The sequence below is a fragment of the Varroa destructor genome, unplaced genomic scaffold (genome assembly GCF_002443255.2).
Source record: "Varroa destructor unplaced genomic scaffold, Vdes_3.0 BEIS01000007.1, whole genome shotgun sequence".
Lineage (NCBI taxonomy): Eukaryota > Metazoa > Arthropoda > Arachnida > Mesostigmata > Varroidae > Varroa > Varroa destructor.
The window spans coordinates 3,150,875-3,222,963 of NW_019211460.1; the positions used below are offsets into that span (position 1 = coordinate 3,150,875).

A 72,089-nucleotide genomic window follows, 5' to 3' on the forward strand; every position below is an offset into this window, starting at 1 on the left:
AGGCCTGCGCCTCTCATAGTGACTAAGTAAAAGTTGGCATTCAGGAGAATTTCAGGAGCGGAGTTCTAACGGTAACTAACTGACCCTTTAGACGATAGTTTTACCAAGTATTAATTTTTTGCGTCGATGTAGCAAAGAACAGGGTTCACTCGTACAAAAAACCGCAGATCCACAAACGTTTTCTTTTTGGATTTGATCTAAAAGCAAATGTATGTCGAAAGCATAGCTCGTTAAGCTGTGAACATCCTTGCTTTCAACTATTTTTTCTGTGTGAATGAACCCTCATCGATAATAGCACCAGCACCAAGGACATGCCTCCGCTAGAAGGTCTAGCCGAGGCGTGTCCTACTAGACTTGCCTAAGATTTCTCTGACAGACTTCTAAAATAGCATGATAACCGTGTACGACGGTAAGCCTTCGGAAACGCTCGAATTTTAACCAGCGATGGCAACGGGTTCAGGGTTACCAAAAGAGATATTCATTAACCACCCAGGTCGCGCTACCAACCTAAACTTTCTTCGCTACCCGAAATGAAAAGGCCACTGTGAGGCTGGGAATGGCTGTGCAGTTCCAAAAAATTCATAAAGCTTTGTGCATGCCAACACGGAAAATCCGCGATAGCTCAGAAGACACATTACAACTAATAATCCTGTATGTACAAATGGATGGTTAACACGATTTTTTTCTCGTGGGTCGTTCTCTAGCGAAACCCTGTCGCTTACAAGCATGCCGAGGTAGCCTTACCCGACACACGACCGGGTAGTTAATTTCAAAATAAGGGATAAGATTCTTGAAAGCAAGTTACGCCTACCTGGTTTGTCCTTCGATATAGCTGACGCACCACTCGAAAAAATGTAAAGCACGGATTCCACGGAGCACAAAACGAGGCCTGTGCCGAAAAGCGTACTATAGCTTTGCATTACAAGTTATACGGGCTTAGCCAATAGCACTAGACGTAATTCATTTGATAATTTAATATGTAAGAACTCTTAGTGCTATCTATTCAGACCACTGGCTTTCGGATTTTCGCGGGAAGCGAACTTTTGGACAAATTAAGGTTAGATGAGTCCCGTCGCATTCGTATAACTTAGGCAAAGGAAGAGGCAAAACGAAGGAGAGAGGGAGGTAAGTGGGCCGGGGGTAGAGGGGCAAAACTTCTGTTCGAAAAGTCAAACCCAACTTTTGTGGGCCGTGAACCATGCCACAAATGCTGCATTCAGCACATACCTACCTAACTTGACAACCTTTACTCCTCCGAAGAGCTTCGACGTAACTTGGCAAGCTGCAATGGCACGCCCTTTTCTGCAAGGCTCACCCGCGGTTTGTATCAAAAACCTCACCTCGTTTAAGCCGCTGCTATGCGCTAAATCTCCCTTCTTTTCAGTCGCTCTCATAAAGTCGGAGGCGAACGCAGTGCTTTGGTGTGTGCAAACACAGCCCTTAAGCGTAGGCCAAGCTTGAAGCCAAGGCCTGACTTTGTGCATAGAAATTCTGGCTTACTTCATACTTGTTACTGCATTGATCATTTTGAAAACCGTTGGTCATTGTAGTGAAGTTTTCAGGCAGATAAACTTTGTTAGAATTTGAACTCTAGTTCGCTTTTTGCTGACCAAAAAACTAGACTGTCTCAATTCAATATATTGAACATAACGAGCAAACCGGTAAAGCTTTTGCGTGCCTGTTCGAAGAAAAAAAAAATAAGAATAAAATCTATAAGCGAAACGCATATTGGACAGCTTAACGCGGATGATACCTAGGGTCGGTTCAACAATAAAACCTGGGGCAGCCCAGAAGGGGTGGCTCCTGACAGATTAAGTACGACAACGTCCCTCTCTTTCAAAACAATTCTATCTTAATTTAATTTGAAAACTATGTTTTTGCCAAAACGTCCCTGTCGTGGTCCTCTCTGCTTCTACTTCCTATTTAAATGATGCGAGTCGTGTGCCCTCGTCCGACGACTAGCAACAGCTTTCTTGCTCGTAAGTGATTATAAGCAAGAATTTAAATAGTTTTTTTCCAACAAATTTGCATTTATCGGGGAGGGAAATTGGGGTGTAACACGTGCAGGGCACCACGACATCAACTTCAAAAGGGTTTAACGAACGTGCCAATAAGGGGTAAGCGGACAATTAGAACGTTCTACTAAATTCAATTGAAGGTATGGAACAGTCGTCAATGATTTATGTATGTATAAGTCAAAGAAACGCTCCTATAGAGGAACGTCCACAAATGACTATGATAATTTTCACAACAAGTTTCTCACCGACTAACTGGTACGTGCAACCCTATTATTTTTTGCGACAACCATCGAACCGACGCAAAAAAGGGTCCAATTTGAATGACGTAGAAAACATACCCTATGGATGGACTGCAACAAAGTGTGCATTTTTTTTCTTTCGAATTTAAAAGCGAATAGAAATATACTGAGCACAAGGCAATATGTCGTTTTTCTCCGATCCTTATGTTCGGCTAAACTTTCAAGCAGTGGCTTGACCTTGTAAAAATTCAACACAGCTATCTCCTCTTATGGCGCCGGTGAAGAAAATGTCGTCTGATCAGGAAATAGTTAAGTACAGTTATTGAACGTAGTTAAAAATTACTCTTTTACATAAAAATTAAGTCGTGCTAATAATCAACGTCGCAGGCTTTAATACCACTGTGCAAATTCAGCTAAGTCCAACGAGCTAAGAGATTCAGCTAAGAGATCTTAGCTAAGTCCAACGAGCGAAAAATTAATTTTCCATTCAAATATTGTCATGCAAATTTGTCTTTTTTTTTTGGACCCTCTTCCTTACGTTTAACCTCCTGTGCGCGATTCAGTGGCTGACGAAATCCCTACCAGATCCAGCAAAGATATGAACGGCATGCGTATCGCAATACTAACTGGTCATACTAATGGGCTTTTGTTAAGCCAGGTATTGACCCCAGAATGTTGGCTAGAAGGTCCCACATGTCGACAGGCTTCTCCATATACACACAACCAGTGTCCACGGCGTGGAAGGTTTTGCTTTTCATCTCTTAATGTTACTACAGTAATTTCAGTGACTGTTTAGAACCACCAAACACCACAGTCTCGAGGAAATGTTTTACAGCATTGATTCTGTGGATGAAAAGTTAGTTGGTCTTTTGTTATCGATATCGAATTAGCTGATTTTTGGCTACTTTATTATAGCAGGACATTGATTCTTTCAAAAAAGTGCAGATTAGTTAAGCATAGACGCGGTGACGAAATGGTAAATGATGACGATAAGATAAAATGAGTCACATTTTACTGGCAGTTAAGAAAAATTGATTATTTAAATTCTTCTTTTGCTCATCGTTGAGCTTCGAAACCCGTCTGACATGAAGCTTCTTTCATAGTCCAACTAACTGTCTCTTATCGCCCGGTTAATGGTTTAAGTAACTAGTCTTTATGAGGCAATAGTTATAAGGCAGTGCTCGAGATGAGGAACCGATCGGCACCAGAAGACTTTGTTTATAGTAAACTGCCAACTCCTGGCTTTAACCTTGCGGAGCTATTTGGGGCATACAGAAATGAATAAAAAAAACATCTATCTGAACTCCTGTCCAATATCACTTGTTAAGCGACCAACTATTTAATGAAAAAAAAAAAACGTTTAAAAAGTCTTATTTTCATTTATTCCTATAAGTGCATTCTTATTCTCTCAACGGCTGTGCCGTCACTGGGGGTCAAGTTGTTTCGACAAGATAATGCAGGATATATTACTAACAATGACTGCAAGGTGTCTTGATTTTGAAACGTCAAGTGCGGCGAGGAATCGGCACCGAACGAACTCACACCGGCACATTTTATCTACAGTTACTCGTTACCGTCATCTTGGGAACGACTGATAACAGGTTTCATTGCGGATTTCAAAGTACACACAGACTAATATATCACACGTATAGACAATAAACATCTCATTATTTAGCCCCACTGCCTCCGTCGACGGCTGTAGCTTCAATGCGATGCTACCATGTTTCAGAAATTAAGCGTCTCGAGTGCACTGTACTTCAGATATAGATGATGTTGATATTTGTTAATATTGATGTAATGCAGAGAGATTGTCGAGGAAGCCGAAGCCTATTTATAATAGGTTGGAAATGGGAAAAGAGCGACTCTACCAAATTAGGGGAAACTAAGTGGGGACCGAAGAGATAAACAGGGAGGTTAAGTAGCAAACAATCAGAGGATTGCTTGGGGTGATTGTCACTCGCTTAGTACTCCAATGCTGCTGCTGCTGCTGCTGCTGTTGAGGAGGAGGCATGGAAGAGGCGAGGGTGTCGTAGGACCTGAGAATGAGAAATGCCGGCGACTTCCGCTTCTATCTGTTTCGGTGCGCTCGCCTTTGCTCACAGCTAGGCTTCTATCTCGCCCCTATTCTCGCTTACCAGCCGATCAGGCAGCATGACGCCCTCTATCTCTCGCTTATACCTCCGCCCTGCTGCTATCTATCTCTGGCGAGTGTGCCCTTCATGAGGCTGAAGCACGCCGATCAATGCTAGCAACCGTGCCTGCGGCTCACTGATAACAACAATAAGGAGGTACCACCTAACCAACGAGTAATCGCTCTTACCGTAAGATATTGAACATTTAAATTGTTGAGCCAAAAAAGACCGATATTTGTTTTTAATAATGCAAAGCATAGGCGCACTATTAACAAACGTATGGGCATTTAAAGGTTTATAAGATTCTGTGCCACTCCTTGCCAGTTAAGCAAACCGTAACATTTTTCACGAATTTAGCAATTGACATTCGTCTGGTAGTGGCGCCTGAATTTGAATTATGGTAGTGGACTCAGTCCTTTACTAGCCTGCTTTGAGACACACCGCCAATGGCTGCCACTGCTATGGTGGCCATTGAGGAGCCACGATCGATGCAGAAAGAAGTAAGGGCGCCATTGAGCTGTGCATCGACCGGAAGTTGACACTTTTCTTGCGCGTTTTTTCCGGGGATTTAAGCTTAAGGCGAACATAGGCGGCGCGATTTAGAAGTTATCCACTTTACGAGAAGATTTAAAACTTATCCCGTGATGTATATGGTGACAGCGATGTACAGATTACGTACGTTTTATTGCCTATCCATTTAAACAGGGTCGCTCTTTACAGAAATTGAGCTTAAAATAGGAAGCTCGTTGTCTGACCGTTTGTCGAGGCCTGTGGTAAACGGAAGTCAAAAGTCAACGGTGGTTTTTTTTTTGAGAAATTAGTTTCATTGTCATTCGTTACTACTCAAAATATATATACAGACTGGCTAGTTTTTATACCGTATATTTTTCACGTATATTGACTTTTAACCGGTAAATTCGCTGATACATGATTTTATCAACAAGGGCTTATATTGAACCTGCGGGTCATTAAAGGAAAGTAAGTTCGCCAGAGTGTGTTGCAGGCTTTTTGTATCCCGTCGTCCGTCATAATAAATAATTGATAGTAATAATAATAGATTATGCAGCAGTTCCCTAATCTCTATGATGCTGGGAGAAAACATGGTCGTTAGAACTGACAGGTCAGGTATAATAAGTAAATACGTTAGCACTCCATTAAGCATATTCATCGATTAATGGTCCTCAGCATGTCAGAGGCCGCTACTGGAAAATTGGAAAACATCAGAGTGGTGACGAGAATCCAACTGGTCAGGACCTGAACGAAACAGCGATCCGAGAATCGAGCACACAGCGCTTTTTCGAAAAGTTTCAAACGTTTATTTTAGATATTTAATAATAAATACTATTATGATCGCATCATTCGGGGACGAAGTTTTCAATTGTGACTTGTTCGTAGTTAGAGTCATCAACCGGGATTATTCAGCTTCAGTCTGAACGGTTGAGCAAAATAATTTAATTAGAATAGAAATTAGTGTAGAAATGTACTTCTTTTCGCTAATTCATTATTGCACGTTTGTTGATCATTTTCTTCTATCTGAGATCTGCATATTTAGAAATCATTGCAATGTGAAAATCTCCACTCACTGAACAATCGTTACTTCGCCATTTTGAATCACAAATCAGGCAGCTTATCATTAGAGACTACGATGAGGTCATAAGCAGGAGATGACTCTCCCCCGTTCTTGTGGCTTCGTACGGGTACCTCAATGAAGCTTTTGTTTTCCTACTTTGCCACCATTTCTTCTATATGACTCCTACATGCGCTCCCTCACTTAGGGACTGGAGGTCATAAACGAAGCACGACTTGTATTGCTGTCTTTTAGCTGCACCCGGTGCCAGGTCCCAGCCCAACCTTTTCACGTCTCGCTTCACTAGGGCACCTGTAACTTCTTCGATGTAACTTCCCCTATGTCCCCCTATATGAAACCCCCATATATCCTCATCGACCTCACACATGACCTGCTGGAATCTGCGATGGTTCGCAGAAACGAGCAGATTCGTAACAATCGGTAAATGTCAACGCTCTTGTCTGTCATACAGGTATCACAGCTATGTAGGGAACTACCCGCTTCACTGTACGGCAGCTGAACCTAATAGACTGACTTGTAGACCAAAGCAGATTGAAGCTGCGAAGCAGGCTAATAAATTGCGTCCCGGGTGAGCAACGCTTGATCTAATATGGACCACCCTAGTGGCTGTCACGCTAGCTCTAGAATCATTGGCTATTTCAGCCTCAAGTTGTTTCGCGTTGAGCTTCGCACTCCCCCAATTCGATTGCAACAGACTTTTCGTTTTCCCGACCTTCTTCTTTCTCCCTTTACCCCACAGTCTTTTTCTCCTCCTCTCTGTAACATCGGTGGCAGTAATGAACGCAATGATGGAAGGGACGGCTCTTTATCGTTGTCTTCTCTACCGCAGCGAGTAGCTATTCAAGGCGGCCACGTGCATAGTCGCCAACATCATCGCAGGCCACCGCATGCATGCAAGTATGTATACTCATCCCAGACTTAAGCTGATCTGTTTTCGTTCTTCGGAGGGCCAACGAACGATAGCTTACCCCGTTTCCTCGACTATATTTGACTCCGATAGCGAAACATTTGCCAGTAGGTTAGCCACATATGTATGGTCGGTGCGCGATATCGTCTCATGCAGAAATCGGTATGTTGATCGTGAAAGAACTCCATTAGTTATGGCTTCATAACTTTTAAACAAAAGGAAAAATATTTCATCAATAGTTGGTTTTTGCTGTGAAAAACAATGTGATATTTGGCTTTGATATCATTGTACAGTTATCACCGGGTTACGGAAACAACCTTAATTTTCTCCTATTTGCTAAGGAAATTCTATTGCCTACCACTACTATTATATATAAGAATATGACGCTTCTTGCAGGAAGAAGGGAAAACGGTCCGCTCGAAACTGATTCAGATTCTTTTGAGCTTCTAGCTTGATAGGATCTTGCAACCCGAAAATACAGAATCAATGCTGACTGCATGAACATAAGCTGCTTTAGACAAAGGTCTTGTAGGACAGTATAATCTATAACAATGTAAGATTCAACAGGACACTTGTTTTTATCCAAGTGGAATAGCTAAACGCTGTCTCGCAAGAGTTTACCGCATTGCTAAGTTTGATCAGAACACTTCGAGTAAAATCGGGTACACGATTAGGGTTTCTGTCGTAAAGATGTACAACAATATCACCCTCTGTTGAAAGATCGACTGTATGATCTTAGATGTATAGAGTTTTCAATACTCTTTAATTCGATTTAAGACATTCAACATGTAAGTGCTTCACAACTGATTATTTTCCATACGAATGTTGTATGTTTCTGTAAGTATTTTCATTAATATGACACGTCTTTCATAACCGCTGTTAAAATTCAAGCAAGCAATGAATGGTTCCAGTTGGGGGGAGCCTGTAAAGGGGTATGTTTTTCTTTGGAGCTCTGAATCTGCTTCAAGTCCGTACGTTCCATAATTAGACCAAACAGCTGGTGCTGCACGCGGCAGAAGCAAAAATGCTTGCCTCAACGCTTTGGACATATTATTTGGATTTATAGAACACCGATTGTGGATTTCATCACCGAGCGAGCGGACTTCAGAACCGAGTACCGTTTGAATCACGTGCGCCAGAACGACAATTTTGTAATATGTGTTGGAGATACCTTCCGTGATTTTGTACGTATTTGTCTTAGCGTTCTAGAAAGCTCTAAACGGCCATTTATCTACTATTCGCGTTTTCATATGTCATTTCTCTATTTATAAAAATAGGCAGATGGTGGGATATACTTGCCCATCAGTTTGCCTTCTTAGTACGTAGAAAGCTACATAATCACACGGATTTAGATCAGGAAAACAAGCGAGCTGAAGCGGTCGTCGAATACTTCTTTGTTCAATTCGGGAGGTAATTTAGGCATAGCGATGAAGCCTGGCATAAACATCAAGTAATTAGACTGCATACTGTTAATTACCGTGTCAACGGTCCATGAGTCGCTTGAGGAGTTCAAGATAGTGAACGACTGCAGTTATTGTTTCATCTTTGGCGGGAACTTCATAAGGTAGCAGTCCTAATGATACAAGAACTACCATCAACTTACGTTCGAATTTATTCGACACTGCCACCGAACTTGATTTGCCTCCGGGGCGGTGTGTCTCTCTGTCTCTCTTTTTCACGAAGCCCCTCTTCGACTGACGGTAGATATTGACTCATGCCCCCTTTACGGCAAGTGCATGCTCCGTAAATTGCCCATGGAATATTTCATACGGATTTCCGACTGGCCTGGACTGAATTCGCCCTACTTTTCACCGAGTTCCCGCGTTTTATAATGTGACATGCCAGTTTTAGCTAACAGATCACTGCAAGCTCTGCTTTCGTGAACAGCTTCCTGGATAACGGCGATGCGTTATTGTTCTTCGGCTTCCAAACTTGAGTCACTTTCAGACTAGTTTTAAATAGTCTAATCTCCGTCCTTGAGGTGTTTTTCCCTGCGTTCTCGTTTAATGCCCCCTTGCCTAGTATCTATACCGGCCTTCGACAAATTTCCGCTGTGCTGCAGCCTTCATGGATTCAATGTTGATTTTTGTAATTAACAAAGGCTTTGTTTACGAGCTGAATTCCATCTGCTAGCGAAGCGTAGTTGAAGTTGTTATACTTCAAGGTCCGCCGGATTCGCCCATAACAATCTAAGATATCGTATATATTTAAATGTATTCGTATTAAAATGTGCCATAATTACGGCGTATCTGTGTGAATTGTCATGGATATATGAGCGGATTATTATCGCTCGGCTAGATCGCCACCCGCTACATTTGGAATCTATTAGTCGAACGATAGCTCAAGCTGGATAAGCACACCTGTTTGAAGCAGTGAAGTGTTCAGTAGAATCGATCGAATAAGTAACAAAATTGAGGTCGTAAATCTTCATGCAATCCACTTCTGTCCCTATTAGGTTAGAGCAAGAAAAATTTGATGAGGTCCTGAATCCCATATAGAATCAGGTGTATAACCACTTGAGTCTGTTTACGATACGTTTATACTGCACATTACTCATAGCGTACCTGTAATATCTTCTATTTTCTTACTGATGCGTTCATTCGAATCCTAATTCAGCTTAACGAAGAACTTAAGTTTCGCACGCTAAGGTAAATGAAAATTCATTCAGAAGCGCCGAATCGCTTCAAATAATTATAGAAATAAGTTATTCTGAACTTTCCGACGGGTACTGTACTGAAATAGCGTGTATATAATGTGCCATATATAAGGCATGTCGGATGGTGTAGGAGTACTGAGTAGTTAGACGCAAGCGTAGCCTTTCTTCAGTATGTACTATGGATGTATAACGCAATTCCGTTGCAGTATCGTTCATTTCCATCTACGATAGAGTGCCTCGGTATCCTCGCCCGCACCTTTTTACAATTCTCTATGACGCGGTATACCGCTCAACGATACCCTCATACACTTGTTGAATATAGTGCACGTTTATGAAAGTTCAAGGAGCATCACACTATCGGATAAGCACAAAAATTATGTTATTATCACCTGAGAATGGGTAGTTTTTTTTTTTTTTTTCAGTAACTATTTCAGTTAAAAAATGGCTCCTTTTGAACGTGAAAAAAATAAAAAACAATCACCATAGAATAACATGATGTCTTTGTATAGAATTTTATTCATTCTATCAGCTGCTTCATTGTGCAGACGAATAGACTTATTGCCTTTCATAACCGATGCTTATGCTGTATTTTTTATATGGAGGCCTAAGCTTATTTTATAATATACGAGTACGTGGCCTGACTAGTTTATAACGAGTAGGGGCCGCCGGGTACGATTATAATGATCACTGGACTTTGATGGTCGAAACAGTAAAAAAAAAAAAAAAATATATATATATATATATATATAAAAATAAGAACGTGCAGTTATTAAGTCGACTCCTATTGCTGATTATGGGAACGCGTCGTTCACTCTATACATAATAGGACAGTAGATTTTGACGGTGACCAACATTCTATAAAGAAAAGGGTTGGCTGTTTGAGTATTTTTGAGGAGTTGACAACATGGAGTAATGCAGATCTATAATAGTGTACCCTATTGGAAAAGATTCACGGTGAGCTTCTTTTCTCTCTACTCAAATGATGGGAACTACAGCTGAAGAAGCATCTAGCTAGCATGGCTCATATGTTTAAAGACGAGTAGCTCAAAAAGTACTGGTCTGCCGTACTAGTATATGTCGATTGAGTCTGGAACACCCGCCGTATCGACAGAGACTGGAACTCTACGAAATAACGGTGTCCACACCGTTCACCGTACTTCCCGCTTCTATTTTGTGCTTCTGAATCTAGAACTTTACTCATCCTTGACACAAACATGCTGCTTATCAATGCATTGAATCTATGACAATTTTCCCACCGTTAAAACCGACTATTAAAAAATAATGTCTCTGGTAGAAAGGTGAGTCACAAACTATGGCGCCTAAACTTAGCTTGCTAAGCGTAGAGCCATTGTAGAGCCACTGCTGATTTTGCTAGTTTTTACTTAGCTTCTAGGGTACAAAAAAAAAAAAACAACCATTAGTTCTCTAACTTCGAGAGCAATGTTGTTGTCATAGAAACGTGTTAAGGACCGCGGCCCACCTAACGAACTGATGATATGAATAAAATAGTAGGTTGATACATAAGTTATAGTCGTTTTGTCAACAGTTGTTCGACCTTGGAAAGTTCTTTGTGTGTTATACAGGCTGATCGTTATCCTTCTGCTCTAATCACGAAACGCTATTGTGCCAGGCGACAAAAGCCAACTTGTACGGTATTTGCTGTTTCAGTAAAATCAAATAGGTGAACCGAATTAAGTTAGATAGAGATAAATCATATCGTTCAACTACTAGTGAGAGAATTAATTCATAAGTTTCTAAATTTGACCTAAACGCACGTCGTTCGGCATTATGAGTTCATCGAGAATCGCACTTCTGAGACAGAAAACTTGGCACCTCTTATTAATAGAGTGCCAACCGTATGCTTGGACAGTTATCCTGGACTGTCCTGCAACTACGAACTACGAACATGCTGAACTTCTTCAACTTCCATATTTGAAGCCCGAGATAAGTACGAATCATTTGGACAAACGAAGAGAGTTCTCTAATTATTATACGTCATTTTTGACCGTCGACTTAGGAAACGTTGCGAAAGGAAGGAAATAAACGAAATCGAAGGCTACCAGTGAACTAAGCCAATATTATATGAGGGACCAGATATCCGGACGGCTGCTCGTGCCTTTACGAGACTAACTAGTTAGTCATTGAAAATCAAAGCTTTGTATAGGTCTTTCGAATATTGCAAACATCATTCACATCATCGTGTAATGCAGTCTTAAACAATTCGGGAGATCCAGATTTCGTACCAGCTCATTTCTCTGCAGAAAGGGAAATTACGTCCGAGGCGTGGGCATTTAACGAAAGCCTTGACTGGAGCAAGATGCCCCCCTTTTTTTTTAATGACGAATTCATTTTTGCTTGGAAGATCTCGAATAAAACACTATTCGTTTGCCGTATATCAAGGTTTTATTCGATACCTATCGATGCAGATCTACGCGCACTAAATTTCATTTATCAGTTTGTTACTTTTTCTTTGGCATAGTTTTTCCCTGATGATGTTACGCCGCGTAGTGATGATGCTTGCATAAAAACAACAGGCGCGTTCGGAGATATGCTTCGCTTCTGTTTGGTTCTCGGCACGTATGTACGCGGTAAATGTTTAAAAATAACGGACAGACAATTGATCTAATATAATTATCTATAGGTTCGAGAGAGGCAAGGTAGAGTGATCAGAATGCAAAGCTCACTACTTATATACCGCTCCCAGTCGATGCGGTGCACTCGTTACGAGAATCTGAAACAATGTTCGCGCATATTATTCCGTCTACCCGAGGTACCTGCCAGTCATGCATAACGTTAGTGTGTGATCGAGCTACTTGATCAGTTCATATTTTGACAGTCACAGTTTAATATGCGATAGCTGCTCTCTCAGTGGTACTTCTCTTATAAATACACGGCCATTCTCAGCCAGATAGAGAAACGCTTCTATAGGGCGTGGTCGTTCTTGAGGGATCAGTCTTCAGGAGAGAGCAATAAGGTTCCATATGAGACGCTCATCTTCCTGTGACATCTTGGCCGCCTGGGCAGAGGCCCGTTGCCTCCAGGGACGCTGGACCAGTTCGTTGCAACGCACACTCGTCTCCCTGGGGGTCCAAAAACTAGTTGATATGCTTCGAATTGTGAAGCATAGTCTTCATGATGCTATTGAAATCGTATGTTTTAAGTGCGTCTAGCACTCTTTCATATCCTTCATGATATACAGATCACTGGCCAATGACCTGTTCATGTTAATTAACGAAAAATTAGATAGATATTCTTTTGATAATTAACTTAAACGGTACACGAAATGTTGTTATTGATGCTGTTTCGTCATCATGCCATATAGGAAAACATTTATGGCAACCCTGTTATGATTTCTTGATTCAGGAGTTACTCGCGATTTACGCAAACTAAGGCCCGCATTGTTTTTTTAGGTTCACTGTTTTATATTACTAGGCGAGGGATTACTTTAATAGGCGAGGGATAATTATCATGCTACAAAAGACATCCAAATTAAACACTGAATAGTGTTGTTGACCTAAGCGGCACCACCCCGTGTAGTAGTTCTATTAGGCTTACCCAGCCTTACAGTGTAAGGACGCATTCCAGCACACGAAAAAACACAAAAATGATATGATATAATAAAAACGAGTATAAAAATTATTAAGTTCGGATTGAGAGTTTATTGTCATATAAAAAAAAAACAAAATAATAATTTAAGTACGTAAAAAAACCCACTCTAAATTTTCCTTGCGGTTATAGAAACAAACTGTTTTAGCTGGTAGATGACCACCTTGCAATAGTAAAATCTTCGAAATCACGTACAAAAGGATATAAAGAGCTTTCGACTACTAGTTGCCGCTCGTTCAGCTGGTCAGCTCACATAATTAGCGTAAGTAGCGTCGCCTTAGCGCGCGAACCCGTAAACAGAATAAGTTCTAGTTTTTAGCTATGTAGGGATCATAAGGTCCATCTAGGTAACCTGTATGTGCTGTAGTATAAATAACTCATCATCATATAGCTTCTGTGTGGTACTGTATTGACTGTGTACGACGCTCAGTGAGATGTTCGGAGTTTTACGTCTCGTATCGTCGCTAGGTGTTCCATCAGATGGCCGGGTCTGTGCTTGGGTTCGTCCCACATTACCCACTAAGGGGACGATTCACATTAAGCTATGTTAAAGGTCCCGGCACACATGTGGTAGTTGAAAAGACGGTTTTAAATTTCTGTTGTTTATGATTTTTTCTTTTTCTTAATGGTTGAAAGTGACTGCTGCTGTCTATTACTATATAAAACGTACTGGTTATATTTAATGCTTTTAGACTTTTATTTATTTTATAATTATCAAAGCGTGAAGCTAGCACAGAAACAATAGACCGTTACCTCATTGCAAACGTTTAGGGAAATATACTGTTTTATACTATTTCTAACCAGTCAAATTGTCAAACGTAGGAGAGGGTGATGCTGTTGCAAACGACCGACGAATCAGGCCGTTCGTCTATAAATACCTGGTCGACTAAAAGTGCGATTGGTGTCAATGTAACCAAAACAACCGTAGGCCATCGTTCACCTGTAATTTGCTGCTGTCGCCGTTATTAGGACCCTCTGCTTTGTGACGCCTATATTCTTGCAACATCTAGGCTCAAAACTGTGAATTCGATCAACAAATTTCTTTCTCTATGTTTTGTGCCTTTCGTAGTCCAATGTCTGTGCTTGCTATCAGCACACGCAATACATCATAGATTGGCTTTAACGTACACTTTCTCTTTAGGCATGGGAACGTCAACCTACTGTTTCAGCGTCATAGGTATATATTGTCTTCTTATATATATATATATATATATATCTGTAACTAAATAATGGCAGTGGTCATTAAAGCTATCTTCAACAACCTATTGATAATTTGCATCCTAGCACAGCAAAAGGATGCAAATCACCACTATCCTTATTTTTTTAATTAAGCAGAATTGAACTAAATTTGCAATATCTTTGAATATCTTGCTGACGCTAACGTGCCTAAAATAATAATAGTAATGGTAATTATAATATTATTCATAGTAAAAGTAATGACGGCAGTATTAACGTGAACGATTGCAAACTTTTATGACGGAGCTGTCACGTAACAGTGTGTTTTTTGTCGGAAATTAGGTTGAAAGATACTCCGTATGCCCTTGAGCTTTTGTACCTGCATTAAACTAAATTACTACGGTGCTACGTTTTTCAGCATATCCTAGCTAATCCTCAATATACAGTGCTAGTAGGGGTCCGATGATAAACGAACACTTTTCCATGGTTCCAGGTTACTTATCGCCTAAATCACATGTACATACACATACATGTATATATGCATGCAGCATTGACCGCCTAATGAAAATTTGTCAAACTAACGCAAAAATGTGACTTTCGTATCAATTTGATCACGGTGAAAAGGACGTTTGCTGTATGAGATTCGATTTAGACAAAGGTAGGATTTAGGAGTCGGATTGGTTCTCGTTCGTAGAAGCTTTAAACCCCAAAAGCCCGTTTTACCTTCAAGCTAGAAATCTGTTTACTTGTTTCGCGCGCTCGTTGATGCGCTACCCCCGTTTTATTTCTCTCTTCGTATGCGTCGCAGAAGCGTACACGACACGACCTCTTGTTCCTTACTCGTTCACTTGGTTTTTTCCCTTTGCGGCTACCCCAGACTTTCCTAACGCTCACTACTGCGATTACCCCTTCGCTTACGTTTCGTCCATTCGCATTCTCTACTCTCCTCAAACACTCGCTTCCATCATCCGCTTTCACTATCGGGGGCACTTGACTTTTAACTGAATGCGGCGACGCGTTGACGCACTCTCTGCTTCGTTCTCCGCTGTCCATGAAGTGCGATGTAAGAGTGGTGTGACATACGCACTTGGCGCGGGACGGCGTCAACTACAAGCAGGACGCTATCGCTGCTACCGCAGACTAACTCAGCCAGAGACTTTCACGGCACTTGAACGCATTCGGCGAAGACATACGGCTTTTGACGGCCTAGCATCATCAACGATCAACACTAACACTGGAGAGGAAAACGAAGGATAAGGGCTGGCTCAAATCATGCAACCAGAGTACCTGGCAGGCACTGAGCAAGGATTTAGTCTGAGCAAGGACAGAGTAGATAAAGGTTGCCGGCGACAATGGTAGCAGGGCACTTGTCGTTGCCGTGTGCACTCATGGCTTTCTCTATTTTCTGTTGATGATTTCCAAAATGAGCTGGCTATCTCGCTACGTGCATCTATATGTGCGTGTATATTAAATTCTGCTCGGAATTACCGTGCGTATGTGTAGCACATCAGAGACGAAGTGCGTATTCCCTTAGGCTCGAGCATTCAGATCTCTGTTTCTAAAAGTTTGATTCAACAAACACATTTTCATGAAGTTATATTGCCATCGAAGAGGTGCCATCCTTCGATGTTACGATGATCGATTGTTTAATGCTTATTAAGCTTTCACCGCTAAATTTGTGAAGCATCTTTTCTTTTGTGCTCTCAAGGTGGTTTACTTGTAGATCAATGAGCAGCATAGTGATATTGAAATCCTGGATAATTTTTTTTTGTATTTGTTGCCGTAATTGCTTCCACCTTTAAGTGCTAGAATCGGCATGGGTGCAAGCAACCATTACCGTTGCGAAATGCGCGTTTTTTTGATTAATATTGCAATCGAAATTTCATCTGAGGATTATATATATATATATATATATATATATATATATATATACGTATATATATATATATATATATATTGGTGTTGGTTAAAATGATCGTGTGTTTTTGGCGAGGCCGATGGCAATGATGACGATAGTCTTCGTGGTGATGGTGGCTAGCGGCTGGTATTATTGGCGGCATGAGAACTCCATGAGATAGTAATGGCTGAATGAATATATGTATATCTGTTATTGGCTTGTAGGAGTAGGCTTGAACGGTGCTCGTCAGCTTGGCCCCGCCCATTCGGACGTCTCTGTTCCCGCCTTCGGGGCGGCGCATGCGCAAAGGTTGGTGCGGGTTGGGTCTCTGCAAGCTCACTGCCGCTCGTTAAACGGTCTAGCTGGTCAGAGTTTGAACTCGAGGGCTGTGCTTTCCCTGTGTTCTCCACCTTCGTCTTTCGCCGCCGCAAGCCATCCACGGCCGAGTCAGTTTCTTGGTGGGCGAACCAATTGGCACTCCAAAGTTTAGAACAAGAGAAGTACATGGCTGTTACGCATACGCGGCTCGGATCTAACTTAATTCTCGACCCCCAACTAGCTAGCTGTTTCACCAAGCTTGACCCCGCTCAGCAGTTCTGGCCACGGTTATAATTATACAAACTTTAAGTTGTGGGATGTCGACCAAGTATTCTCCACAAGTGATTTTCTGTACACTCAGTGCCTCAGTGATGGTTACTACTAATAGTTTCATCGTATTATTTGTGATGATTTTATCAGTGCGTTTTGTTGGACAGCTCAAGGCAATCTAGAGCATTCGTGTGGCTAATTTATATAAGAGAGCGAAGAAACTCTTACAGACAGAGGAGATCTGGCAAAGTGATTTTTGTAAAACAGACGATGACAGGCTATCACAATAACTACTGCAAAAGTTTTGCTAATTCATAATTTCTGATTCGGCGGCTATAGCTGGTAAACGTGTGTTTTGTCTTCGAGAGGTCGACCATTTTAGCGGCTCATTAGATTAACAGCTGCATAGTGATAGCAATTTTTGTTTTTAGCCAGAAGTGTCCCTTCAGAGAAGAAAGGACGACCGACGAAAATGAAGTCCTCATTAGGAGTTTAAAGGAGATCAATATTATTTGACATCGGACCACGTTAATGAACGTACGCTATCTACCCACTATCCGGCTAGATCCAATGCGCCCGTGTGCACTGAGTTCTTCCGTATCAATCCATCATTAGCAGAAGTGACTCAATGTGCTGGACAAAACATACGAGAGCAGCAAGAAGAACGGTGACCAAACAGACCATATCATTATCCAACTAGGGCTATAAATATCCAGAGCGTGGCCAAAGGATCCTTGCCTAGGTTGTATTTATGTTGCTTTCAATAGGATTAGTGATGATATTGGCGGCAACACATTTCACAAGACACAAACCGAAATAGGACAGCTTATGCAAGGACCGTTTTCGTGCGACTTTGACGGGCGCAGAATTAATATTGTTGCCTCGGATATTTGATTTCGTGCTTCTAAATTGTTTCGTCGCAGAGCGCCTGTAGAAAGTGACTGTCGTTTTCCTTCGTCGCTAGTTCTAGCCTTAGCATAGTCACGCGCACGCCCGGTTCGTGTAAATTACCGGCGAGGACGAGCTGTCAAGTTGTCCGGCCCCGTCGGATGGGATGACCATTGAAGAGTGTTCTTCCGGAGGAGCGATGGAGGAGCGCGACAATAGCGCGACCCCCGACATTGAATCAAATCAGGAGAACAGCGGTTGTCATGGAACGCCTGGAGGGTCGATACTAAATCTAACCAATAAAAAGGAACAACCGGACGATGATCAGGCCTCGTTGGACATTAGAGGTCACGATGTAGAAAGCATTACAAGTTTAAAAAATCAAATATTAGACTTCAAAGGCCATATAAAAGATGAACAGCTAATCAAAGATCGCCAGCTTCTTCTTCGAGACCACCATCCACTGTTGAAGGACAATCCTTGTAGGGACGATCGTCTTGAGGTGAAGGAGAACGTCGTTGTTGATTCACTCGATGAGCAATCGTCCTGCGATCGTTCGAGCCCGACCCGTTTCAGACAGGACGAGCCGACACAGGAGGTCATATGTCCAGACGATGGCGAACCTCTAGAGTCTTTTCTGCTTAAGCAAGGTAACGCGCAGAGTCAAGGCCTTCCCTTTCCAAATCCGATCCAACTCCAATTGCACCAGCAATTGCAGTTACTTCATGCAGCTGCCCTCCAGCAGCATCAGCTCCAGGATCACCTACAGCAGCAGCAGCAGCAGCAGCAACAACAGCCACTCCAAGCCCACTCGCAAACATTGCACCATTCACAAAATAGCCAACACTCGTCGTCTACTGGCAACCTATTGAGTAGTCACATTCTAAATCAGCATCAACTACAGAACCAGTTACAACGGCAGCTTCAGTTATCCCAACAGAATTGTCGTCTACTTTTGAACAACAATAACAACAACAACAATAACAACAATAACGGGGGAGCTATTGCGACTTCTATGAGTAAAACGTCGTTTTCGGTCGACGATATTCTCGACCCTGGAAAATTTACAGGAGCAGCCCAACAGTTACATGCCCAACTGCAGTTACATGCGGCGGCCGCCGCGGCGGCCGCTGCGGCAGCAGGTACAAACCCTATTACTATGCTTAGAAATACGTATATTTATCGATAAAAGCAATGGCGGGGATGTCTATATACACTTATGTGGACACGTCGTAGCCGCATAACGACACGCGAACGTTAGACAACGGTAGGATGGCGGCATAATCTTCGGGCAAGACTGGTTTTTGTGCATTCAATAATTCTTCGCTCACACAAAAGAAATCGAATCTGTTTACTCTGAGATTAAAATGTTAATGTAAAAATCCGCTGTAATGAACGCCTGAAAGCATAGAATAGCGTTTTTCGTCAGTAGATTGCCCTGAAGGGATACGGCGAAGGACTGAGGACACTACATAAAGCAGGCTTTTGTTCGCTAGTTCAATAGATGTACTTTAGGATAGCTGAGAAGTTATTGTTTCTTCTGTAGTTATCTATCTATCTATCTATCTATCTTTAGTTGGTATCGTTTGCTTTTATCTAAAATTGCGAAGTCGACTTCCGTGAAACGAGGTTAGACGCTAAAAACAACGATTGAGTAGCCATACGTATTAATTCAATGGCTGAAGATTACTTCGAGAAAACTCCCTACGTTTATTGTGACGCATGCCGCCATTAGCTGGGATATATATATATTCGAAAAATATAAATACAGTAACATTTTTTCGTTCGTTTCAGTCATCCTTAAGCGTATTATAGCCTTACGTTATGCATCGGTGACACGGCCAAGTGCTTCCTCATAAGGCCCAATGATTTCACTGACCGGCTGAGAAATAATGTCTCTATGCTGAGCATAGCCTTATTGGTATTGGGGATAGCCCGAATTGGTGCAGGCATAAACTAGCATAATGGCATGCTGTTACAGAACAGTTGTTTTAAAAATCGTACGTTCAGTTTTCTCTCGGTCAGAATAGGCTCAGCGGTCCCTCGTCTAATCTTCCTGGCTGAACGGTTACAGGAGTGACGACGTCAAGCTCTCACGCGGCGGCTGCCACTCTCCAGGCGCTTGGACTTAATAATTTAGCTGTGTCTGCATCGGCCGCTTCGGTATGGGCTAACGCAATAGGCCAACAACAACAACAGCAGCAGCCTCGAACCGCATCTTCGATGGCATCAGCGACACAATTGCATCATTTCGAAACGGAAAATAGTCAGCATTCGGGTGAGTCCCAGCACCGATGCGCTAATAGGAAATAACCGATAGGAAATAACGACCTTTAAATTATATATACGCATTTGTTCAATGGCTCCTTCGTCATCGTGGTGCTTTTCTAACGGTATATAATAAGTGCGTTTTGCTTATAAACCTACCGCAACAAACACCTTCACGGTTAGCGCACTCGGCTAACACGCTACTCGTACAAACGAATAGAACGAGCAATGCCAGCTCATGCTTACTAATATTACCAATCAATTATTAAAGAACCGCACATCTATAACGTCCTCGAAAGCCAGATTAGCCGATCATGGGTGAAACCCAAAATTCGACCCGGCCGACGACTTCTTGCTAGTAGCAAGCAATCGCTGGGCCAAGCGACACGGGAACGAAGCGATAGCCCGTTGATAAATAACGGGTCTATTTGACCCAGCTGCCCAGTGGCTTTCGAGCGGCCGCGTAGAAACCTACGTACAAACGCGCAAACACACACACACACACACTGGTCAGATATAAGGGATAATTATCCAATTTCTTTTTCGTGGTCTAGCACAAAGTCCAAATATACGTGCGGTAAAGTAATCCTTGTTCAGTGGTCCCACAAGTGGAAGCTGCGACAGTGATATCTGTACAACACTCAGATATAGATTATGTACCGCCAGTTTATATTTACTTAGTTACACGCAAATGAAACTTACATTCAAGGATTTAAAACCACGTGCGGAACCACCGACAGATTCACTGGACGCTTTCTCATTATGATCAATAGTATAGTGACTTCCTAGTGAAAAACATTACATTAAATCGTAGATGAAATCTTTTGAAGAAAAGCTAGGAAATTATCGGTGGCCAAACGTTTACTAAATGCAGAAGACAGGCTCGTGATTGTTTCCTGTATAAGGTAATAATACACATTCTATTCACTAACGTTATGTCCATGACCTTAATGTTTGACTTGCACAAATGTTTTGCTGTGCAACGCTTGACGCCGTGAAAAAGATGTATCTAGTCGAAAATAACAATTTCAATAGAAACAAGTTTGTATGTGTACGTACAGACGCGAAAATCTATTAATCAAGTGACCAATTTTCTAGTTAAGCAAAATAGGCCATTTTGGTAAACGCCGATTCCGGGTCCTGCTATATTGGGCACTAAATCGATCACAAAAATTCTCCAGTCAACGTATCATTCAGAACCTAGTATAGCTCACAGGCCACGTACCGGCTGCGTAAGCTGTATGTTTCAGTTAAGTACACAGACTGTGCGTAATGGCCACTCTTAACGATAGATCGTATTATGTACTGCTACAAAGGTATTAGGACATTCCTAGCACTTTTTGTTTCGCTTGAAAAGTTTCAAGTTCAGAAGGGGGTTCTTCCATCGAACTGTGCTCGCCTCTGACGAGTCCACTCACACTAATTTGTTTTTCCCAAGTAAGAACTTGTACTAATCTCTTTTGGGCTGATTCGGTAAACTTGATAGAAATCCACAACCTTGTTTGCTAATGACAAGTCCAACAATTACGACACAAACAAATTGTAGCGTGACATATGATTGTATTTTTATGTTCACAGACTCTTTTACTGAAGCTGCCGATCTTTTTCACGTTGATACCCTGCTAAGCTTTCAGTTTCGCTTTTTTCAAAAATAAATTCCTACAAATTTTAACGAATCAATTTTAACGTCAAAGGATAAAACAACAAAATAGGAAACGCGTCGTAGGTTCAGTTGCGTAACGTCAGGCTTCATTTCAGTGATGACGTTCGTTCGTCAGGCCAGGGAACCAAACCCTGTGTCTGTACAATGCAATATTAAGAGCGTTACCACCTCTGATTTGCGGAAGTACGTATATTGACACATTACGCGGTAATTAAGTTGGTTTGTCGAAATCCTCAAAGCTAAGTCTCGCCAGCAGCATCAGGGATGGCTGCTCCGTCGAGTATCAAGATGAGGCACCGGCCGATTGCCGAGAACAACGGCGACAGTCAGCGATGCGGAATTAATCTGTGCTGCTCGAATCGTGACTAAGCCGTTTCAGGTCCCCAAACGGCAGTCGGCGGCTGAGCTCACCGGTAGTCCTGCCAGCTCCTGTTAGAGCCACCAGCTACCGTTCAATGCTACCTACGACGAGTTTGTGCCGCCTCGGCTACGATAGCTATGATGAAAAGGAGCAGGAGGATAGTGGCAAGTCGCGCTCGTTCAGACGCTCAAACGATTTTCCCTTCACCCCCCGGTTGAAGCGCTGCGATCGTCCTCGTTGCTGTTCAGGCCGGCATAGCCTAAGCTGGCGCAGCGTAGCCAGGCCAGTCAGCAAGCACGCTAGCTTTCTCCCCCCTCTATTGGCCCCGTTTACCATGACTGGCCGATGATTGCCTGAATCAAAGCTCTTCTTCTAGGGTACCATCATCAAACCTGCACCGCTTTCTTCCCCTTCAATGAATGCTGAGTTAACAGCTCAATTAGCACATCAAGTGGCTTCTATCACCCCATACACATCGTCTATTTCTTCCCCCATCCCTGTTTTTCGCCCACTTCCCTTAGCGCCCGACTCTATCTCTACATACATATCCCCTAGCCCTATTCATTTCGTCCTAGGAGAACTAGAAAGAGAGCAAGATAGCGAACGGGTCCTTATTTCTGTCGAGAGCAAGGGAGTCGCTTTGCCGCTAGTCTTCACTTCTTCACCCCGTCCTCTCCCCTAGCCCATAGCCACCCCAATATCCTGTATATATGCCTCGCACCCACGTTCGTTGTCCCCATAGTTTGCCGCAACCTCGCTGCTGCCGCCCCCACTTTTCGGGCTCGTCACGACAATCGAGTTTTTGCTCGCCAGCTACATGGGAAGTGCAGAGTCTGAAGGCTTCTTCTCAGTTTCTCATCAGGACCTTTCAAGTTTGATCCCGGGCGTGACATTTTTCGTAGTCTCTTCTACTCACTCGCGCCCGCGCCGCCGCCGCCGCCATCTGTATCAGAGCTAACTCACGTGCCAGTTAGATCGTCAAGTTCACATGTTGTTTTCTAGTTATCGCTATTTTTTGGGGAAGAGGATACTGTCGTTGGTTATGCTGGCGATGGTGGTATGTTGACATGTCGACTTACAGGTCTTAGTTCGAAGGTGGCTAAATGGTGTTGTAGGAAAAATCCTCAAAAAGAAACCCTCGTGCATCAAAGGGAAGTGGAAAAATAGCAAGTGGTGGAAATCGACATTTTCTGTTTGTATGCAACGCGACAAGTTAGTTAAGATAGCATTTTTGATTACTCTACTACTGCACTTATCGTTTCAACAGATGCAGTCGATAGATTTCAGTTGGATATATCTGATAACACGAGCGGTGCTCGGACTGATTTAAACCGTTTCCTCCGTCTACATAGGTTGACATTTTTGGAAACACGTTTGATTGTTATGAACCTTTTTTTAGGTTATTTTTTTGACGAAAATCTCGATGTATTGTATTAGTTTAGGACAAGAGCATAGCAATGCCTGCAAGCAGCGGGACAGTATTCACTTAAAGCTGTTTTGCTGGCATCTTCAAATCGCTGCTTTCAATGAACCGGTTATCACTGAGTAGCCGTAAATTTCTTTTTAGAAACATAGAGAATTGGCCTGTGACCGATTAGTAGTGGAACAAAAAAAGTCTCTTTTTGTTTAGTTGGTAATTCTGAAACGTACCAGCAGCAACAGCATTCGGTCAATTACGATATGTACAAATAGCCCCTACAGAGAAACCGTCACCATGGCCTTACGCAACGAAAGGTCTGATCTGTTGTTTCCCCGTCAGCGTTGAGTCAACGTGCACCCCCCTTTCTTCATGGAAGCGCCTCGATTTGCAACAGCGCCGCACCTGGCACTATTGTTCGTCTTTGATTTGGCTTAGAACTTGCCTGGTTAAGCATAGTACAGGTAGCTTATCTTCGTTATACTTAGATACTCGGTATAACTTCTTCTAATTGCTTTACATTGATACCAGGCTCTGGAAAAGAGAATCGTTATCGAATTCGAGCTACGCGTAAGGAAATAGGTCTCGTTCCGGCCTTTTTATTCCCTCCGTATTGGGTATCTGCCGAGCTCAATTTAAGTTAGTGACTGCCTACTCGTTACTATTATAATTATTATTACAACTAACTAGTTCCAGTAGTATCGCCAATACCGACACTGCCAAGCTCTGGGTCCCTCAGTTCTGTGTCCGCCTCCTACGATCGGTCAGATCCGACCGGTGCGAAACCACTTCGTAGGGTGGCGGCTGTGAGCGAGGGATGCGGTGGGCGCGAGCTACTCGGATTTAAACCTTGGCGCGCCCACTCGGGCGGAAGAGCAAGAAAGACCCACAAAATGTCGAAGATATAGAGACAGCGATAGAAAGGTGAAACGCAGGACGACAGGAGGGAGGCCGGGAGGTTAGCGTCAGTCCTACCTGTGATTTTGACTCTGTTCTGCACGGCTTAGCGTTCGCCTATCAAGGGCCTGCAGGGAGGGATAAAGCGGAGCTGTGCAAAGGCCGAACTACTCCTGTGAAGGCCTCTTTTCGACGACTACAACTACGAGATGTGAGGTTCTTGTGTGAGGCGAGTGGCGAGCGGAAAGCTCCTACTGAAACGGCTATGTTAGAGAGGGAAACCTCTTCTCGGCTGCATACGCCACAATGAGAGAGTGCTCGAAGTGACTCGGAAGCTGTGCGGCCTATTCAGTACGCCACCAGCGTATTCACTAATAGGACGACGGGTAGCGATGTGCGCAACTTATGGTGCCAGCTAGCGGATCGGTTGTAGCTATGATCCTGCAGCTTTGCTTCTTGGACTGGGATCAATTGTCGTCGTCGTTTCTAGTGACAATGACTACGACAGTTACTACTAGCGCCGTCGCCACAGCCGCCATTGACAGCATCTCTTCCCCCTCTTATATGTCCGATAGTTTCGCCCGTTGTGGTCCGGGTGAACGATACGCCATATAATTCCTCGGCTCGATCTTAGGGGTGTGCTTGCAAACATGGCCGATTCTAGTGCTGGCTTTGATTTGCCTGCTCTGGGGGGAGGGGGTGGGTGAACTGATTTGGGTTTTCCTTCTTCCTCTCTAGAGTCCTGAGCGAAAGATGAGGTGATAAGACCTGGCCCGGGTCGTTCTGCGGCGATGTTAAGTCCCTCAAAGCCGTCCCGTTGTGAAACAGGATAATCATTGTTCCTCTACTTTCTGATGCTGAAATCGATATGTTACCACAATACCACGTTTGCACTAAGAGAGCGGGGCGTTGCGACACTGCACTTTGCGTCGGCTCGAGAATAACAGACGTTTTATGATAGCTTTAGGCGTAGGCATGGGCTCTTGCTAGCATAGAACTAAATGTGACACCGCGGAAATTTTCTAGAGTCAGCCATTAAAATCGTCCTTCTGTTACGGCGGACAGAGCTGAGACTTGTTATAATGCACAGACGTATTGGGAATCGACCATTTGCTATATAGTTAATGTAGTACCTAATTTGTTTATAGTACTGATTTGATCTGTAATGTTTAAGAGTGTCTTGTAACATTGTGTGGGGTACAGGGCGAGATAAAGACAGAAAAATAGCAAGTTTCTCAGATGAATCGTGGACAACCTACGGTATGAAGTGACTAATCACAGAGAACTAGATTACGCAGCTACCTTCAGTGTATGATACCCTGACAAGTCAGTTGGGGTTAGCCCCAAACGTAAAGTTTTCTTTGCGTTCAGATTCCGGACACAAGTCGAATGTGGGCCCAAACAGGCTTTTTGAAATAATTTATACATTGGCCAACTATAAACAGCATAAATATGGATTCTGACGGGAATAATGCTGTGGCCTGTGCTACAAATATCTTTTAAGAAGGTATCTGTAATATCGTACAGCTAAGAAAGACGCTGGTCGAATCCGGCCATGTTTACTTCAATACAACATACAGGCGTCTCCTGTGCTATGTACAGTTAATTCAGGTATGTTTGTACTTGTTGCGTATAACAGCGTGAGCTTGTGACATTGCGGTTGTTTGAATCATCAGCCCACCAGATGATTGTTATGTCGACGTCGTTTCTTCTATGATTAAGACTGATGACCTTGGCTTCTTTCTTAAGCGTTCACTGCTTGTTTACATGTTATTACCAGTTGACAGTTGGGAAGAAGTCTCTCTCTCTCTCTCTCTCTCTCTCTCTCTCTCTCTCTCTCTCTCTCTCAGGGTGTCTGAATCTACTCACATGGGCAGTATTGACCAGTATGGTTGTTTCAGGACAGTTAAGGAAAAAATGGGTGTCGCCATCAACCGCTCATGTTTCTAGCTGTCGAAGAGGAAAAAGAACAAATAATAATGGTCGTTTACTGCTCATGCGCTGGCCACGCTAATCCTCATCCCGCTTTTTTCACCCCTCCCATCCCAGATCCCATCATCATCATCATCATCGCCGCGATAGTTGCCGCCGCGACCATCGGCTATATGTAGATACATACATACATACATACATACGTAGTTAAGACGGCCGTTAACTGTTGTATTAGGATGGAATTGTCCTAGCTGTTGACTGGGAGAAGATCGTGTCTTTCTCGACCCAGCTTCTGCTGCTCTGTTAGCATCGGCGCTATCGAGATGCATATGACGTTGATCGTTGGTGGATGGCCAGCAGCAGCGACGGCGGCGGCGACTATAGAGGCTAACGGAGATGCTGCTGAAGACAAACACAGGAGAAATGGATCCACTGAGGGCGTATGAAATACTACTACCATTGTGATCATCGCAGGCTGCTCGACAGCAGGCAACCGACTCTGGCCGGCTCGAGTGAATGCTCATGTAAAGGTGCAATGAATACGCTGTTCCTCTAACCCGCCTGTAGCTGCCGATTGTCCATGCAGCGGGCGGCTGAGCGAATCGTGATAGTCGATCGTGTAGTCATGTTCCATGCGGCGGTCGCAGGTTTGTCTGCCCCCCGCAGCTTGCGCTTTCTCTCGCTGTCACTCCCTCCCTCCCTCGCTTCCTCCCTCCCCTGTCGCGCACTGCTTCATGCGGAGTGAATGGGTGGCGATGGGAAGAAGAAATGGGGAAGAAGGGGTGTAAAGATGTGCTGCCGCCACCGGCATCATGATCTTCTCTTTGTTGGTCGTAGGCTAGGCTGAGGTATGTGCAACAGGACCCTGATTGATTCGATGGGTCTCTGTCATCTTTCTTTCTTTCTCCCTTGGCTCTGGTCTCGTTCCCTTCTGTCGTTTGCCGCATTGGAACCTCTGCCACTGTGTGTATCGCCCACTACCGGCTCCATCTAGCCGCATCCACCTCCACAGGCAGAGACACTTCGACCTGGTGTGCCGGCTATCGCCGGTGTTGCGGCAACCATGTGCCTGTCGCTTGTGATTGTCGTTGTCGTTGTTCCCATCGCAGCGGGCGAAGCCGTGACGGCGATGATGATGATGATGATGATCCTGCGATCATGCTGGTGCCGTCTGTTTTGGTGTCTTACCGAACTCGAAAGCAGCTAGCGTCAGGGCCCGCTGACAAGATAGCAGTGATAGGAACAATAAAACAATCGCTGTGAGTCTCTGTAGCGAAGAGAACGATGATGATGATGATGGCGGCAGTGGAAGTAGTGGCGGAGGCGATGAAGATGATCTTCTTCGATTTCACTGAAGAGTGAACCGGATCGTCCTACTGGTCGTTTAACCCCCTGTCAGTTTGTTGTTGCTACATAAGAGATTCCCGCGGAGCTAAGTATCAGAGGTTTCGATCATAGCCAGTACGCAGATAGCAACTGCTCTAAAAACTGTGTTCCCATGGAAACATGCATTTTCTTTACCTACGCAATGCGCGCGCTGATTTTTTGAGCCTAATGTAAAGTAGCAACTTCAGACAAAACTGGACTTTCGGATCGATCTTTCACAAACTCATTAAGAGATTTGTTTTGAAAGTAAATTCAGATAGCTTAGGTTTGAAGTACGCAAATGGTCATCACATTCAGATGATGCGACAGTGAGTTGTATCTATAAACTCACATAGATATTCCACGTCAGGTGCCAGCTTTCAGACCGAATGCTTATTCTCAATTACGGTCCACACACACACACACACACACACACACACACACACACACACACACACACACACACACACACACACACACACACACATAATAAAAGGAAATCGTTTAAATCTTAACGGATCGAAAAACTACAAAAACAGAGCACCCACTTATTGAGCTTGGACTGATAATATTTTGTGTTTTACAAGACGACGCTTTGTTCAGTTTGAAATTATTCAATGGTTTCGAAGGAAAAGCTAAAGTTAAATATGGGCATATTGTTGCCTAAAGTTCCAGCCATTTCAGAAAAATACTATCCACCGTTTCTTAAAGAAATGTCGGGGCATGGAAATAGCTTCACTAGTAAAAGATCATCTTCCTTAGCAATGACCTTAAATTATAATACTTTTGTCCCATTATGTCTAGCGGGAATTCTAACGTATAACCCCACTTAAGTTAAACTTCTCGCACTAAGCTCCTATCTGTAAGTGACACCTTTACATAGAAACGTTCTTCATTAACTGTGCTCAAGAACCCATATCTTGGCTGCCAAGATGGCGCCCACACTTGACCTGATCTAAACTAACAACCGTCTGTTTGTGCATATGCTAGAGAAACAATTGTCGACTTGCCTTGCAAAACAACTAAAAGTTAGCGTTGACCTCCGTGAAGTATAGATAATGACGTATTTTCTCTATTTATACTTACAGGGGCAGTTATACAGTCCTTACCCATCTCGAGGTTTACCCATTTGTAAGTTTAAATATACCTAGGGACAAGCAGCAATAATAAATCTGAACTCGGTCAAGTCGATTCCTGTCGCAGAGACAAGATGCCTACATCAGTCTATTCTTTCACTCCACCGCCTATTTGTGCCTATTGTTATTTAGTACCGAGAGGTTACTTAGATTCAGCCTATTGCATAGGAAATGTAATTTTCACCCGAAGTTTACTGTCGATGATGAACAAAGTTGCCAAATCGTGTAACATGCATTCTGATCATACAGCAACCCAGTTGTAATGACCACTTACAACCAACCGTTCAGCTGTCATTGTCAAAAGCCTCGTGCATCAAGGAAATCGTTATAACCGGAGCGATCCGGAAAAACCGTTCCGTTTACGGCATTCCTTTGATAGCGTTTCGGCTACCTGGAGTGTCCGTGACGAATCGTCATTAACAGTGACGACTCATCGCAGTAGCAAATGTGCCGAAGCTATGCATTAGTCGACTTCAGCGAACGAGGGGAATTATAATAACCCGTTCTGTGAAAAGTAAGGCCAGGCATTGCCCAATGTTAGTGTTCTTGAGTTTATTTAGGCGACGCCTAATATCTAACACAATGGAATCATTCGGATCGTTAAGGGTCGACTGTTATGTGTTCGACGTCCTGCGTTATGTGCGGCCATCAAAGTCAGGGGGGTAAATTAACGATTAGTTTCCTTTCTGAGTATAAGTACTACCGAGCCATTTGACCAATTGGCACTTCTATTAGGCCGTCCAAACAATCACTTTGTTACTTAAGCTTTACAGTAGCAGATTTCATTCAATTGATCATATAAGCTAGAAACCAATGCTACTTTCATATATAGCTAGCTTCTGTAATACTGAGTTATTCCCTATACGAAATCAAACCTCAAGTTTTCATAGCTGCACTGGATGAGATACATTGCGGCTACCAACAGGAGACCTTTTTGTCGTCAATTTTCTCAAGCCAATCGAGCCATCTCGAGTATCTTTAAAAGAGAGAGCTGCTTGATCTAGCTACCGCCAAAGTAGGGTCGCTCTCTTCTTTCCATCCATTCAACCTAACGAGATCGGATGCCAATCGGCCTTGCTCAACTTATCTAATAAGGTACTTACGCCGTTTCGTGCTGACACTCTGCGTCAGATCCGAAGATCCGCCAACTTCTAAAAATACGTCATCGTAGTAATTTCCCAAAGAAACTCCAGTCCAGTTCCGAGACCGTTAGTAAATAGATGTAAGGACGCGCATTTAATAGCAGTGAGTCTCTGTCTGAAGGCTGATAGAAAGAACAACAAAGGAACCGATATCGCTGTAGCGAGGTAACATATAATACCTTTGGATTTCGCATATGACGACACGCTGTCGACAAATGGGTGATATCCAGGTTCAGCCGAAACGGCTGGAAGCCATTATTTCGGAGTCCGAAATCGCCTCGGAGGCTCGAGGTTGATACTGTTTGACACAGGGAATGGAACAAAGGCGTATAAAAGTCGCTGAGTCCTCTGTCTGACGGTCTTACACTCGTATATCTGAGTATCCTTGTTCCCCTAGCAGATGCTTGGATATCCCCAAGGGAACCTTCATGGGACCCACTCTCATTGTTGTTCTCACACCATGTCCATATACATCAGCATGTATCCATAATATTCGTGCGCGCACCCACTTCCTAGGCACTCTTCACGAGAGGAGGCGGTAGCGGCAGCGCTGGTGGTGTCTCTCACTGGACTCCTCCTTCATCCCCTCATCAGATCTTCGTGGTCGTCGTCGCGGGAGAAAGCCCGAGAAGGAAAGCGGTTTGGGTGTTGTTCGTTCATGGCAGCTTGCGATTCGGCCTGTTAAGCAAGCTTGTTACATATGCTGCTGGTATACCATACCGCTAGCTAGACTCAGCCAGATAGAGCGGCGTCCGCTGCATCGTCGCGACCATATATGACCACTGCTTCTTGCCGCATTCCGACAGCCTCTACACTCAGGCCCTTTGCAGGAAGACGATCATGAGCGGACTGGCAAGCAATTTAGAGCCTGCCGCTGCTGCTTGCTCATGCGCTCGCCCGCTCCTCCAATGACGTAGGCTACCTTTGGTATGCAACACCCCAATGAACATATATGGAAGCCTGTGCATGCATACGTGCTACTCATCCGGGGGATGGCTGGTGAATGACAAAACGAGAACGCTCGTACAAGCGTTTTCGTATGGTCACGAACGATCTAGCAAAATGAAAAGTCAACACGTTATTTTAAAATTGCACTCTACAGTCGACTCTCTATCATACAACTGACTAGTAGAGTACTAAGAAAGAAAAACTAGTCAAAGATGACGCTTTCACAGGTACGTGAAACGATAGGAGGATTCAGCTAAAAATGAGGATTTTCGAATTTCTACCTAAATCGCATATAATATCAGGGCCTTAACGGCGGAAAGACATTTAATCATCCACAGAGAACAAACATTCAATTGGTATGGGACCCAACATGGTACAAAATGTAAGCGATTATGGGATTCTGATGCAGAAACGTTTTTCGTTTGTGTAAAGACATGGGTAGCTAACGGACTCTATTTTGCATGCATTTGCTATAGTTTGTTGGGAGACGGTGGCGTGTCTGTTGAAAAACACTGATACAGGAACAAGCGGCCGCTTGAAGGAGGCGATGAATAATTTTTACTCCTGGACGAATATTCTGTTGGCTTTTTTAAAGATCCTTTCCCGGCAGGGCTGTTTTACGCAACATTATCAGGGCCTAGCTTAAAAAGGTTATCGTAGGTGAAAACCAATTACGAACATATTCTGAACAGGCAGCATCGATATAAGGAATGGGTTTCCGATTAACTAGTGTATCCCGTCTTTTACTAGACAAGTGCCGCTTAGATGTTTACGGAATACGCAATCTTATCGTTACGTATGCTGCCTCTGTAAGTATGATATACTTCCGCCATATTCAGTGATGAGCGTTATTGGCATAAACAGTAAATACCAAGGCTAGGGTAAAGTTAACGGAAAAAGGCACATTTTCTTTCGATTTTTACTGACTGAGACATCATTGATGACGAGGACTTGCTTTCGCCGATGTGTCAATAACTGTCGTAATAAGAATGGTTAGGACTTCTCATGCTACACTGGGACATACATACTAATGGATGTCTCGATCATATGGCATACTGCGTCATTAATATTGGACACATGGAAATGATCGTGGCAGTTCTAGCGGGATCATCCTGGTCGTAGGTGGTGGTTTCCTATAATAAAGAAGACAGGTGTTGTCGTGCACGAATATCCCTTCGCGATCCAATTTATTAGTTTATGTATCGTACGTGTGTGTCTGTGTGTGTTTTCCATGTGAATCCATGCTAATCCTAATATGAGCTTTTCTCAATGTCGTTGCTCTCGCAGCAGGCTCCAGGCACTCGCGGCACAAAGATTCGAATTTCATCGTTCGTCGTCTGCTGAGCATACGGTTGCTGCAGTGGTGACAGCGATGGCTGCGGAAGTAACGGCGATAATTTCCTAGGAGCGTTCCTTCTTCTCCAGATTCTTCTTCGCAGTTTTCCCTTCGATCGAGTCATTCGGTCAAACGATATCGTCGTCATGATCATCATCAAATAGTGGAGGGGGCAGGAGCGGGGGAGGCAGTGAGCGAACAACCGACCGAGCCAGCCATAGAGGAATAATACCTATGGAGAGCGACTGACGCATAGAATCTGATAACAGTATCTGAGTACAAAAGCACGGCGAACGCAGAGAGAAGTGCTGCTGCATCTGAGGGTTGAGGGCGTCTTGTTGGACGGATGAATGAGATCATCAACACGAGGAGAAAACTGACACCTTTTAGCTCGCCCGATCCCAACTATACAGACATTGCGCCCAGCCGGAGCTCTATTCCCCTGTCGTACTCGTAGTACCTCACAAATATTGCCATCAACGTAGTACCCCAGTCAACAGCCAACTTCCTTCTGGTCGGAGTCCACCTTAAAGTTCTTTATCGGCTGGCGATGGGCAGTCCTTTTGCCTTCGTCCTTTTTCATTAGAATAGATCGTTTCTCAGTTGCTCACTGCTCGAGAGTTCAGCCTCACGGTCACTACGTTTATGAAGCTCGTATCGACTCTGATCGCTTATTTGATTGTTCTAAGGCCACACTTCCTTTACGTTCCCGCCCACAACCATAAATGCCGCTATGGTCGGCACCAGCAAGACCAGCTGCCTGTGGCTGGACAAAAGAATTTATCTCATGAACATAAGGGGCGAAAAATGGGCCTGCGCTGGTCGTTCTATAATCAGCTCATTTAAGACCTTAATTAACTTCAGTCCGCGGACACGTTCGTACTTTGTCTCTGGAACACTTCTTATGGTTGATAACTATACATTATTGTTGTCGTGATCGTAAATTGAATCCAAACGGGTTGATATAGAAGGCGGTGTGAGTCTTTGGGTAGAAACGGATGAAATGGGTTTATCTAGGAAAAAAAAACCCACTTTGTAAAAGATAGAGCAAAACATAACGACGGGCAAAAGGGGTTTTGCTGCAATTTGCTTGACTATTCAGAAGTGTTCTCCAATTTAAGCGGTTCGTTTAAATGAACAAATCGCTATGGCGGCATACAGCTTTCTAAGGACAAGTTCGATTAACAAAATCATTTTCTGCACTGCTTGCGAACTTCAAGTTGAAAGTTGAAAATTTTAAGGAATTACTTCTCAACATATATTACGAGTATCGTAAGACACGAGTTCACGCTGTAGCGGGAGAATTAACAATGCGGATGCAGATGATCGTGTTTAATGTTTGACAATTCGAGCAGCGCCTAAGGAGGTGTCTGATGGATAAATAAAAAACAAAAAAAGGAACGTGTCGAAGAGAAGATACTAGTCTACTAAAACGGTACAGAATTCGAACACGCCCGCCACAGGTTCTCTAATGTGCTTCTTGTGAAGTCGATCGCATCAGTTGCGCGGACAGAAAATTTATTACATCGGTAAATGTTAGTTCTTTCTTCAGGTAAACACCTCGTTTAAACGTTAAGTTTTTGCTGTGGCCTTTGCCTATCGTCAATGAAGGCAGTATACGTTTCTAACTGTAAGGTATGCTAAGAATACGGGTTATAGTGCAAAGGAGCCTATGTGGAGGGATACTGCATCCACACCTATACTCTTTGCCTCCAAAACATGGATGTGTACTTTTTGTGTTTGGGGAATCTATATATCGCGGGGGGGGGGGGGGGGGTTAGAATGTATTTAGGCATATAAATCTAAGAAGCCACACAGACGGACGGTAATTGCTGTGCTTCGCAATTAATGTCAGATCGCCAGCTAGTTGATGATCAGTGCAAGACGCTGAAGACTTAATCGTAGGACAACTTCTTGGCATCATTAAGAGCAGCAAATATTGTGCTCTTCCGCAAACTAAATATACACTCATGTAAGCCACTGTGTACCCAATATGCTTTTGATTGGGACAGCGTTTATTGTAGTTTCGAGGTAAAGGTACTCTATATTCACTATTAATAATTCTAAGCTGGATGAAAAAGAACAGTAGATTCGCGGACGCTTCGCCAGGAAACACGATGGGTTTCTTTACCCGTGACTGAGTTTTGTCACTTCAGTTCCTTTCTATTTCTGCCGTTTCGCCCGTATCGACACGGTCCACTTGAAGGTAAGACTCGCTGAAGGGTGCTAGCTTACAATTTGACAAGTTTCCATTGAACATCGCCAAATTCGCATCTAAGTTCCACGAGCTTAATGAAGCACAAATTAGCGTTGTAATGCCTTGAAAAAGAGCATCCCTGGTTTGAGGCGGGAACTATACGTAGAGAAGGAGAACGAGGATGTTTACGACCAAAGCAGTGAAGATGGCAGAAAAAGTGTCGCTTCTAAACCAAATACCGCTTTATTAGTTGTGTACGATAATAAAAATTCCATTAATAAGCAGCATTGAACATTTTCGACGGTACCCGTGTTTTCCCTACATTACCTATATGTATTTTCTCGTCACATTTAAGACCTGAGAAACTGTAATTTGACGAACTGCCGAGAAATTGATAGTCAAGTTTCGCTTGAGAGTTACGAACTATTCTCATTACGTACACCCCCCCCCCCACCCCCCACTTATCAGAGGTGCAAAGCAGATCAGCGTCAACGGGGATTTCAATTACTACACATAGGCTCGTAGTCTGGCCTATAGGCGGAGGCTATCGTTCAGGTTTACCATAAATAACATGAGCTAGAGCTATTGTATATGGATCAACGATATCTAACCGACATTTGCCAAAAGCGACACGAGATCTATTAAACAAATACAATTGGGGTAGCAGATTGAGCATCATCGTAGACAGTGCTCGTTGACCGCCTGCGGGTCGAATATAAACTTCTCAACTAAAACCATAGAATGGTCGAATATATAATACTAGACAGAAAACAGCAATAAATTGAATCGAACCTCGTAACATAAACTGGCCATCCACCTATTCAATGTTTTCGATGTATCCATAGAGCAAATCTCGTTACCGACTTTATCTGGGTAGGGGCTCAGCCGTTCGGCAACGGGTTTCCTCGGTAGCGCCATAATCTCAAAAGAGCGTCTAGTCCTAGCTATGATGTATACGGTGTGTTTTTATATTACCACTGATACATTCCCTTACCACAACTTTTGACACTAAGCAAAAAAAAAACTTTTGTTTCGCCGTGATAAGACAAGAACTCAACTTGGAGCCCAATACTATCAATAGTATTTCATAGTTATGATATGCCTTACCATAGCATTTTGATCTCATGGCATTATGAGGCTAAAATTTGAAAGTCTGACCTTTGTATGCCTACTTCAAATTAACAGTTTGGATATAGGTTTGCAAGTTTGTTATTAGAATTTATAATTGTGCAAAAGTATCAATTGTAAGTTCCGCATCCAAGCCTGGAGAATATCATATCGGCCAACGGACGCTAGTACACTGGGCTAATCATTGCCCACATTCGATTACGTAAGGCAAAAAGAAACCTCAACACCTTTGCATGGTGGAAAAAATACTATGAATTGTAAATGAGCCCCACCAAGTAGTCTCCTCGAAGGAAGCTACCGTTGGTCCTCATAACGCAATAAAGACATGAACCTATTCAATGGTCTAAAGGCATAGCACTCCGTCAGTGTTTCTAGAAATGGTTATACCTGAGCGTCGATTTTCGCTGGTGAAGCCCATTCGCGCATATCTGTTGTTAGCTCTTATGTCAGTAGACGACTGGCGGTTTGTTTAGTAGATAAATAGAATATGGGTCTGGTATCTGGGACGTTCTCCCGATTGTAAATCTTCGCGACAATAACAACGCACACATAGGATCGTCCCAGCTAAACGAAACTCGGACTAGAAAAGATATCTGTTGAAACATACGTGTTCGTATTCCCGTTCAAGCTTCGAATAAACATCGGATCAAACGCATTGTGCCTACAACAAAATAGGACACATGTATTAGCGTATCCGCAATTAATTAAAATTGTATGTTCCCATATGTCAGTTCCAAGGCACAGAGTCCCAAAGGCATTTAAATACGGAGGTAGACGTAATTGAAGCATATGACAAGTGTCAAACAAACAAGGCGTTCCCTTAAAGTTATTTGGAAAATTTTCCCGTAAACCGTACGAGCTCCACAAAAACACATACGCAACTAAGACGCGCTTTAAAATCAAGCTATATATTTAACACGCCCGGCGATGATATTAGTGCATAAATTTATTTCTAGATAAATAGATCTGTAAGTAATTTATATATATAGATCAGCGAGCTAGCATCAAGTTGCATTCGGCTATCGATGACATTGTTGAGCCTTTCATTACTTCGACCAGTGACATTTTTCATAGAAAATATGTGGCCTTAAACGGCCACGACGAGGCAGCCCCCAGTCATCCTCTTGGGAAATAATTGCTCAAGTGGATACCGTCATAGTATAATGATCTTCACTGCCCCGTTTTATAATCAACAGCGAATGTGGCACGATCGGTGGCAGCGGTAGCTCAGCCTCCGGCTGTTTGTACACCTGCCGTTACTACGTTCTTTGATATGGTTAGACACGGTACGACTCATCAGCAATTGGCAGGATTACAACCCTGCGCACAAGCCTACTTTTTCTAGTCGAACTGGTTGCCTACAAAAGCAATTATTTTGATAAGGCCTACACAAGTGGTAGCCTAATGTATCGTAGGAACGGCCTTTGTCATCAATCAATGGTCACGATAATCCAGTAGGTACGAAAAAGAAGAGATCTTATTTTTTCTAAATACACACACACACACACACATACACATCCAAGTACCCTACTTATTCTTTCACGGCGAAAGCTGTGTTTGCATCCCAAGCTAGTTATACAGGGCTTCATTGGGAACAAATGGCACGTGGTATTGGTGTTGAGAGATTTTTCGAGTTTTATGAAGAGTATTAATTGTAGGAAAATCAACTTAGTAAATACAAAAATTAGCGATAACTGATCCAAATACACATATGTTTGTTTCTGTTTGTATATAGTATATGTATATTCTCTTTGAAGAAACGTCTATAGATTCCACTAATTGCCCCTACCATATATGCAATTGTCTGCTAAAAAGCTGTTTATACAGGCGTACCATGAACGTATTTGCTGCGCGCCGCGATCAATTCAATAATGGACAATCGCCGTAACGCGTGCGAAGGTTATAGGTTCAATATTACTTTTGGGAATGCTAATTTTGTTTCTCGTTTATATTGTTTATTAAGGTTTTTGGTGCTCGTAGGGATGCTAAGCAGTGTATTGCAAACATCAATAGCTCGTAAATATCCTTTTCTACTAGAGTATATGATATATGCTCAAGGAAATTCTCTTCCACACAGAAACGACAATTAGTACTGCGATAATCCATTTGTAAAAAACGATCGGTGGGTTTGTTTACAAAGGATCGAAGTACATCTGTCGCCGAATCTCAACCCATATTAAGCCATGCATGGAGTAGCGCGTTGATTATGGGCTTACGGCTAACCTTATGGTGAACTGCTTTTAAGTACCAGTTAGACGACAATCGTTGTTGAGAATAACTTTTTCTACGCATTTCCTATAATATATTATACAGTGGTTCGTGTTTCTATCCATTTCCCAACCAACCAACCAATGTATATATATAAATCAGCTTATTCCTTTCAGGCGTTTAAACCAATGTGCGATCTGTGCAGTCTGTTACACCCTCGGGCGAAAACAGCAGCGGCGACCTTCCTTCTGTTCTTTACCGCTCCCGAGCTCAATCCTTTGTATCGAAGTCCGTATACCCCGGCCATGAGGCTTTGTCTTAATATTCCTCTGTGTAGACCGCAGTTGCTAATCTTTTCTACGCTCGGCCTATTCATCCTATCACTTGCTTTTTCTCCTGGCCAGGTTCCCATTACATTTTATCTACTTTCGTTCCTGTACTTCTTCCCTCGAGTTAGCAACGGACTTGTTTATTATAGTTCGGCGGTATTTTATCCAGCATATACACAAGCACATCGTCGAGTATAGTACTATCATATCGTATGATGCCTCCCAACTGGACGCTATTCAGCGCTTAGCGTACTAAGACAATCCAGTAGAAATATCGCAATAGAGCAGAGTGTATTTGTGAAGAAAAGTCGTTGCTCTCCCCGGGTATTTGGTCTGATCTCTGTTGTCTGCGCGTTGCGGCTGTCAGAGCGCAAGCGCTTCTTATTCTTTGTCGTTCTTTCTCTCTCTGTACTGCCACCGCCCCAATAGAACGACCTCAACCCCCCAACTGCAATTGATGTGCTTATCCCACTCTCTTTCTTAGCCTGGTCCGCTTTTGCTTTTCCATGATGTGTGCAGGTCGCCACTTGCATCGTGCAATCTACCCCTAGCAATAGTATACTTACGTACAAATACGCTCACACAAATATACACACAGACACGCACGCGCACATTGGGGCGATAGACGGCCAGCCGATCGGTAGTAGCAATAGCGCGAAGGGCAAAAGGAGTGCACCTTCTCATGTTCCTTTTGCAGATTACAGTCCTTTCAAGTGCTTCCCGCCTCTCGCCCTTTCTCTCGACGAGCGACTAGCTCGAACCCCTATCAACGGTCCCTGTTCCATAATTGCCTCCTGCTTCGTTCACCTTTTTTTTTCTAGAATTGGCCCCCACAGTTAGAGCCCTTTCCGTTGCTCCCTTCAGATCACAATCTTCATTCGCTTCTCTTGACTCTAGCCCGGATAGCGGAACACTGGACCTCTTAATACAATGATCGAGAGAGAACACGACTCAAATAGATAGATAGGTAGCTACAACTGAGAGCAGCGCCGTCAAAGAACGATGGACGACGACGTCAACGACGATTCGTGTGATCTCTAAAAAGAAGCGTCAAAAGAAAATACAGTTTGTTGCTAGTAGATCCTGCTTCGAGCTGTTGCTGTTTTTGCCACTGTTGTTGTTCCTGCTGGATAGCACACACAATCACACACATATATATATATATACATTGTTTGAGAATCAACGAGGGACAAAGAGATCCACTTGTTTTATTTTAGCCCCGGTCTTCTTGGCGAGTGAACACTTCAGTGTGAGTAGTATGTAATGGTGAAGTTAATCCAAAATCTATCGGTCGCCTCTGAGGACCATCCAATCGATTGGGTTGATCAGTTAGAGCAAAAGAAACGAGGACATAAAAGCACTTGTACTCGTTTATGGTTTAAAGCCCATTTTTCTCCACGAACTTACTTTAGATATTAACAAACCTAGAGCAAGTCAAGCATATTAATATTGACTTTGTACATTGCTAATTAATTTACAGTTATATGAGCCACTGGACGTATGTTACCTAGAACGATGTTAATATGTGCCTATGATGGATTAGAAAAGCAATATCACAAACAGGCATAGTCGTCACCCCATCACTAAACATTAACGCCACTAAAAATGAGTGTCCTGTGTGACTCAAGCGAACAAACTTTTCGACTGACAGAGGCACCTAGGCATTGGCCGATAGGTTTTCAAAATATGGAGAAAAAACATTTCTGATCTTCCGAGATTCGTACGAAATAGCAGTTTGACGCTATTCACTCTCATGATACATTTCCGATCTGTCGACATCATTCACGATGTAGTATCGTTTATAAAGATTTTCCAGAGATACCTTTTGCTCATAAAAGAGATCTTCAAGCCATCGTCATCCGGGTTTCAGAGCTCTTATTGGCTCAACAAATTTCGCTGTACACAGTACAGGCAGTAATTCCTGAGTGCAAGCGTTAATATTCTACTAGTAATATACGAAGTAAATAAAGTGTGTATATATAGCCTGTTTAAAGAGGCCCTTGAAAGAAAACCTGGACAGCGTCATAAGTGAAGCTGCTTTATACAAAGTGAGTTAATTCGTTTTACGTATGGATTTTGTCATACTGTACTAAACTTGATCCAAATCGGTCTTCGATGGCATGACTTACAGTATCATAATAATAGACAACGAGGGAGAAAAACGAGTAAACCATCATGGGGGACCCTCCACTCTCTAGAGCGAACGGCTTTCTCTGCCTAGCAAGCAAGAGGATAGGGATAGAAAGACGGGGGGTCAGAAAAGCTTTGCGTTGAAGTAGAACAACGGGAAAGAACGCTTACGGGGTCTAGGAAATACAGGGGATCGATGCCTAGCAGACAGGATAGGGACAAGACAGAGCGGCAGAATCCCCTTGGTGTCTGTCGGGCAACAGGGAACAGGGGAAAGGCTGGTCATACAAAAGTGCAGGCGAGCAGGCGGCGACTTCGGCAATGAGGAGAATAGCTCAGAGGCGGTATTAGCGCTTGGGGGGGGGGGGGGGTCTATCATCCCGACAAAGGGAGGGACAAAGGGAGAGAAGAGGGACAAGGATGGAGGGGCATCCTTCAAGGGGCTGTCGCGGGTGGAGGCGGTAGGGGTGATCCCCTGGTTTAATTTTCCAGCTCACTGCCTTCTCCCTTGTCGCTTCAGCGCTCTCCTGCGCTCGTTGTTCCTGACTCACTACTGTTCTTCGAGCACCGTAGCGAAGCGAAGACACCATGCTTACCACTAGCACCGCACCGAGACGGTCATGGCAGCAGCAGCCCTTCTTTCTGGACTGCCGTCGACAAAGTTGGCTTCCCGCAACGGACGACAAAGCTAAACAACTAGCCCCGCACGATTTGAATAGTGAGCAACGCGACAGTCAAGCAACAAAAAACAGAAATCTATTGAACACTAGATTTGGAAAATTTATGTCTAAGCCAATTTGAACTGCTTCGTGAAATATAATATTCGAATAAATGATGAGATGCAGGAATATTATCAACGCTATAACGTTTTTTTTTGTCTAATTTGGAAAAAATGTCACTATTGCCCGCCTCTAATAGCAGAGCTCAATTGTTCGAAGGTCGGCTTGTTCGGGTTCTTAATGTACATATAAATTAGTCCCCCAGAGGGTTGTTGGGGTAGATTCCAACCACTGATCAAGTTGATACACTCCCTCACTAAAAGGTTCGTTGGTGGCTACTGACTTGATTAAGTTGACTCAGAGAGGATGGTTTCTGGAACCGGAGGGGGGAAAAGGTTGGGCTCTTTCATTGCAGCTCGTTCGCTTGGTCGCACCGTCTGGTAGACGGTTCCTCCTCTGCGTTTACAGATTCATTGCCATCGGTGGCATACAGCAATTGCTTACTAACTCAGTGGGAAAGTTGAAAAGAAAGCGGGAATTGAGGCGACGAAAATGGCGGAGATGAATAGATCTGATAATACAGTAAAAAACTAAATTATCTCGGTTTTTACCATGGTGACTTGTTGCATCCCCTTTAAGTTCATCCTAAGATAAGGTATGATGCTACACGTCGAATCGAGGCCCTTTATCTGAAACTTGGCAGTTATCCCTTTTGGAACATTAATGTTTAACTGCCTTTTTAGCATGGAAGGCCTTAGTACTAAATGAATATCGCTTATTTACCTTCAATTTAACATTGTATATATTACGTAAACATAAAAGAGCAACAACATCAAGTCGCGTTTTCATACTACCCAATTCCGGGTTCAAAGTATGTCGGGTCATAAAATTTTCTTTCCACATATAAAATGCCGGTGTCGAAAGCAAGTAGGCTCCAACCTATGATTTAGTTGACATACACCCCCTATTGAAAGCCTTCGTTGATGGCTGCTGACTCGAAAGTCAGCTAAGAGACGGTACTTGCGCGCCACGTAACTGGTTCGAATCCGCCCTAGCGCATATATGTATCGACATTAAAACAAGTGATGTACAAATTTCGCTGATGTAATAAGCTTCTGTGATGTAGAACCTTCGTGACCTATCGTCGCCACATCACGGTCAGTTTACCGATATGGGGCTTTACCCAGTTTTTTTTCTCATATAGGACACAGAAAACGGATTTGTTTGAAGGGTGACGTCATGGCTGTGCTGGTGTCAATTCAAAAACAGAAAGCTAGAAAATGTTGTTTCTGAAGCTTTAATATTTAAACTTGTTTGAACATTTCAAAAGACTTCGGCAGATATCATATAAAAAATGATTCACATTTAGGCGACTTTTCGTCAATTTCAATGCTAGCAGCTTGAGGCATCTGAGCCCAGATAGACGACACAGCTTGTCCAATGGCCTACTGCACAATCGATATCTATATTTCTAGAAAATCGTCTCCAGACATTCGTAACAAGTGCTGCATGTCAAAGGTATGTCATGAGACGGTGGTGAGAACAAAGGCTATGTTTATAGAAAACCAGAACAATTCTCCTTTTTAACTCACTGATCTTGTCGTCCTGGAATGAAAGGACTACCCTGACAAGCTCGCTGATGCGGTCACTCGCAACCGTCAGGAAGACATATGGGTGGTTATGTCAGTTAGTCAGTGCTGTGGGTGATTGTCAAAGCTTCATCGTTCCTCTTGTAACCTTCCACGGGGATTTGTTCTTTGTTCATATCAACTGGAGAATGACCGAATGCCACTCCTTCGACCGAATCTGACGTCCCTTTTGATTCGTAATCCGAACGTCGAAACTGAGTTTTAACCATTTTTCTCAGATTCCTCATAACTTCTTTATGTTGAACCATACCTACACACAATGCGAACGCCGTGCGACTACAGTTCAAACCTTATGTATTTATTAAATTTTATGGGTAGCCGGAGACAGTGACAAGCGCCCTGCGTGTAACATGTATTAGGGGCCCGGGCGATATTTTTCTGAGCCTTTTCTACAAACTTGTGAGGATGACCTGCAGTAACCCTTTAGCTTACCCGCTGATCGAAATCTAGGTAGAAGCAAACAAGCAAAGGAAAAATGATTACCATGTAACGTTTAAGATTAAGAAACTAAATCCGACTGGAAATAGTGAAATGTTGTGCTTGTAGGAAATGCCTGTGTCTGTGAACAATAAACGAAATAAATTCTTGAAACGGATATCATGGTGACATAATGCACTTCTTTAGAACTCATTTGTGAACTTCACAAAGGACGGAGACACTGAAATCTCTCATGTCTATAAGTCCCTGCGTCCTTTCAAACAAACACAATGTTGAAACAATGTTACATGCACACGTAACGATAAGCCTGACCTGAAACAAATCATCACAATAAAGATTGGCATTGTGAAACGTACCTGGGTCTTTAGTCCTTATAGGATATTATATCTGAGGCGTTGATTCGCTGGATTTTTATATTTGGACTATACGGTATTCGCCTTTAGTTCATGCGTGCGTCGTTTCTAGTCCTTCGTGTCACCACTGGTTCCTTCCATACAAATTTAGCATAACCATAATCTTTTTAACATCTGTTTTCTGATATGATAATAGTACAGTGCTTCTGTAGAACCGTCGAGGTATCGGCATTAAACTTGCCTGAGCGTTACAACGGTCGCTAACTGCAGTCGTCTGCAAGAACTTCACTGTAACTTCGACTTGTGCGCTTGCCGAATACGGTAGATGACTCTGTCGCTTGCGCGCTTTCGCTACACGGATATACGAGCGTTACCCGTTTTTCCTTTGTTCGAGCGTCCCAAATTGTCCCAGGTTATAGTACAGCGTATGCGCACAGGCGCTCACAGCCTGAGCTGAATAACACCTCACCTCACCAGAGCGTAATTGTACCCTAGCAGATAAAACGACGAATTGCCTATGACATATTCAACTTTATAAATAAGATGAATTAATTGATTGATAAAGCCGACCCATATTATATTTAGTACGATGGCCTGCGATCGCTTTTTAATTGTGGTCTCAGTAGGCTGATTTCGACACTACGGTATACGGAACCATCGAAATCAGTTAAATATGGCTAGGTTTCAAGAGTCGCTTCTTGACCCGCTAAATAAAAATCTATTCAAGCAACCGACTTGTAAATAGGTTATTCTAGAAGGTCAAATCTTCATATGGTGGGGTTGTCAGATGTTTTTTAGTGAAACTTCTAGCAGCTCTATATATAATCATGTTCAAAGTTTTCCCATCTTAGAAAACGTGTTGTCGATAATCATCGTAAACGATAGAGCCGTTAATTAATCATAGCGGTAACAAACTGCTCTTTGAGAAAAAAAAAAAAAACATTTTTCTGAGGATAACGCTACGGTTAGGTGTTGTAGTTTAGATGATCCCTGATATGACAGTTTTGAGACTATTCAAAAGTGATGGTTCTTGGGGCCCAAACCGGATAAGAAACTTACCCTCCAGAAGCTGTTATTCAATGAAAGCCGTTTTAAAATCCTTTTTTGTCAAACATTGATCACCATAATAGAAGTAGTTGTCGCAGCTATGTCGGTGCACAAGCTTACGGCACACCGCAGCTGGACTTAGCTGAAAACTTTTGGCGCGCTATGAGTGTCGGCGCGTTATATAGTAGCGTCATGCGTGTCTACGGGACGATATTACTCAAGAATTAGAAAGTTAGTAATATTTACTGGTAATTGAGTGACAGTTTTGTATATAAGAGTCAACAGTTGGTTGGCAGTTATGCATAACCTTCGTTGTTAGCCAACGTATATATTTGTAGTTAATTTCTTTTATACATAATTTTAATTTTAAATCAAACCTGTCGAGTGTAAGCGTCGGATTTAACTTGAAAAGCATACTATATACTTGAAAAGGCATCCAGTTTGACGTGAAAGATCCACGTCGTTCGTAAGCACACGTAGAAAACACGTAGAAAGCAAGCGACGCAATCAAGACCTACTTTCACTTCTTAACTAAGCGCAAATTGTATCTTGTAAAGTATAAAACTAACAACAACAACAACAGAAGTTATCGTAGCTTTAACATACGCTGTGGTATTAACGAAAGACTTAGACAACAGGATATATTAACTAAGGCAGGATTTTTGAAGCTTTGGATTCAAAGGCATGCCTGCTGTGTGCTTCCGCCTTCAGGTAAAGCCAAAATACCGACTTACAGATACCATTCTGTATTATCTTACAACAAGTAGAAATAACGTAACTTGAATATAATCGCTTACGGGACGACATTACTCAAGAATATCGGTTGGTAATAGTTGCTGGCAATAGTGTAGGGACTTGATATAGTAAAACGAACATTGTTCAACCCTGCTGTTGGCAGGACGGCAGAGTATTTCCGTCCGCTATATAAAGCGCTTTCCTTTCTGAGGTCTGGAGAGCTTCCTGTCTCGGTTCTATGGACGTACAGAGCTAGTTAGAAAGGATATACAGGACTTTATTGAGCAGTCGAGAGGGCTCCCGACAGGCAGTCCAGCTGCACAGCTCTAGCTCTAAAAGTCGTCAGGTGGATGTGCCTTAGCAGGAAGTTTGGTGCCCTTCCAGGCGCTCAGAAGCGTGTATAAACCTAACTGTGTGTGTGTTTTGGATGCGGGCCTATATTTGTGAACCAGCCACTTTAGTAGCCCATTATAGAGGGTGATTATTACTTATTTTATTACTAGTTCCTTAGGTTTTGTTGAGTGGAGAATCTGGAAGTGACGTTCGTTCCCTTGGCCGAAGGAACAAAATAGGAAAAAGACTATTCCCTTTGGCCATCCGTTTACATTGACCCTTTACGAGTTGTTCTCCATTTGCCAGAGGATCTTTCATTGAAAAACGAATGCCGACGTTGTTTGCAATGTTTCGACGAGAAGGCAACGAAAAAGAAGTGTGAAAACCGCGAAAGATACGAGGGCCATTCAAAGCCATAGGAAACAACATTAAAGCGAGTCGTTTGTGATAATACACTCGTTTCTGGTGATCGTCGAGGCTTAACTGTTCTGACTGTTGTTGACTAACGACAAGTAAATTTCTTTACCTTGCTGTTTCTCTCGCAGCGGCTCTGCCTGTGGCGACAGACGCTGCGGGGAGGTTACGGTTATTTAACGGCGTTAGAAGTCACATTCAGACGCGGGCACAAGCTCAAACACACACCCATAAAGACACGACAGAGAGTATAATTATGACTGCAAAGGGCGGGACAGCGGCCAGAAGCCCGTTTCGAAATACGACAGACACGGTTGGCTGGAGTACCTCTATCGGTTAGTTTTGCCTCTGTATCGTCGGAGCTTTTTTCGTCTGTCTTGTTATGTATTGCTAAATTGGCGCTGAACGATGACAGAACTCGTCTGCAATGATATACCTACTGCTCGAATATAGACGCATGTATTTAGAGAAATTAATTTATACTACGCGCAGGCAGAGCACTGCGGTGTAAGACGGCTATCATCTCCTATGTTGCATTATACATCATTCCCACTTATAACGGAGCTAAATAATAAAGCTCATATTACCCTTAGTCCGTGTCATACATTCACATAACATGTCTAGCCTATCTCCTTTATAGGGTGTAAGTGACTGACTCAAATAACAGCGTAGATTCGGAACTTGTTTACACAACAGATAAGTTCCGTACAACGATACGATTGTGAAACACATTTTTCAAAAGTTACCAGGGCACTGGGAGTGGGCTTTTTCAAGATACGCCAGTCACAAGGGTGCAACAGAACGGTCTAAATGGTAGTATATTTACTGAATTGCTAATTTGATTAAAGCTGTTAGCTTTTTCTGTTCCATCCCTCCATAGTAACGATGTGCCCTAATTTCAGACACAAATGATATAATGTCCGACGAGGAAAGTGCACCGGATGATGAACCGTCAAGCCCCACTAATGAAGATTGCAAGAAATCTCCTTCAGCAGGATCAGGTAGCAGATACTTCGGCGGTGTCATTTACTTCTCCGCATTAAATATTTAAGACAAGCACATTAAAAGAGGATACCGGATTATTGACCAATCTGTCTGTCGCAAGAACAGATCGTTATCTCTCTTGCTCCACCATGACTCAGCTTATATAAAACCATATTCTTACTTAATTTACTCTTTGCTTGGTAAATATAGGTTGTGGAAACCTGTTGTGTTGAAACTTCCCATTTCTACTTGTCTTACTTAAGCATGTCTTTTATTTTTAATTTTATTTAAGGGTTATTATTCTAGGTGGGTTGTCAGATACAGCAAGTATGTTCTAAGCATACATTGTAGCAAGAACTTCAAACGGCGACTTTAATATTGTTCAAACCCAGGTTCGCCCAGATGCTGGTATTTGCGTTAACTAAATTGTTAAAAATCCAGTTAGGTAAAGTACTTAATTAATTAAGCTCGATAAAGTTTAATAATTTAATTTTGGGTTTGATTTTGGGCTCAGGTGGAAATAGTGGGGGAAGCAAAAAGAAATCAACAAGCTCCGATAAACCAGCAGTTGGCTCCGGGCAAACATCGTCTTCTGGGTCCGGTGGCGGAAGCTCATCGAACGGAAGTTCTGGGTCTGGCGGAGGGGGAAAGCCCCGACGTGCGCGTACTGCATTTACTTACGAGCAGCTTGTGGCACTTGAGAATAAATTTAAGACAACCAGGTTAGTGTTGTTTAAACTAATAATGGATTGTTAGCACAGCAAGAACAGTTCCCATTTCGTCTGCTAAAAGTTACTTTGACATTTGAGAGTGACACCTTTACGTGAAGAACATAAACTACATTAGTCATCAGTTAGTGAAAAGCCGTATAAAGTTTGTTTATGAGGCGTATGTGTTCTATAACCACTTGTTGTTCGTTGGCTTCACGTTCAAGCTTCATATGTGCGAGTTAATGAGAAAGTGATATGCTGTCGTTGATCAAACAAGTTTCGAACGATCCTAGTTGTAAATCGTGTTTACTTTACAGGTACCTGTCCGTTTGTGAACGACTGAATCTTGCATTGTCGCTTCGATTAACTGAAACGCAAGTAAAAATCTGGTTTCAAAATCGTCGCACTAAATGGAAGAAGCAAAACCCCGGAATGGATGCCAACTCGCCAACCACAGCGCCCCCACCTCCATCATCGCTGGTCTCGTCAAGCACGGCAGGCGTCGCTGGACTGACGAACGCCGCCCTGGCCACCGGTGGCCTACCAGGGGGCCTTTCACCTTCGCCCCTTGGGCCACAGGGCGGCCTTCCGCTCTCACCAAGTGGAACACAATTGGCTGCAGCCGCTCTTCTTTACGGGTCCCAGTTGCCCTACTTATCAGCCGGCGGTATTGGAAGTATGGGTGGCGCTAATTGCGCGAGTCCATCGTCATCGGTTTACTTTGGCGCCCCCACTAGCGGTGCAGCAGGCTCTGGAAGTGTTGTCTCAACTACCACAGCCTTTTCACCAACCTATTTTCTTCCGCCAGCGCCGTCTTCGTCGCCTTCCACAACGGCCACTACTTGAACAGCAAGTACAATCCGGACGACGACGATGACATCGATTCTGAGCACCAGTGGACGAATGATCGGTCGCTAGCTGAGTAACAAAATGAACGGACGCAAAACAGAGAGCGCACCTGTATCTATGTGTCTGTATGTGTGAGAGAAATGGCCGTTTATTGTGAGAGGAGGTAGCAGCAGCAGCAGTGCCTGCCGTTGGGATGTGAGGTCAAAAGGACAAAATATTGTTACTGCCCTGCGAGCTAATGGCTATCTCTGATTGACTTCATCAATGAATAAACAATTGAATGGCAGCCATGATGAGAACAACGATGCTCTTAAAGTAAGTTCGGTCTCGTTTGTTATCACGGTGTAGTGCATTGACGCGTCGAGGAGGAACTTCTTAAATAGGACGATTCACGCAAAAGCCAAAAATCAAATCGTTTATTTTGTTAATCTTCCGTAATCCATGAGTAAACAATTCGTGACGAAGTCGGCTCTTAAAGCCAACTAGGCTTAATCTGGAATAATGTCATACAAGACAAAGTTGTAACTATCAATGAACTAGTCGAGCACATACCCAAGGAAAACGAGCTTATACAACAACAACAACAAACTAAAAACACTTTTTTAACGGGGAAATAAGCCTGCGGGAGTGTCAATATTCATATATCAATTAATCTATCGTAGATTCGAGCCCGTGCAAGTAATAATGTACATACTGTTTGTTAATTGTCGAAACGGAGCATGCTAAAATAGCACTAACAAACGCGGGGAGATAAACGATGCATGTGCAAGGGACCCTTGTAGCTTTAACACAAAGTTCTTGTGAATCCATTATAATAACTGCATAGTAAAACAAAATAAGTATAAAAGTCCTGAACTTCCTCTGTATCATGAAACCGAAACGTTAAGCTAATCATATGAGGTCTATGATCTGATCGTTGACCTTCTGTACTCTCTACGACGGTTGCGAGTTATTCATTTCATTAGAACAAAATAGAACAATATTGTTATTCGAAAGCTGGCAGAATCCCAAAAAACAACTCGGAATGTCTACCATGGACAGTTCTCCATAATCATAAGCATCTGCGTGTTATCAGACAACAGCAACAGGAGCATTGTGACAAGAAACGCTGCAATACATTATCGATGAGAACTCAGTCCCAGGTCAGAAAAATTAGCCTAGGGCATGAGGACTACTAGTTAGTACAGAGACCGAATCCGTTCTGTCCGGGAAATGATAGACCTTGTTCACTGTGTGTGTGTATCGAAGTAACAACCTCAGCCCTAAGAATCCAGTAGATATATAATTCACAGTCCTTCAACCAGAGAATGCGCTTGTACAAATGAGGGTAGGCTACCTATGAGGAAGCGAAGTGTCGAGTCCTGCGTATTACAAGTTCACCTCTTGCTCTCCTCAGTTCTTCTCTATATACACGTATTAGATAATTTTATTTGTATACTATGCTCATGGGTGCAGGTTCCACTGCACGTGTCATGTGTAGGATTTTTGTAAGCATCATATACGGATTTTTGAAAATGTATATTTACTGAAATTTATCATCGATACTAGGATCCTCGGTATTCTTGATTATATCTGCCTTCTTGTATATAATATATGGACATTGTAGTATTGTTTTAACGCGATTTAGCATGGATAAATGCAACAAACATTTTCTGCAGTGTTGAATTGATGCAACGCGTTGGAGATTAACTAAAGTAAAGTCGATCTGGGCGGGTAGGCGGTCGGTCGAGAGGCTGAGATACATTACTGAAGAAGTCAGCGTAATGTGTATATAAATATAAATACGAGACAGGAAGAATACGGATAAGGAATCACAAGCAGTGGACAAAAGAGGGTCTAAAAAGCCTCGATCTTCTGTCCAATGATCAGTATCTATATAATACATTATATAAAAACACGTTCTTGTATGTCTTAGAATGCGAACGCCATCGAATGTCTCATAAAACAAATAAATTATACGAAACTATAGTAAAGGTACGAGGATGTGTGCTATCTCCCTGATGTTGCAAAATGACACATAATTACTAATCCAATGAAGACGGTGACAATAATAATAATAAACTATTTAAATACCATATAAATGAATCGTGTTTTCACTGCTGAACTGTTTTGGTGCTATAAAATGCCTTTCTTCATAGAGCTTTAAGCCTTACAACAAGATTCTTCACCACATACACTCCACGATATTGAAACATGGATCGCGCTTATTTCCATGAATTCGCTTAAAGTTCTCGTATATAAACAAGCAGACACATGTGGACTGGGTTAGACCCGACAAAACAGCGTTAAATTTGATTAATGTATAACACTGTGCTGACAATGGTCATTTGACAGAAGATAGCTAACTGTCTGGGTGATATGTGGACGAATCTCGCACATATCCATGTTTTCGGTGGCGAGCCACGTCTCGAACGGGCACCACCCCCCGAATTAGCTTCACAAGTAATAGATTGCCAGTTCAGATCAGAGGATTTAATTCAGAGGTTATTGATTGCTAAACAGGGACAGACAGGAAGGGAAGATCAAAGAATTTTTCACCAGCGTCGCTTCCACTCGTTACTCAGCCCCATTGGCATTTCTGCCTGGTCTGTCGACCGTCCGTTCACCCGCCAATTCTGCCTGCGACGACTCGTTTTACTGAGCGAGCCAGGCCCAAACCTTTTTCGATTGAGCTGTTCGACTCCTCTTGATTTTTATAATGGAATTTATATTTATTGAACCCTTATCTAATTTTTAAGCCGATTTCCCTTCCCTGACCTGCCTCCCATACAGCGGCTGCTATCTCTTGCCACTATTAGTGCTACTACTGTTTACCTTTAAAGCAAACGCTTCGAGGACTTTTCATTTGGCCTTTCCGAAGGGCACAAGCTTTTGCTGGGGCTAAAGGGTTATGCGTCGGGTAGCTTTGAACTGCACTTCCCAACATTGCCTTTGATATTATGTGTTAGTTTTAAATTGGTGATATGCCTGGAGTGTGACGTCTTTTCGCGTTCCACTGTCTACTAGAGCATCCAGCAGGCGGAGGGGATCATTGATTGAGAAACAAGATCATGCTCTACGCGCAGACGCGTCACTCATGCGAGTCACGTTTGAGAGCAACTTAGATATTCGGGCAAAGTGTCTCTCGCTACTGAAATTATCATGGTAAGTTAAGTACGTAGCTAGGTATGCATTTGTTTTTGACATCCGTTCGAATTAGCGCGCCATACGTCGAAGGCCCCAATCCAGCTCCGCGTTTTCCAAACGTAGTGGGAAAGAGAGGAATTTTTCAGCGCTGCGGTGCTATCGACATTTGAAACTTGGCTTCTGGTGAATTTTCTCGAAGCTTCATTATTTGAAAACGGTTCCCCTGCACTCAACAGTCATCAGCCTTCTGTGAGCTAAGAGTACTTCAATAACATGGCGTCTAAAATTCAAACTTCAACATCGAAATACAACGTCCAAGAGAAGTCTTTGTTTCATACTGACTATGATACATGCACAGCTTATTCACCTAGATGGGAAGCGAGTTTTTGCGATTGTTTGTTATGCATTCACAGCTGCATGTTTCTATTTTCCTTTGCCGGCATCAGTAGCGTGACACAAGAATCCTGATACTTCTAGAAATGCCTGAGACCAATTAACATGGCTGAGAGATGAACGGTGGCTGAGTTAATAGCGCCGTCGTACGCTTAGAGTATAGCAGTTACCCTTAGCACTAATTCGTGCGTTTTTGTTTTCCCACTATACAGCGTTGTAGGAACAGTAGTTCGTTCAGCGTTACCATGACTTTCTCATCTCGTTACCTTCGTTCGGGTTACGTAAATATCAACAAAAATCTTCCATCTACAACAAACCACCGTGGCTTCGACGGCGTACGTATACTGGGAGTATAAGCCTATAGACGTGTGAAATATTCGTTGCACTCCTGTTTTCTCCACGTTTATTATATAGTCTCACATTCAGAGATAGAGGCAATGCCATTTGGAAGATCAACGGTTGGAATTTTCATTTGCCCTTTCTCCTGGCTTCAGGTACCAGCCGTATTCTTTACCTTTTTCCTTTATCCGTCTTCCAGTCCTGTCCCCTCCGCTGTTTCTTTTCGTTGTCTTTAGTTACCGTAACAACAACGGCCGACTCATCCCCCGGCCCATCGTCTTTCGTTAGCGCCATCCAATTCCACGCACCTCGCCCTGCTTCTACCGGCTAGGGGATGGCGGCAACGACTGCTGCGGCGAGAATAGCAGAGAGCAGTAAGATTTGCAAATTCGCTTTTCCATGGTCATGTGATCCGGGTCCTTCCAACGCGTTCTCATCCCTCTGTCAAGGGTTCGCCATAGGAACGGGGAGTCGGACAAGGGCTTCACTTGACTTTTCCGGAAGCTCGAAGGGTAGCTGAGAGGTGCGGCCGCGGCAGCGGCGACACAGTAGCAGTAGCAGCGGGGGCTTATATTGAGAGAGAGCAAATAGCAGGCACGCCGAGTGCGCCGCTACCGACGGACAGCCGGACAAAGACGGCTACGAGTTTAGTATAGCTAGTATAAAGCAGGGCGATGTGTGCGTGTGTCTGTGTATTGCCCCTCGATGATATGGATGAGGGCAAAGCTTCCAACTGCTGTGGTCGGCGGCAGTGGCGGCCTGTGACTGGGGCTAGCATTCGGTTGCTGCTGCTGTTGCTGCTGCTGGTGCTGCTGCTGCCGTGGGGGCGGTAGCGTTTCGCTGCTTATATCTACTACTAGTGCTGCTGCTGCTGCTGCTGCTGCTGTTGCCAGTAGCACTGTTATTGCCGCTAGTTCCGCGACTGTTAGCGCTGCTGCCGGCCGCGACAGCGTCGAGGGTGCGGGGCCTCTTCTCTCTCCCTTCTCTCCTAATTGGTCGTTTCACGGCTGGCTGCCCGCTGATTGGTCGGCACGAACGCGTGACGTCACGCCGGGTGTCTCATCCCGAGCGAGCCTTAGACCATAGGCCTAGAACGCCCTGCAGACAACACTTCTCAACATCGCACTAGCAGACTACTACTTTTGCAGATCAGTGCGTGTTTGTGTGAGTGTCGGTTTGGCTGTATCTCTCCTGGAAGTGCAGAATGTCTATGAGAACGCCAACACTCATTCGGACACATCAGGGAAAGTGGCGAATGGGGTTACGCTGGATCAGGCTGAAGAACCATTATTACTGCTACAGCTATTACGGCCCGGACTGTTAGAATAGCAAACAACAGAGACGCGAAGAATATCTCATAGACTGCACTGATAAATAGAGAACTAATTGCATGTGGGATTCTAGCGTGAGGCCTCCTGTATGGAAGCAAATCAATGACCGAATAAACCGTTTTTTTTTTTGCTTTATTGTACACGTTAATCTTATCATCATCACGATCGTCATTATCATAATAAAGACGAAACTTTCATCTGAAGAGCGCCCATCCGCGTATTAACTTTTCAGGCTGTCTTTTTTCCATTAGGGAAGTGGCGCGTAATTTAAATATGGCTGTAAATGAATTAGGGTAGTCAAAAGCGAATCCCTCAACCGCATCACGGAAAAATACTGAAAGCTTGCAGCTGTACATACGTGCGCTAGTGCTTAGTGTCTTTTTTGGTTGACCATTTTGGCTTAATAGAGATACGCACGTTCGGAGATCTAAAGGCATCTAGAACTGGTTGTAGGGGCATAGGTTTCATTATCAGCTTGTATTGGTTATATATTGAAAAATTTAAGGACGCTTCAATCACCCCCCTGAGCACGATACGTTGGTACTTTGAGTTCACGAAGAGTCTGTGGCGCAGGTTTGTACTACGAATGGTACCGGATAGGCTAATAAGCTTTGAATAAATCTCGACTTACGCCTATAGTTACAAAAAAAAAAAAACGAGTTTTTTTTTTCCCTGAATACATGTGAAGTGCGGTAATGTTCGTCCACCCATCGCGAGACGCACAATTCCCTATTTTATAAGAAAATGCGATTACATCGTGTTGAGATACTGTTGTCTAGAGTTTGATGTATGCATTAAGAGCTTTGGATAGCTTTGGATTAGAGGTAGAAGTCATTTAAGAATTCGGACCTGCTCCTTTCCTCTATTCACCCGTGGTTAATCACCGGATATTCATCTGGCAAGTGGACAAGAAACCTAACAAAGCTAACAGAACCTAACCTAAAGGCATGAGCACACTTCGGCCACTTACTACCTCGAAAAAATGCGCGAAGACGGACCCAGAATGGAAGCTGGTGGTAAAGTGTATAATATCAACTCAAATGGACACCATCAATGAATCGGCTGAGCACTGCAATTATTATCGGCTTAAAAATTGGCGGGCAGTAACACATAAATGAAGTACACACGCTGCATTTCGTAAAAAAAAATGCGTATCTTGACGCCCGGATGTATCTCGGTCGTCGCACTCTGGGATACAGAGCTATTTGCTATTAACCTTTACAGGTGTAAGGAACAAAAAAGCAAGCTAGATCATTTCTATCACAGCTACTACGTACTCACTGGCCTTACTGGCCTAAACGGTGACGTCAAACGACTAAACAAGTTAAGGACCTCTGTTAGTGTTGTTGAAGTTTAGCTAAGTCAAGTTTATTTTCTCTACACAAAAAAATTGTCGTTACTTTTTTTTTGTGATTTTTCAATTGGGTAAGTCATCATTCATTGATTTAGAATCTAGAATCATTATCGCTATAGAACCAGAAATAATCGCATACAAATATTAGTTTATTATTCTGATTTAGATTAAGATACAGTAGGACCTTGGTTATCGTACGTTTTTCATAAATAATACAGCCTGTGGTGGCCAGATAATATATTTTGGTAGGTTTATTTAATAACCACAGTTAGTAGAAAACAAGCAGCAGCCTCCGAATAATGTGGAGGAGCTTGTCACCCTGATCGCGCTTCTTCTTTTGAACTGAAAGGAAATACGAAGTTGATGATTGAACAGTTGAAAACGACAAGCCGATGAGTATACGTTTAATAATAATAGCGGGCACTACTAACAACATTACTTCAGAATAAATATTTCTCTCGTTGCTGGATCCTAGCTAATAAAAGCTAACAGCAACATATGCCGTCGCAGTTTACTGTCTAGCATTCGAACAATTACTGATTTGGATATAACCCTGATCAAGATCACCCACTCCTGTGAAACGTCTTATTCTAGGCCGCAAAGAATAACCCAACTCCTACTAAAACAGCCGTGTCCTTAGCTATTGGCCTTTAGTATATCATACTACATGAATTCGTATGGTCTTTTTAAAATACACAACAGCACCTCTATACTGCTGAGTTTTGGCGTCTACTGCGATAGCGCTGTTTGCTTTCATTTTGGAACGTATTTCTGCCAGCAACCCTTTTGCTATCCTGAACTGCGATCCCTTCAGTCGTGAAGGCCAAGTAGAGGGCTGCTGGACACCTCTTTTACTGTACCCATTACATGACACAGGTTTACTAATGATTAAATTATGACCGTAATTTATGCTAGACTAAGTCATTCGTTTACAGGAAACTCTCATACCGGTCTATCCGGCACGAAAAGCAAGCAAGACCGGTCTAGCACACCTGATTTTCCTAGCGTTCAGGAACACCTGACGCATATCAGGCGCATCGGGGATCAAGTATTGTCTCTACTAGGCTTTTGACAGTGCAGAAGGCATACTATTCATTTACTACAACGTCTGGTTACGACTTTACCAGCGTAGGCAAGATGTAGCGGATAAAACTCACACTGACTCCCTGTTCTTATCCTTATATTCTCCGATGAGCTTGTACAAAGTGATGAAGACGTTGACCACATCCAGATGTAATGTAATAACCGCCCCTATGTAATCTTCAGGGTAAAGGAGAAACTGTCGGCCCCCTAACAACAACTGAATGTCGACGGCTATATACAAACTGAATATCAGTGCAGCTGCCCCGCCAATGAGACGGTCCTGGACTCGGAGGCTGGGCATGAAGGAAAACAGAAGCAGTTCAGCTCCCAGAAGCGCCAGAAGTGCAACGATTAGGTGCAGCCCAAAACGGGTCAAATCTAACTGCGACGACATAGCTAGTATAGCCACTGTTCCGGTCCCTAAACAAGTGATAGATACAGCGATAAGGACACTCGGTGTCTTGTACGCGCTGACGATATAGGCAAGAAGCAGAGCTTGAGTCATCGTCAGTGTTGTCAATAGGGCATAATTGACCGGAAACGACTGGCGCAGCTGCATCGAGCAGGCCAGCGTGATGGCGACGGCCACAAGGGCCACCATCGCAATGGCCGATATCCACCAATTATCCACGAGAAAATCTTGTGTGTTTGAACTCACGGTGGCTACAGTCACGACTGTTGTTGTCATCAAAAGCATACATGTCAGTAAAGACAACACCTTAATCACGAAACTGTTTCTTATTGTATGTTCACTAAATCCTTCTCCCTCTAACGCCGTGTATGAATGACTTGACGCTTCAGCCATAAGGAAGTCTCGTTTCGTGGGCGTCCTCTGTAACCGGTTTAGCTTCGTTATCTTACAATCATATTGAGAATAGGCTCAGAGTATGGCTCCATAATCGTAGAACGAATAGGACGAAAAACAGCAGTAGAGCATTTGCGTACGAAGCTCTAAACGCTATGGAGAATGCCCAAAAAAAAAGTCTTGAATCAATTGCAGCAGAAATATTTGATGTCGGACTTGTGTTTCGTTGATGGGCCCATCGCTCTGAGTTGTTGGTTCGTATGCGTACCACACCTGATATGTCTTGCATATTGAAACTATATAATTTAATGTTCGACTTAACTGTACCGACTAACCGTACTCACATTGCTGAATAATTACATACAAACCAATGATGAGTATCTAAACTAGCTCGAATTAAACAGAAGCCAGCCGTATAGGTATGCTTTAGATAATGATAGGTTTTTTCACACGGCGACATGTCAGAGGCCGACGCCTGATGCTAGTTGTTCTGAATCTATTCTCTCTTTAGCGGAACAACACTATCCGTTCCTCCCTACCTATGACTCCCGATACATTCATTCACTCATTCACTTATGCATTGTTTCTTTAGATGTAAGGAAACAGAAATCCCTAACATATCTTTACTGGTCCACTAAGGCCCAATTGTTGGCCAGACGCTTCTTATGCATGTACAACCTATAATGTCGCATTGTCTATGAACAAGCTATCAATCAAAACTTAACGGAGATTTTTCTCTCAGGGTAGTTAACTCAAGCAAAATATTCCGATAGCAATGCTTCAACGCAACAATGATTATATAGGTTTAAGAGATGACAGTCGAGTCGGCTTGAGTGGCTGTAATCACTATTGGCCTTACGACAAATCCTATTCACGGTAGTAATCACAATTCAGACCAGTCCGTATAGATAAATTTCACAATAATCATTGCCTAAGTATTGTCATTGGCACGTGGGCATTTCATGCACCCCACGAGATCGTTTACCTATGAGGTCGCCAGTGTCGTCGCATCTACTGCATGTATCCTACTCTGCACTCTATAACGATGCAGTTATCGGCAAAGACACACTCAGGTCTAAGCGTTTTCAACAGCGATAGGGGACCGTATCGGTCGGTGGTGCACTACAGAATGGGGGCTATATCTCTGTGCTAGGGTGAATGTTCCAACAAGTGTTTTCGTGAGGATACTCTTCCCCTAAAACATGTTAGCGTCCTTTTTATTCTTCGTGGTTACATCAAACGCCGGCTCTTTATTCCGTCGAAAGCTGAATCATATGCGTTTCAATGCGGCAATAACCCTAAATTCGACGAGAGTAGCTGTGGTAAACGAAGACGTTGGGTCTAGCCAGTGTGCACACTGGTTGGCCTGATTCTTGGAGTGTTTATCTTCTGAGCGCGTCTCATTGGCCGCGTGTGCCGATTGGAGACGTAGTTTATCTGTGGCGAGCTGACTGCGTGGTTGCATGGGCGGTCAGGCAGGCAGAGGGACGGACAATGTTCGAAAAATAGCGGTACTTGTTAAAGACTTGTTCTTTCTACAGCTGCTGTAATTGGTAGCAAACCAGCCCCCCACTATCTGCAGCGGCAGTCAGACTCCTAAAACTGTTCCGCCTTTCTCTTCCGCAGTGCGATTATCTTCTAGGCCATGTCTATTTTCTCTTGTGCTATCCTGAATCCTGTCCTTTAGGTCTACCGTCCATTTCCATGTGCTCTTGCTCGTGCACCCCACTGCTCAATCGGCGTTCAAGTCGTATAAATTGTATCAAAATAGTTGCCGAAAGAGCAGCAAGACAAGCTGATACCGCAGGGATTGGATTGCATCGATTTTCAAAGTAACACACCAGTAGGACAAACAGCGACGGAAGCCTATCCTATTTATCATAATATTATTATAAGTGTCCGTAGGCTAACATTAAAAAAATTGCAAAGTTGGAGATAACTTGCATGCACAGACAAGGGTCGGTTGTTATTATTTTGTTTTTATTACCTATTTCAGCCGTTTTATTGTTGTTTCTAATCGCTGATGCAAGTGAATCCGGCGGACCTTGAAATTAGATCAATTTTGAACTAGAATGATGATATCTCATTATGTTATAGGTGCTTTTTTATTTTTTTACATATGGTTCAACGCTTTGGCGGTCTTTGGATAGTGATATACATAGCATTCGTGTTTTCCTATATTATTTTTTGATGCGAATTGACACTGCTGCCCCCTTTAGAGCGTGCAAATCACCGTAATCACACGGGCTTAGATGGATACAATGAGCGGCTTGAAGCCAACCCTGGATATTCTTCTGTTCAATCCAGGAAGTAACTGAGGTACGGTGATAAGATCTAGCGTCCGTGCCAACGCTCTATGGGTATTTTAAGGAGCTTGAAATCGCGAGCTATATATTTATTGGTAAGTTTTGTCATCAGAAGAGACGGTCCTGACACTCGCGGGCACTACCACAATTTTATGTCCGAATTTACTTGAGACTACTACCGAATTCGATTTCTCTCCAGGGCGACGCCATTCTCCCGCCTAATCCCCCTCTGGCTGGTGATAGCTATTGAACCACGGCGCGGGTTTTGAATTGTTTAAAATTCCGCAAATTACACGTGGAATTGCACCACATGCATTTCCAACTAGCCTGGAGTCAATTCACGGGAGACCCATCTTTTATCCAGTTTCCGCATTTTCTGTAACACGTTCGATGTGAAATATCAGTTTTGGTCCACAGAGCTTTTAGACTTCAAAGTCTAGTTTTGGGAAATGTGTCTGGGTTACGGCGATGCGTTCCTGTCTTGCGAGTTGCGATATGTGACCGCCCTCTCGTTGGTCTTCAGCACTTCAATGACCATTTTTGAGATGTTTGCGTGATTTAGTACTATATTTTCGCTTTAGGTCTCCTGGCATAATGTCTAGACCAATTTTCACTGAGCTACCGTAGCGGTGCGGCCTTCGAGAAACACAAAACTTGGCCACTGAGCGCTGATGTCCGAAACTAAACGAAATATATACTTTTTTAGATATACTTAATTGATTTTCACTGTGGAACTATTTAATTAACAGGTTTACCGGATTCGCTTATGACAGCTGAGCACCTAAATCATTTGATCAACATTCATTTCTAGGGACCACTGATGTTCCTAATCTTCTACAACATTTCGCTAGTCGGTTTGGCACGCAATACTTACTACAAAGGCTACGAGGCCAAAAATATGATTGTTGACCTTACGAGAGAACGTACTGCGACTGTAGATAGGGTCCTTGCTTTTCTATTGGCACCTTAGCGGGAAGCTGCGAAACAATACGCGCCCAGAATAACCTCGACGGAATACTACTTAAAATCGAATAGGATACTGATTTCCAGCTTAACTGGCATTTTGTGTTCGATTTTGTGAACGGTAGAAACAAATGGACCATATGATGTTATATGGGAGTAATAATAATTGGTACGTTTTATAGGTGATACGCAATCAAATCACGATTGCTACTTCTTAAAATTGTTATAAGGCCGTCGCGTGATAAACTACCGTCTGACCCAACCCAGCCCGCTTAAACTAATCCTATGCCCGAGCAGCTTTTCTGTGAAAGTGATCTTTGTCTAGACAAACAGCTACAGTCTCATCGCCATTTTGCGTTCCCATCTCTGAAACTGAGCTAAGAACAGAAATACCACACACGACTCAGAATTGAATTAATATATTCTAAAAATATGTTCGGCAGACTTGAAACATTGAAGAAATTGTCTATTTTATGCCGGTTATTTCCTCGTCTTATAGAACTACATCTGAATAGCGACAAGTCACCTAACGACTTTTGACAGAAGACAGAAGGCGCTAGTTCGTCTGAAACGCAACACGGCATCTTCAGCGTTGGCTGGTCTAGAAAGCCGATTGCCACAATGTCTCGAGGGTAATCGCTACCAAAGATTGGATGATTTTTCGAAGAATATACTTACGATCTCAAAAGCTCAAGATCTCAAAGCTATTCACTACTTTGCTACCGACAAGTTGGACAGGCTCAAAATTGCGACCTACGACGAGTCGTCAGGAGACCTTTTTTTGAAAATGTCCTTCTTCCAAGCGTGGAACGAGTTTATTCTTTCATAGCCAGAAAATTGCTTTGATAAGTCAGTCAATATCTGATCGTTAAAGAAAATGGTTAGTCGATAACCTCTGAATGCGTTCACACACACTGAGCTTTGTTACAACGCGGAACGTTACATAAATGGAACCGAAGTTTTTCAACAGTACTAGTCGACGGCAATTGGGTGCCTATGTGTAAGGGTAAAGCGTGAGATGCCTCATAGGTATCGATCAGAGATAACTGTATGAAATACATTCTCCTGAATCTACTAACAGATATCTTCTAGTAGTAGAGCCTCAGCCTGCAACGGTAAGCAAACGCTACGGTAGGCCGGCGACCCGCGTAGCAGATCGCGTTCTTTTCGAGTTACTTCTGAAGACGACAGCGTCCCGCCAGTTGGGTGCCGATTGTGTGGACAATATCGTAAGACAATGCTCGTTCTCTGTTTAAGTGGATCTGTTGAATCTTAGAACATTTTCCATAGGGTCATATCGGCATAGCCGGCAGCCGTCCTTTATCCCGCACACATTTATTGAGCATAGTAAGGTCTGGCTGGTGTTTAGCCTTCACTGGCATTGACAGCTAGTAGGACAGCCCCCCAAAATAACTAGTTATTCAGTGAGTCGGATGTTCATTTACTCTAGTGCCGTTACAGTTACTATCACAAATCAATGGAACATAGTCGAGACATGGCATTTAAACCTGGTTGTATCGTCGGGAAGTATGTGTAAGGAGCACGACCGCCGCAAGAGTTTCAGGACGGTGGCGGGATACCGCGCTGGAATCTCCGATTAGAAAATGGGTTTACGATATGAGATAGCAGTAATGATGAAAAAGAATAGGGAGCGATGCCGGCGGGCGATTTTGAAGCGACGTTCTGCCGCCTGTGGCCAGCCGTCTTTCTGGTCGACTAATCACTGTCTAGAAATATCAAGTGACACACACAGTTTGAAGCTTGTAGTCTAAACTGGGTCGTTGTTACTTGTATCACTTGATTGAAAAAAAGTTGTGGAGTACCGGGCACTATTTTAAGATCCGGAGGATAAATAATGATGCCCCGAAAAGGCTAAAAAAAAAAGGAATAACAAATACCCTACTTGCCTACGTAGCAACTGCTCGTTTTGCTTGCTCATCATAGGTGGCGTTCCGAAGAGAGGACAAGCTAAGGCGCGAGCGCCGCAATAATACACACCTTATTTATGCGCAAAATTGTTTACTTACCACATTTCGTTTCCGATTTTTTCGTCTATCTAGTGGGTTGTCCCGAACGTGTTCGTGAGAGGTCCCTAACTTGACACTTCAGCCCGCTGCGTGAACTTTCCGGTCCGTTGCTAGCACCAACTAGCCCACTTTTCAAACAGGAACTATACCGTAGGTACTTTCTGAAACGTCTGAGTTCTCTGGCCCCGCATGTTCAGATGTTGAATATTAATCGAAGTCAGTAAGAGTGAACATAGGTTGTATGCGCGGGCGTTATAGCTGATCATTTATTTTGAGATCTTTCGGTATTCGCTAGTACTTTCCAAGTGCTCAGACCACTTATAATTACCTAGTGAAACAGTCTATATAAATATTTTCTCTATCATTGTGACCTTTCGTTGCGGATTCGCACATAACCTTCAAGGCCCACTGTGTGTTTAATATACTCGAGATCGCGTTATTTCCACGTTCAATGGCTGTTTGTACCGCCTGTAACAACTGTAGGAAAATAGTAATAGTAATCTGTGTAGAAAATCGTAGATTCATCTAAAATGAAAAAAATATACCCAACTTAGAAATTGCTATGCGATAATAGTTGACATTTCTTGAAACGCCAGAATACGATCCAACGATGTCGGCCACAGAAAACTTTAGCCCGTTGGGTTATCATTCCAAAACGTTCACATCAGATGGGCGACTGATGTTTGGTGAGCGCAAGCCTCACGCCACCGTGGCAAAACCTAGATATACATCAGGTATTTTATAGTTACTGTTCATTGAGCAACAACAACAAAAAGAAAGGGTAAACTAAACATTTACCTAATTCTGTATGTTTTCGCAAACTGAGCTGCATTAGAAGAGATATATAAAGGAGAATAAATAAATAAATCTATTTATTGACGACTTGGACATAATAATAATAATTGTGGTCACTAAATAAGGGCCAGGCATTGGCGACTACGCACTTCAAGCAGACTTCAAATCGTTGTTTGCAGATATCGCTTCCATTACTCGAGATCAGTGACGAAGTCATGTCATCACCATCGTCGTCGTTGCCGTTCAGCTAAATATTGGTTCGGCGCCCTCGCGCATCTCTATGCGACCACCTCATTTCATCTAAATCCGTTGACGGTCATCCCTGGAGTGAGCAGTCGGTTTCCTTTCTACAATTTTCTGGGATGCTTAAACCTTCTGGAAGGAACATGACACGAAGAGAGATTTGCTGTCGTTATAAATAATGTCGTTCCTGCATTGAGCTGGGCGGAGTGGCTCTTTTACGCCGCCGCCATCGCTGCTGCTTCGATCGCGGCGACAGTACTTATCAGATGTGTAATAGCAGTGATAGGCTGTAGTCAAATGGTCATTGTTCTTAGAAGTGACACCCCAGAGTTGTGGTACCAGTTGTATGGTTCGTAAGATCTTCTCCCAGAAGATTTTGCGAGCGTCGAGCAAGAGGAAGAAAGCTACCGAATCGGCAAGATCAGAGACTGAAGCCGCCAGTCGTCATCTGTCTATTCATACACAGTCACACAGCTAACACATGCTTATGTGCATGTGTCTAAATGCCGAAGATAGGTAGGACTGGCCGCGAACGAACCTGACCTTTCTTCAGGTTCAGTCGGATCTCCCAGCTCTCTCGTCAAGATGTCGCCTCAGAGTAAAGCATAGGATGTCCGTACTCAGATCGCTTCGTGTACGGTCATCTATTCTTCCTGACGAACCGTACGTTGGAGTCAGATTTCGACAATACCTTCCCTTCGAAAAGATTAGCCCAATTATATCTGACCTTTATGCTCTTAATTTTCAGACGGATAAAAGCAACTAAAAGCTATAATTCAGCATGTACTATTTGTCGCTAGCTAGGGCTGTCGCCGGCTAGTAAAGCGCCACGTGGGTTTTGTCGTCTGCTCCAAATGCAAGACAAGTGTCATCAGCTACTTGCTTCATTTCGGATCATAGTACACAATGGAGGTGATCGATAGAAATACAATTGCAACTAGTATCGTAGTTCGCAGCTCGTTAATAAAACAAGACACGTCCTTATTTCTACCCTAGTGAAAATACGTATGAACATCGTTTCCTATGTTTTATGAAAACATATCTTCTGCCTATTCGACGCAGCTGAATCTGAAATGGTGTCTAGTTGAAGCCCTATTCCTTGGTCCTCGATTGGTTTATATTCGTATTTAAATAACAACTATTCTGAAATCGTACTTACGACGCGGACCCAGATCCAGCCAAATGGAAGTTTTTCCGACTAGCAAAACTTCCAATTGAAATTGGTTCCTATTTAGCTGGCGCGCCCTCCTTCAGCGCCCATCTTAGCTTTAGCTTTTCTCAAACCGCGTCTATAATATTAGAAACTGAAAGCTAGCATGAAGATGTGTCAGTCGCTCTTCAGAAACGCTGTTCAAAGCTCCGTACTGGTTGAGGATGTCATTGGACAAGTGGTCCTGACATGGTGGTCCGCGCATAGACTTTAGTAGGAGCTTAAGAAATACATTAACATTACAGGCTATGATAATAACAATAACAATGAGTAACCTTGTGACGGCGCCACCTTGAGCGATCGCCGAGCCGAACGTAAGCAGTCAATGTTTATATGAATGATTCGAGGGGGTTGTATGGTGATTATTCAAGGGTGAAATTCTCGGAGTCCCAGAACTTTGGAAACCCAACCCAGGTGATTGACTCGCTTCTATTAAATGATCCTTTGAAAGAGTCGGTCTCCGGACTGCACGTTCTCTTTTCCGTCCATTCAGAAGATGTTAAGAGGCTATACGATGCCTCGAGCATTACTACCAGGTGACATCGCACCAGGACTCGCTTTCGCAGAAGATCGTCACCTCGTTCCTATGAATATTGCTCAACCGTTCACCGCAGTACGCAGACAAAGGCTAAAGAAACATTTCATTAATGTAAAACACTGCCTTTAGTCGGAGTTAAGTATATTACATTAAACACCCCATCTAAAAAATGCCCATAACAACATTTTTCCAATGCTGTATTCCTTACTATAGTGGTCGCTCTTGCCGTATGGCCTGGAATAATCATAGTGACCTCTCCAAAAAACAACGTCTATGTCCTCTACGCATTAGCCAATAAGAATTTCTTTAGCTTTGTTTTCGAGTGTACTTTATGAAGAGTGAAACAGGTGACAACGTAACGTCGCTATGCGTTGGGCGAGCTAAAACAAATCCTCTGAAGTATGTTCAGTGTTTTTTAATGGGCCTCAAGCTGTGTGTAGTTCTTTGGTCCGGAAGAAGGGCCATTAATCATTTGTTTACAAATCTTGTCCTTCCTTAAGTTAGTTTCATTTTAACTTGATCTAACGTTTCTTCGGACATGGCCACAACTATCGTTTAATTACATTACAGACCACTTCATCCCTCCTGAACCATTTTCACAGTTAAAAAATGCTAGAGAAAATGTCTATACTCGGCAGTTATAAACAGTCGACTTTGTACAGCCAATAACGACGGTTGGATGGAGACCGCCGTCGAAGAGGTGGGTTAAGGGTGGGGTAAGGAGCTGCCGATCTGGCAGGTGTTGCTGCAGGGATCTGGATGTTGGCTGCGTATCGATGCGTCGTTGATATCTTGAAAACACAATCGTCGCCAGCTTGACGTATTTCTAGCTATACAAATGGGGTTGAATGGCATCGTTTTATATATCGAAAAATAACAAGACCACCTTCAGCCTAAAGTATGATACTCCTCTGTAAACGCTGTTACCACGTTCGTAAGAAGGATGAACCAAGCAATGAACTTTGTTAATAACAGCGAGGAAGACAGCGACGATTTTGTTTTATCTGTGTCCTCGCAGATTTGAAGCAAAGGGCCCCATTCAGAGCTCCTGTAGTTACATATGCTGCGTTCTGCTGGAAACTCTGGTGCCGCTTAGACCATTCAGGCTCAGGTGGATTTAGTCGTTCAGACTGGCAGTAGTCAAAGGCGAAACTATGCCCCTTCAACCCAGCGAACAGCTTTCGGATTTGCTTCTGCTAAGTACTGAGAGAAAATGCTAGATACTGGAAATTCTCATCCTTTTTTCCCATCTCCATCCTGACTTAACGTTGCAACCACAGTTTGAATTTGATAAAATTCAACATTAGAAAGTAGCCATTATACTACCATAGGTATATGTGTGCATTTGTTCCCTGCCAGCTGTAACCTTGCTTCCTGAGACGAGCCAAATTGAGACCTAACCTAATCGAACCTGTTTTGCTACTCAATACTGTTGCAATAAATAGCGCCATAACCGGTAACTGCTGGGCCGTTGGCGGATGAACGCGTAACGCTATATTATTCATATAAATAACAGATGACACCTAGATCAAAGGTAGCCCTATACGAAGAGTGCTAGATTTATTAAAAAAGCTGGTCCACGCTAAAGCTTAAATTAAATTAAAATAATCACCAAAACCAGTCCTGTGATTGTGAAAGCCTGTCAAAATGGATTTCGCAGACGCCAGAGAATAGCATAAAGCAGCTTTCCAAATTTAAGAATCATACCAAGTGAAGGGATCCTTATCAAAAAGGGCGTGTGTCCTTTTTTTAGGTAAGTTGCACAATGTTAGACCAGCTTCATAATAATTGTCATCGTGATCTGAAAGAAGTGATTCTCGTAATGTTCGAGATACTTCATCAGCTATCAGGGTCGTTGTCACAAACAAAATGTATCTAATACATCATAATCGAGGACATCAAGCTATTGGTTGATTTGGGTATATATAGAGCTTTTGCTCAAAAATGTGTATTAGCTGGTTAGATCCTGACGCATGCAAGTCTAGCACAGCCATGTCCCGTATTGCGTGAACAGAATGCCCTGTCGGCACTGTAGAGGTTAGCTTGTGCTCGCCTCCACGAGTCGAGTGACGACCCCTTTAGACTATGGAGAACACACCATACCCTCCAGTTGAGATCGTTGAAATCAGCAACTGTTCTATTTTTCTGTACTAGGATCTAACCTATAGTTTCTGATACCCAAACATCTGACCCAAACATTTAGTTTTTGGAGGTCCTACACAGTAGTTCCTCCTAGGAAATCAACAAAATCTTGTAAAATAACGAGCTTTAGCTCGGCGTCAGAGTTTTGCAAAAAGAACTTGCACAGATTAAGTTCAAGCATGTTTATGTACGTGAATATCTCTAATAGCAATGGACCAACTTAGCAGGTGAAAGTGTTTTCAAAAAAGGCACCTTTCTTTATTACCGAAAGAAGTAAGTATCCCGTAGATTACGATTCATGAGCTCACAAGCTTACACAACGCCACCATGGCTTACACATAACTCTGACGTTACATGCGTAGAACAAAGGCCTAAACTGTTTTAATTTTATAACCTAGGTTAGGACGGTGTTAATCTCAAGTAACTTTTATAAGTTACTGGCTCCCTTCGTTCCTTGACCGATATATATCGCTCAATATTTGTACAGATGGGTGTTAAAATGTTGTTATTTCGGATTGATCTACTGTTCTTGCTGCATGGCAGTACATCATCAACTCCTAAATACTACACATACATGCTGTCGGTTGTTGGTGACTATTCGGAACACCAAGTATCCAATTTGTCTTTATATTTTCACTCACCATGTCCCCATTAAGTTAGCCCAGCCCTGCTCAAACCGACGAACCTCCAACCCCCGGCTTTTCAGCTTCCTCTGTTCCCCCAATATACATTTGGCAAAATGATGCCTTGATGAAGGTCACCGCCGACGTGCGGAACGAATGCTTTGCTTACAGATTGCTTTAGAATGGGGTGGAGTGATCGGCAACCGGACCATCTCGGCCTGACTAATTAATTGGTAGGCCGATTAGCCAGTTTTCATACCGTTTACGGCGGTTGCCCTTTACTGACACCATCACACATTTGGTCATCATGCAGCATACATTACTTCAGGAATAAGATACTCGAGGTACCCGGGGAATGATCGCCGAGCTTCCGTGCTGCTCGTGACGAGAACTTCATTATACAACGTACGCTTATATTACCTAAATTTACTCTTTTGTAACGGCAGTTAACCACATTAGAGATATTCTGTCTTAGTTTTATTTTAATATAGCCTAGAGAGCTTACGTTGCCCAAGTATGGCAACCGATCAACGAGATATTGTCCTTCTAACTGTATTTCAGTTTCACCATACAAAGTACGCATACTCTCCGTACGCATAAATTTTTAAACGTAAACTCTCGTACGTTTTAAATTCAAGCTTTTGAATATCGAACGCCAATATTAATAATTCGCTTTAATGTTATATTAAGTGTCGTCTTCAAGCATGATGAAGTCAGTCTCTTCATTTATATGTACCTCTCTGGGATACTCCGAGTGATCGTTGTACTTTGAATGGTATTGAATAGTGTGCAATGTGTATCTATAAAGTACGAGAGCACAAAGAATAGCCTAAGTTTTTCAATGGTGACCTTCAAAGAAGTAGCGCAGCTCAAGTTCTGCCAGTTTCTCAAACAGGCGGAGTAAATAATCTGTTTAGTACGCGTGCGTCCACAACGGACTTCAGAAAGTGATTTTAGTTATATATACAACGATGACCGGCGGCATGGGAAACACATTTAAATATGTCCTAATTAGATCGCGCTTAGCTGATTGTATTCGTTTAGGGGAACCTCGCATGGGGTAAACCAAATTCAACTAAATGCTCTTTGATACTTTGAAGAGGTTCTGTAATTATAGAGAGTGCATCAGCTAACTGAAAGCCTGTGTCAATATTAACATCGCAAGTAAATACTACCACGGCTACACGCACGGGCAGGGTAGACATAGACTTCCTGTCTGGTTACCTCTTCTCCCCTCGCTTGCCTTCCAAACCCCCGTTCCCTATTAGTCCTACTCCTCCTCCTCCTCTTCCCCTCTCCCCCACAGGAACGTTCAGTATTAGGATAGGCAAACTATACGAAGACGACTTTTAATCCATTGACCAGAACAAATGATTTACTAAGGTTAATCAAACGTGTATCGTGCGCTCATAATTACTGACCAACCTACATCGGATATTGTTGCTAGTACCGGTAAGGTCAGATACGTTCAATTGTTGAAAAGATATTCGAAAAATCGTTCTGTATTCCCTTTGCTACCCTGTACTTTGCTCTCTGCTCGATAGAAGACATTCGAGGTCGAGGGAAGCCATCTCGGACTGCTGGGGTCACTACTACGTTAAGCCCACGCGGCCGTTCTTCCGCCTCCTGCAGTTGCTGCTGCTGATATGGCAGCGGCTGTTGTGAGTGGATGGGAGGCAAGGTGCCTTCGCTTCCTTCCGCCTGCCCAGTTTGCATCGTATCCATTAGTCCGGCCCGGCCCAACCCAACCCGCTACGGCCCGCCTTTTCTGGTTACACTCTTTCTCATATATATATATATATATATATATATATATATATATATATATAGATAAATCCGTATTTCCGTAGCTCTGCCATGGCGTAAAGGGCCGGTCTCTTCAACCTGTCTCTTTTCCTTATATGACTGTAGTATTTGTATAATATTGAGATTTCCTAATATGTTATTTAACTTTGAATAAAAACACCAATCAATCAATCAATCAAATTCCATCTATTCACCTTTGCTGATAGTTGTTAAGAGTTTCATAAATACAAATTAATACAATATCCCAATATGGAAAATAGTATATAAAACGCTTTACGTCATATGAATTATACTGTGCTTTGAATAAGAACAATTATTTGCCCCGGCAGCATCAATCGATTATCTATTGGCCGATCCCTGCATATCTTTCACGCAGCTTTTCAATTCCAATTTTTGAGAAGTTAATATTTTCCATTGGCTAAAAATTGATCAAGATAATTTTTTTTAAAAAATATGTTAAATTTTCCCATTAAGGAAGCTCTGCCAGGATGAAAAGATGAGTGACGGAAATAGCAGGGTGGAAACCCTCTGCCTTTCGAATTTTACATACGATATTGCCACTAGACGTAAGATCAGATGGTACACACGACATGTATATTTGCTCGGGTTCGAACCCGTGTCCCTAAAATTATACCAGATAAATACGTAACCCATTAAGCTATTACGGAAGTGTATGCCAGGCAAAACATTCCAGGAGAACCCGGCCATTTTCAGCACGTTACTGACCATGTGTGTAGATAGGCGTTGTGATGATGCAACATGTCTCCTTTCCTATCGGGCATAATTAGGCACTTCTATTTGATGAACTGTCTCAAACGGTCCAACTGTTCATAGTGCGTAACTGAGATAATGGATTGGTAGATTTCTCACAAAAGGGTACTTCTTCGCAGTACCATTGAATTCACAGGATTAGTTCCTTTGAGCGGGGTCCGGTTCTAGCACTCTGTATCAAGCGTACTATCACGCTGTGACCGTGATCTGCTATGAATGCAGATTACCCACCTTTTCTAGCCACACTTAAAGGGTCGTCCTAGTTCAATTCTAGAACATGTTTGGCCATGCGCACACGGTTCATTAAGCGATAATAGGTCAAATCATGAGAAACCCAGAATTTTGCTCGATTGCCGTAATGGTAAATTTGGACATCATTATTATGTTTTGCGCAGCCTGGCGAAGACTTATTTGTGGATCTCAATGGAGGGCTGCGAGACTTTCAGCTTCGTCATAATCGGCCGGCACGTGTTTTGCCTTTGATGTTCGAGTCACCACTTAGAAAACGAATGAACCGGTTCCTAACCGTGTAATCGGCTATAGTACTAGACCCATGCACCCCACTAGTTTCTTCAAGAGCATTGAGCCCCTTTTAAAAACAAGACACCAAAACCAACATTAAATACACTCTCAATATGCTAACATCCTTGGGAACTTATCCAACCTAACTAGAACGTCTAATTATCGAGCAGCTCGCCAAAAGGCAGCCGAGGAACATCCCTTCAGATATAGCTAGGCACCGCTATTTATCTCTCATGGAACTTCGTTTGTGGCGCGAAAATGGAAATCTATTTAAAATTCGCTGAGAACTTATTGGACCAGTCAATAACGATCAAGGCGAGAGCCACTAGCCAGTAAACATACTTCATATGCAGCCGTGGATTGACGGCATACCTTAATCTAACTTTCAACTTAGGCGATCAGTTTCAGTAAGAATGACCCCCCAACATTTTGCCAGCACCTTTATAGACACGTTCTTATTTCCCATCGTATGGATAGATTCGGGCCCAAATCGTTGCAATCAATTTACAGTTAAAACACTAACTATTGTTAGCCACTTTAAAGTTCCATGAGCTATGACTGTTATGCTAACCATAAGATATAATTGTACATTCTATTCGTAAAATTTCAATCTGAAAGGTAGTATTTTTCTAGTAGCAAACAGATACAAAATATGGCCATTGTTTTTACATTTTTTGGTAACTATCAAGCAGGTATAGCGCGTTTCTGTGGATCCAAGATGCACCCGTTTCCCGCGTCGAGATGAATTACGTCTAGGGCAAGCGTGGCCGCTTGAAAGCAAATTTGGCATAGCGTCTGTTGTTCGCTGCTTGCAGAATGTTGTTGATGGTATACGCTTCTGCTGTAACTGTTTATGGCAGCAAAGACTGAAATTTAATTTAATTCGAGATGGAGGGCAGACAATGGGACGACGGAGCTATGCCCGCTCTGCGGTTGCCGAATTCCCAACAAGCTGTGGGAATTTGAGAAAAGAAGGAACGAAGCTGGAGCTAGGTTAGGTCTTTCTGGAGAAAAGAAGAGGCTTCCGTGGACATATCCTTCATTTCATCTAGCAAAATGCGTTCATATACGCACCGTAGCGGTGGGCTGTGCGGTTGAAGCAGGAGAGGCAGCCTGGACCAATCAAAAAAAATAAAGCCAATGAACGCATTCACATCAGTGTCTTGTTTTGCTGCCTCTAACGAAGGTAACCGAGACGTAGCGAAGACGTGCGAAGCTAAATTTTAAGCAAACAACACAAAGCACAATTAGTACGCTTCGACATGCACAAAAAATACTTGATTTATAAATATGGATAATAATAGTAATAATAAGAAAGATTATACAGAT

The 72,089-nt window shown here is 43.0% G+C and overlaps 2 protein-coding genes and 1 long non-coding RNA gene across 3 annotated transcripts; 1 reads left to right on the top strand and 2 right to left on the bottom strand.

The window, feature by feature from the left end:
- The first annotated feature begins 16,587 nt into the window (after nt 1-16,587).
- Nucleotides 16,588-50,464, top strand: LOC111254827 (uncharacterized). The gene is made up of 5 exons (XM_022816079.2): nt 16,588-18,837; nt 19,770-19,973; nt 46,743-46,841; nt 47,339-47,546; nt 47,852-50,464. The coding sequence occupies exons 1-5, from the start codon at nt 17,862-17,864 to the stop codon at nt 48,378-48,380; spliced, it is 2,016 nt and encodes a 671-aa protein (XP_022671814.1). The 5' UTR covers nt 16,588-17,861; the 3' UTR covers nt 48,381-50,464.
- A 4,648-nt stretch (nt 50,465-55,112) lies between these two features.
- On the bottom strand, nt 55,113-56,975 carry LOC111254180 (protein lifeguard 1-like). Its single transcript, XM_022814760.2, has 2 exons — nt 56,084-56,975; nt 55,113-55,268 (listed from the first exon to the last, which is right to left on the bottom strand). Exons 1-2 carry the CDS (start codon nt 56,812-56,814, stop codon nt 55,241-55,243), a joined length of 759 nt encoding a protein of 252 aa, XP_022670495.1. The 5' UTR covers nt 56,815-56,975; the 3' UTR covers nt 55,113-55,240.
- Nucleotides 56,976-62,573: 5,598 nt separating this feature from the next.
- LOC147754198 (uncharacterized) lies at nt 62,574-71,034 on the bottom strand. The gene is made up of 3 exons (XR_015317324.1): nt 70,194-71,034; nt 63,055-63,280; nt 62,574-62,829 (listed from the first exon to the last, which is right to left on the bottom strand). It is a non-coding gene; the product is annotated as an uncharacterized LOC147754198 (long non-coding RNA).
- Nucleotides 71,035-72,089: the final 1,055 nt, after the last annotated feature.

Excerpts from the sequence above, each read along its gene's own strand:
- LOC111254827 (XM_022816079.2), top strand. The coding sequence starts at position 17,862 with ATGACCATTGAAGAGTGTTCTTCCGGAGGAGCGATGGAGGAGCGCGAC. Across the intron at positions 18,838-19,769 it reads GGCGGCCGCTGCGGCAGCAG|GAGTGACGACGTCAAGCTCT; the intron begins GTACAAACCCTA and ends GAACGGTTACAG. Across the intron at positions 47,547-47,851 it reads AATAAATTTAAGACAACCAG|GTACCTGTCCGTTTGTGAAC; the intron begins GTTAGTGTTGTT and ends TTTACTTTACAG.
- LOC111254180 (XM_022814760.2), bottom strand. The coding sequence starts at position 56,814 with ATGGCTGAAGCGTCAAGTCATTCATACACGGCGTTAGAGGGAGAAGGA. Across the intron at positions 55,269-56,083 it reads GATAAGAACAGGGAGTCAGT|TTCAAAAGAAGAAGCGCGAT; the intron begins GTGAGTTTTATC and ends ATTTCCTTTCAG.